General features: G+C 40.5%; 2 protein-coding genes across 8 annotated transcripts in view; both read right to left on the bottom strand.

Moving 5' to 3' along the window:
* STYK1 (serine/threonine/tyrosine kinase 1) overlaps positions 1-25,975 on the bottom strand; it is a 54,709-nt gene extending 28,734 nt beyond the window's left edge. For 3 of the 5 annotated variants that reach the window (XM_060305799.1, XM_060305798.1, XM_060305800.1), the window contains exon 1: positions 25,731-25,854. The gene's annotated coding sequence lies outside the window, so the exon portion shown is untranslated. Of the gene's footprint in view, positions 1-25,730; positions 25,855-25,952 lie in introns of those variants that run through there. The other 2 variants (XM_060305801.1, XM_030841274.2) reach the window with 2 other exon arrangements.
* An 18,266-nt stretch (positions 25,976-44,241) lies between these two features.
* Positions 44,242-68,373, bottom strand: YBX3 (Y-box binding protein 3). Of its 3 annotated transcripts, XM_030841398.3 has the most exons (10): positions 67,817-68,351; positions 64,053-64,116; positions 63,031-63,064; positions 60,546-60,635; positions 58,535-58,657; positions 55,310-55,519; positions 50,771-50,868; positions 48,483-48,654; positions 47,804-47,902; positions 44,244-45,847 (listed from the first exon to the last, which is right to left on the bottom strand). In XM_030841398.3, the coding sequence occupies exons 1-9, from the start codon at positions 68,067-68,069 to the stop codon at positions 47,837-47,839; spliced, it is 1,110 nt and encodes a 369-aa protein (XP_030697258.1). In that variant the 5' UTR covers positions 68,070-68,351; the 3' UTR covers positions 44,244-45,847; positions 47,804-47,836. The 3 variants fall into 3 exon arrangements, with proteins under 3 accessions (XP_030697259.1, XP_030697258.1, XP_069902568.1); XM_030841399.3 differs by lacking the exon at positions 55,310-55,519 and having other exon boundaries at positions 44,242-45,847; positions 67,817-68,352; XM_070046467.1 differs by lacking the exons at positions 44,244-45,847; positions 47,804-47,902; positions 48,483-48,654 and adding an exon at positions 48,676-50,026 and having other exon boundaries at positions 67,817-68,373.
* Positions 68,374-72,089: the final 3,716 nt, after the last annotated feature.

The raw sequence follows: 72,089 nt of genomic DNA, 5'->3' as shown, positions 1-72,089 counted from the left end.
CTGCAACCTAGTTAATCTCACATCTCTTGCTCAGACAATTGGTCGTAAAGCTGATGAAAATTATGAGAAAAAAGTCACCAATGGATAAAGGCAACATGGAGATCACTCTTGGCCATAGAAAGAGTAGTGTCAGGGCAGCAGCAGAGCCAGAGAGTGGTGTGGTTCAGGAAATAAATAGAAAGTGAGGATGTGGAGAAAATGTGTTTAGGTAGCTTTTCTAAGATGTTTAGCTAAGAACGAGAAGACTAAGATAAGGAGTTCAGGGAGAGCTTTTTTTTTTTTTTTTTTTTTTTTTTGCGGTACGCGGGCCTCTCACTGTTGTGGCCTCTCCCGTTGCGGAGCACAGGCTCCGGACCTGCAGGCTTAGCGGCCATGGCTCACGGGCCCAGCCGCTCCGCGGCACGTGGGATCTTCCCGGACCGGGGCACGAACCCGCGTCCCCTGAATCGGCAGGCGGACTCTCACCCACTGCGCCACCAGGGAAGCCCCCAGGGAAGCCCCCAGGGAGAGCTCTTATAGGTGGTTTGTTTGGAAACTTAGGGCTCCAGCAAGATGAGGGAGGGAACAAGCAACATCTCAGCATGAGGTAATCTTTTATTCTAAAAACAAAACAAATCAAACTTTGAGCCCGGGAGGCATGTTCTAAGCCTGAATATATGACAAAGCCTAACACACACATACACACACACACACCTACCCAGACACACTCACACACAATGACACTGAAAAATAGAGACAAAGATTACTAGAACACGTAAATATCCTATAAATAAAACATATATTTAGAAATTTAGTATAAAGAAGTCAGCATGAAAAAAACAAGCAGATTCTCAAACTTGGTCTGTACATTAGAATTTTTAGTGAGCTTCTAAGAAAATACTAGTACTGTAGTGCTGGCGCTCACCACCCCCCAACCCTGGAAGAGATTATGATGATTATGAATCCAATAGATGATGCTTTCACCTATCAGCACTGAAAAAAGGAAGAGTGTCTCCATGTTTCCCAGGAGATACTAAACTCTACCTGATATTGAGAAGTGCTGAGATCGATTACGCATTATACGAATTACACATAATATGCATATTACGGGTTACTCATTTGGCAAAAATACTTCAGATCCTCGCTTCATCCCTATGTAAAAATAAATTTTAGTTGGAAAAATGACTGTATGTTTTAAGAAACATAAAAAATAACAGTATGAGTTATATTGGATTGGCAAGGACTTGCTAAATTTTAAAGAAAAGATTCTTTCCAATAGAAAAAAAAGAGATCAACCAATGAACAAATAAAAGCATAGAAATTTTACAGCAATAAATAAGAAAATTATTAAGATGCCAATAAATAAATGGCCATGGAAAATGAAAAACTGAAGAAAACAAATTCATCAAACCAAAATGTTTAACAAATAGAGAACCACGGGGGAGTAAGATTAAAGATATTCAATTTAACTAGTAATTAAATAATACACATTAAAATAAAAACAAGACGCAATTTTTTTTTTTTTTTTTGCTTATCCGCTTAAGAAAAAAATGAAAGAAAGAACTTTGATGGACTGAAGAGCCTTATTAAAAAGCTCACTCTTTTTTAGTGTTTTAAGGAACCTCCATACTGTTCTCCATAGTGGCTGCACCAATTCACATTCCCACTAACAGTGCAAGAGGGTTTTAAAAAAAAAAAAAAAGTCTCTCTTTTTTTTTTGACAGGTTATCAAAATTTCAACATTTACGGAAACAAATTTGGCAATATGTAAATGAAGAGCCTTAATGACATTTATAATTTTGACCCAATAATTTCTCTCCTAGGAGTCAATTATAAGAAGATCTTTTTTATTTTTATTTTTTTAAAAATATTTATTTATTTATTTTTGGGTCTCCGTTGCTGCATGTGGACTTTCTCTAGTTGGGTGAGCAGGGGCTACTGTTCGTTGCCGTGTGCGGGCTTCTCATTGTGGTGGCTTCTCTTGTTGCAGAGCACGGGCTCTAGGCATGCGGGCTTCAGTAGTTGTGGCACGTGGGCTCTAGAGCATGGGCTCGGTAGTTGTGGCACACAGACTTAGTTGCTCCGCGGCATGTGGGATCTTTCTGGACCAGGGCTCGAACCCATGTCTCCTGCATTGGCAGGCGGATTCTTAACCACTGCACCACCAGGGAAGTCCCAGAAGATCTTTTTTAAATGGAAGATGTTTCTGAACACAGACAAACATTTTTATTGTACTGTCATCTATTTCTCTTGAAAGCAAAAATATACATTTACTTCAAAATAATCCCAGGACTTGAAGGAGAGTGGGTGGAGATGTAAAAAAACAAGATTGACCATGTGTTTAAAAGTGTTGAATTTGGGTGATTAATACATCGGTAGCCATCTTCCCATCCTACCTACTTTTTTCTGTTTTTGTATAGATTTGAAATTTTCTACAATAAAAAAAGATAAAAATATAAACAAATTGTCATCAAAAAGAGTGTAACGGTTAATTTTTGTGTCAACTTGGCTAGGCCATGCTACCAAGATATTTGGTCAAACATTATTCTAAATGTTTCTGTGAAGGAATTTTTTAAATGAGATTAACATTTAACTCAGTGAACTTTGAATAAAACAGATTACCGTCCATAATGTGGGTGGGCTTCATCAAATCAGCTGAAAGTCTTAATAGAAAATTACTGACCTGCCCAGGAGAAGAGGGAATTCTGCCAGCAGACTACCTTTGGATTCAAATGGCTACTCTTCCCTGGGTCTTCACCTACCCTGAAGATTTTGAACTTGCCAAGTATCCATGGATTTCGTATATCTTGATAGATTGGATAGGTAGATAGATTGATGACTGATAGATAGTGAGATAAATACACACACACACACACACACACCCCCCCCACACACACACACATACTTCTTGCTGATTCTATTTCTCTGGAGAACCCTAAGTAATACAAGGTGGGATGTTAAATTTTTATATAGCTATAGAGTGGAATACTGTAAATACATTAACTTTATGTTCATGAAAATTTTTAATAAATGGGGAATTTTAATTGGTAGCACATTAGATGATAAAAGCAGATTTTTAAAATATACATATATAAGCGAAGACCACACCAGTACTGGTTAGGGGGAAACACCCATGCAGGGGAACCCAAAAGAGAAATATATCAGAATGTTACAGCAACAATGGTGACAGTAAGATTGATTTTTTTCCTCCATTTTTTATTTTTCAGATAGTCTGAATTAAGCCTTCATTATTTTATAATAAAAAAATGAAAAGGAAGAAAGTCTGGAAGCCAGAAAAAGTTGAAAGCAGAGACATCAAAAGAAAACTGGCTGAGGGTGACAGAAAAGACAGAAGAGAAACTCTTCTTTAAAATCTTCTTCTTAACTAGTGATCAGAATTAAAGATAAGGTAGAATCAGTAAGTCAAGATTTATGGCTTCAAAGAGGGCTCTCTTGGCCGAAAGTCAAGGTGAAGCTCTGAAGTTTAGCAAGTCCTTTCTTATTGCTTGCTGGAGGCGTTATCTTTCCTATCTGGGAAACAGCCAAGTTGGAACTTTCGGGAACAAAGTTAATATATCATCTTCATCAAACTGTGGTATAGTTGAAAGAACACAGGCATCAGAGATGGAGATGCAGAATGGACTTATCTCAACCTTGTAAAGCCTTGGTTTTCTAATTTTTACAACTGAGATCATCATGACCACTTAGCTCAGAGGATTCTAGTGAGAATTAATAAGATTGTAAAAGTGTTCTTCAATGATAGTAGTTATAAGTTCCTCTTCTAACAAGAATTCATGTGTGTAGCATAATTACTTTTCAGACCAAGGGGTCCAACGTACCGTTCCTGAATAATATACTCTACTTGACGGTCTCTAACTCTGATTACTACTGGTCCACCATGATGATCTCAAGAGAGTGTGGCTTTCCTTCAAAGCACTGGCATAACTGTGGATAAAATCCCTTTCTTCTTAACACAGGCACAACACAATGAAAATGCCAAAAGACTTGCTAAATGTTAAAGGAGAATAGTTGGAAAATAAATTCAGTGAGCAAAAAAATGCAGAACCACTGCATGTGCGCACGCGAATATGGAGAATGTGGGTGTGGGTGAGTAGGGTGTGTAGGCATGTATTTTCTTAAATAGAAGTGAGAGATTCTTCTATAGCTGGCCTGTTGTCTTAATATAGCCCCAGTGCAGCCCAACAGCTGGCCCCATCTCAGCCATCTGTCTTTGTCCCTTTCTTTCCTGCTCTGAACTTACATGTATGAGGAAGATGCTTTGTTTTTAGATGCTTCTTTCCTTGAGGTCTTTTATATCTTCCACAACAAAGGCCAAAAAGGCATACTCCCAGGCTTCAGCTACCTTTCAGTTTTTATTACAGTTCTCAGAAGTATAGCCCAATGCATTTCTGAAACCCAATATACCCATTTCTGCTACTAATTAGCTGTGTACTCTTGAGCAAATTACTTAATTTCTCTTAAATCTCATTTTTTTCATCTGTTAAATTGGGTTTACAGTATTATCTAGCTCCAAGAGTCACTGTGAGAATTAAATGATCCTTAGAACAATATATAGCACACAGCAAACAGTAGCTATTATTAATTATTCCTATAATAATTATAGAAATAAAAACATTCCTATAATAATAACTATTATTATTCAAATTATGATATCTTCAAATGACCTATCCTTTTGTATGAGATTTCATACTAATATCATGACATAATAACACAATTAGAATACTCATATGTCTGTGTATCACAGGAATAAGAAAATTATTTCCTGAAATCTAAATTTAATGTATTCTTAGAGTAAATATTACCAGGCTTCTACTACAATTTTCTCACCTTCCTTCTGTGAAGTACCTGATTTTTTTAAATCTTAAATTTTCTACTTTCGTGTTCTTTTCTATAAATTGCTTCATAGTTTTTAAATTTAAAACATCATATACTTACAATAAAAGTAGATAAAACTGATTGTAGATTTCCTTACCCCGACTCTAACCCCCTCCCAGAGTTAAACCAGTGTGGCTGAAGTAGCTTTTTAAAAGTTTCAACGCCCAAGATGCATCAATTAAGTCAGAATCAGAGTCTCTGGGAATGGGAACAAAGTACTGGGATCTGCTAAAGCTCTGAAGGTTAATTCCAGTATGCAACCAAGTTTGGGAACTCTGCCTTAAACCAGCATTACCTTCCTTTCTTACTTAATACAGAGGAAAGTCACCAGGCTCTAATTTAATAGATAAGGTTCTGGGACTTCCCTGGTGGCACAGTGGTTAAGAATCCGCCTGCCAGTGCAGGGCACACAGGTTCGAGCCCTGGTCCTGGAAGATCCCACATGCGGAGGAGCAACTAAGCCTGTGCGCCACAACTCCTGAGCTTGCGCTCTAGAGCCCGCAAGCCACAACTACTGAAGCCCGCACGCCTAGAGCCCGTGCTCCACAACAAGAGAAGCCACCGCGATGAGTAGTCCGCGCATCGCAAGTAGAGAAAGCTAGTGCGCAGCAACGAAGACCCAATGCAGCCAAAAATGAAAAATATATATTTATTATTTTAAATACATAAGGTTCTTTTAATTTTTTCATCTTTATTGGAGTATAATTGCTTTACAATGTTGTATTAGCTTCTGCTGTACAACAAAGTGAATCAGCTATATGTATACATATATCCCAATATCCCTTCCCTCTTGAACCTCCCTCCCACCTTCCCTATCCAACCACTCTAGGTCATCACAGAGCACCGAGCTGATCACCCTGAATAGATAAGGCTCTAAACTGGCAACTATGTTTTAGTACTCTCTCTTTCTCTCTCTTTGGCCAAATATTATCATTCCCCTGTGTGTTTTGTTTTTTTTGTTTTGTTTTTTTGTGGTACTAGGACCTCTCACTGCTGTGGCCTCTCCCATTGCGGAGCACAGGCTCCGGACACGCAGGCTCAGCGGCCATGGCTCACGGGCCCAGCCACTCTGCGGCATGTGGGATCTTCCCAGACCGGGGCACGAACCCTCGTCCCCTGCATCGGGAGGCGGGCTCTCAACCACTGCGCCACCAGGGAAGCCCTCCCCTGTGTTTTAATTCCTAATCTATAACATAATATATTGTCATCCTTACCTAACCAGAGACATTCTGACAAATGACATAAAACATACGAGAGGACATTTACAGTTTTAGAATAAAAGGATTTCAGAATCATGTTCCACCCTCCTGCACCCAACACACACACACAAACACACACACACACACACACATACACCCCACAGGTAAAGCTTTCCTACAGTAATAACTTGGGGATCTGTTAAGCTTTGTTAAGGTATTCCAGAGAACTTCAAGCCAACTCTGCTCATTGCCCTATCATTTATTAGTCATACTTTTTCTCATATATCACTACTAATAATCTTTAGGGAGACAAAGGTTAATGCATCTTAAAAAAGGTGATATGAGATTCACCTAGGAGAAAAATCTGATATCGAATGAATTTTAAATAACGCTATATCGGTACCAGCGTGGATGCCAGTATAATGAGGCCCTGGCATTAATCTTCAGGCTTCGGCTGCCTTCTGCCCTGGAATTCACCATATTTTCCTCACCCAGATTATTTCTCAATAGGAAGTTCTAGGAGAAACGTACAGTAAAAGGGAAGAAACCTCTCCTAATACAGGCAAAGGAGTCACGAGATCTAAGTAATGATTCTGGGTCAGCAAGTTCTTGTGTGTGACCTTAAACAAGTCAATTAACATCTCTTTGTCAAAGGGTTGTATGTAAAGCACCAAGAAATAATATGTAAAGAGTAAAAATACAAGGCATTATAATTATTTATTGATATCCAATGGAGAATATTCAAGAAAGCAGAACTCTGATGAAACCAAGTATGTATAAAATATATTTACATAGTAGAAGAGAATTCAGAACTGTAAAACCAGAGAAAGGTAGACAACAGGGTTTTTCTCTATCCTTGTAAGTAGGGAATTTAATACCTTATATCATTCCCTCAAAATGGGTATGCAATCCAGTCCTTCTGCTAGAATCTCTATTTGGTGTCTGTCAACAGATTGAGATCCACAGAAAAATCAATAACTGTAAATGCACCCCTACAAAGATGCAGAAAGCAGTTTAAAGCAAAGGGATGCAAATATTGCCTGAAATGCCCACCACCCTCCTGGGTTCTTGATTTGTCCTGGGAATAAAAATGTGGCAGGGACATGAACTTTAAAGGTCTGCTTGATCTTACATTTTGAAATGAAAGAGGAAAAAAGATCCCAACAAAGATAGGACAAGAGAACAAAGATCATGAGGTTAGTGTCTAAATTCCAGAGGAAAACCCTCAGAATTGTTGCCTAACACATTCAACTGAACAACAAAAATATATGAAGTACTGTTCACCATCCCTTGCTCTGGTTTTTTCTCTATATATCTCTCCTAACATATTTTGGACCTTTTTCCAGGACCCAGGTAGCAAGGTTAAATTCAGGTATTGTATCCTTGGACCCACAGTATCTTTCTCTCCTTTTCCACTAAACCCAGGCTCTTTTCACGAGTGAGCAAGGAGCAGAGTTCAAACAATGAAGCAAGTGAAGTAACCTGCTGTGGACGCCACCACCCTTAACTGATATTTGTGCTCAGCACTGCTTCCTCGATACTGGTGTTTGCTTCCCGATACTGCCTAGTACATTTTATGGCATATAGTTAAAATGACAAACACTTATACAGTGCTCACCATGTGTTTGGTACTGTTCTAAGCACTTTACATATCAAGAAACTGTGTCACAGAGAGGTTAAGTAACATGCTCTAGATCACACAGCTAGTAAGCAGGGATTTGGAACCTCAACCCAGGTTGTGTGGTTTTAGAATCTGTGTTTTTACATTATACTATATACTGCTTCCATAGCAGATTCTCAAAAAACTTTTTTTTTTAAATTAAAATTACCTTTAGGGATTTCCCTGGTGGCACAGTGGTTAAGAATCCGCCTGCCAATGCAGGGGACACGGGTTCAAGCCCTGGTCTGGGAAGATCCCACATGCCGCGGAGCAACTAAGCCTGAGCCACAACTACTGAGCCTGCATGCTACAACTACTGAAGCTCACGCGCCTAGAGCCCATGCTTTGCAACAAGAGAAGCCACCGCAATGAGAAGCCCGCGCACCGCAACGAAGAGTAGCCCCGCTCGCTGCAAGTAGAGAAGCCTGCGTGCAGCAACGAAGACCCAATGCAGCCAAAAATAAATAAGTTTATATTTTTAAAAATTACCTTTAATATTGCTTTGGGGTTTTTAAAAAATTGAGATATAATTCACATACCATAAAATTCACCCTTTTAAAGTATACCATTCAGTGCTTTTTAGCATTTTCAGAAGGTTGTGCAACCACACTGCTAGACTATTTTAATCCCCCACCCCCCAAAAAAAACCAACACTGTACCGGTAGCAGTCACTCCCCAATGCCCACCTCCCCGCTCCAAGTCCCTAGGCAATCACTAATCTATTTTCCGTCTTTAAAGGTTCGCCTATTTGGGATATTTCATATAAATTGAATCATACAATTTGTGACCTTCTTTCACTTAGCAAGTTTTCAAGTTTCATCCATTGCATTAGTGAGGGTTCTCTGGGAAACAGAACCAACAGCATATATAAAGACATACATAAGAGGAGATTCATTATAGGAATTGGCTCACAAGGCTATGGAGGCCAAGGCGTCCCACAGTCTGCCATCTGCAAGCTGGGGAACCAGGAAATCTGGGGCTATAATTCAATCCGAAGCTGGAGGCCTGAAAACAGGGGTCCCAGAGTCTGAAGTCCATATTTCTCCTTATGCCGATAACGCATGTCTTAATTACTGCAGCTGTGTAGTACGTTTTAAAATTATTACGTCTGGGGAATTCCCTGGCGGTCCAGTGGTTAGGATTCAGCACTTTCACTTCTGAGGACCTGGGTTCAATTCAATCCCTGGTCGAGGAACTAAGATCCCACAAGCTGTGCAGCGTGGCCAAAAAAAAAAAAAAAAAAAAATTAAAATTATGAAGTCTGAGTCCTACTATTTTGTTCTCTTTTTGAAGATTGTTTGGGATACCCTAAGTCCCTTGTGTTCCCTCTTATATGAATGTTAGAATCAGCTTGACCATTTCTGAACAAAAAATCTGGAATTTCGGCAGAGACTGCATTGACTGTGTCCATCAACTTGGGAGGACTGCTGTCTTAACAATATTAAGTCTTCCTACTCCTAGAGGACGTCTTTCTGCTGATTCAGTTCTTTCATTTCTTTCAATGACATTTTGTAGTTTTCAGTATACAAGTCTCACTTATTGTCAGCATTTGCAGGTCCATGGCCTCTAAAGGTTAAATCAGAATTTGTGTGTGGCTTGGTGATACCACAGAATGTTCTGTGTCTGAGAAAATCCGTTCTAAAACAGGTTGCACAGTACATGTCTCCTAGAAGCTGACCAGACATGCCTTATATAAGATAATAGAAGCCCACTGCTTATCTTTCTCATATCTGGGTAAGTACACAGACTATAGGGCGCCACATTCTGTAGCTCTCAGTGTCAGAAACCAGTTTCTTTCCTTGGACCTCCTGAGTTGGTCTCAGTTTCTTAGGTTGCCATGAATTGGCGGGACTAGAGAATGTCACAGAAGAGTCACATCTCTAAATTGTTAGCAACATAAATGTTTCTATAAACCTAACCTATAAAAAAATCTGTTCCCGGGGCGCCCAAAATTTGTTTGATTAAGGTTGAAATAAAAGCCACAGAGGTGCAGCCTCCAATATAGCTGTTAAACTCAGGTATGAAGATATGGGGATTTCCATCTAGCACAGAGTTCTATCCCAAGGTTCAGTGAACTTTGTCTGAGTGATTGATCTCACACATTATCTAGCTCTCTATAAGCCCACAACCTGTGGTCTTGCTGATACTATCAAGTCTTTATTGCCCATCTGTTTGTAGATAACCTAAGATCATACTTTTATTTGTAAGTCAATTTGCCTCTAGTTCCCAGTGCATTAACTCAGTGAATTAAAAATAATCAATTTTAATATCAGCCCAAGAAAAGCAGACCTAGAAAGATAAAGGTGGTGGTGATGAAGGGGAGGTGCTTTACAGATAGTTACAAAACAGCGTTTGGTTAATCTACATTTCTTTTTTTCCCAATCCTAAAAACTTGGAGTATTCTTCAAAGTTATTTATTTATTTATTTTTGGCCATACAGCATGTAGGATCTTAGTTCCCTGACCAGGGATTGAACCCACGCCCCTTGCAGTGGAAGCATGGTATTTTAACCACTGGACTGCCAGGGAAGTCCCTTAAGTTATCTTCATTTTTATGATAGCAAGCCATTCAGAATAATCCATGGCTGTTTTAAGAACTTCATATTGCATGTGGAAACTAAGATCCAAGTGAAAAGGTGACTCGCCTAGGGTCAGAAAATAAATCAGAGATCTAATCAGATGTGGGACCTTCTGATCATGAATCCATTATTAGACCATCTTAAGAGTGGAACATGGGTGAGGACAAGAAAGACAGGGCATGAAATAGAGGTCACTTGGTGTTAAGGGAGCTATTTGGGCTTCAAGAAGGGACGCAAACACAGCAGGTTCAACTTTCAGTGTCAAAAAGCCATTCTACTCCCATACCATAAACCACCACTGTACCTCCTGTGCCACTACAGACACAGCTCCCTGCTAAAGAAACTATAAAAATAGCAACCCTGCCTTCCATTTCTTATCCTGCTTTACAGGTACACTGTGAGATGCAACATGAACTCCACAAATGCATTCTAAACATGTACAACAAGAAGAGCCCTTTGAAAGCAACCAAAAAAGCCCTAACCTCCATAAGTAGCTGATGAGGAAACTGAGGCACAGGATTTAGGTGTCTTCCAACAGCTAATTAGAACTTAAGCTAAGACTAGCTTTGTGTGCCTTGAATGTCCACCTGGTGTTCTTTTACTGTAATTTTCCACCCTTCCAAAGGCTGACTGGACATTTGATCTCTTCTTTAAGTTAAGTTTTGTACAGATGAAGATAAGGAGGAAGATCCTAGCTCTTAGAATTCATAACGTGCCTATAGTTTCATAGTTTCTTCTGCCTGCCAGGCCTTTGGGTTGTGTATGTATCTGGATTAACCTCTGAAAATCTACCCCATACGTTTCCAAGGTTTGAGAGACTCTACATCCCAGTTGTGTTCTCCTTGCTGGCACTGCAGGGCTTTAAGAATATTCTTGTGAATATTCTGCTTATTTATCCCTCCCCCAAAACTCATTTTGATTCATACTAAGATATCAGCCCCAAGGAACACTCAAGGGATGAGGCATTGGGACTTACTGGGAAAGACCACAGAGGTAGGAGGCAGGGCAGCTTTAGACCAGACTGGTTGGATTTGTGGAATCTGCTTATAAATCCCATAGAAAACAAGGCAGTCGAGACAGATTTTCAGCATTCCCTCAGCTCCCCTCCCCCTTCCTTGAACCACAAGCCAAGCTTGTCACTTCTACTCAGATAAACAAATCCTTTCCTGCTGCTGTAGCCTCTAACTAGCCAGAGGCAGCACTGACTTTGGGTCTCAGCTGGAGGGGCATCGTACAGCATGTAGGCAAGGGTCAGCAGGTGATTTCCTTGTCTGGGCTAAGTTAACCCCATCTGACTTGAAAGGGACTTCGGAGAGGTTGATCCTAATGACACAAACTAGGGGTGGCTGGGTCTACAATTGGTCTTGAAAACTTATTATTGTCAGAAAAAAAAATGTTTAAGATCATCTTCTCTAAGCTCCAAATTATCATCTTTGGCAAATATTTTTCATCATTCAGGTGATAGCATAATACGGATATAACATAAATGGTGTCTCCCAGAGTTGTTCAACCCAACACCCCACATTTATCCAACAAAACAGTACATTTGGTTAGATCATTCAAAATGATAATCAGATGAAAACTAATAATTTTGAAGTCTTCTCCAGGAAGCTAACTGGCTTAACATGAGTCTTATATATGTATTATTGAGATTTTTCTATGGCTACAATGTACACTTGGAAACACATTTTTTTCTTAAACTTTAGCATCTGCTACAATTTGTTCTTAGTAGAATTCTAACAAAGCCTAGAATTATATACATATAATAATTTTAATTTAGATCAATGTTCTAGAAACAGCACCATATTTCTACGTATTTTGTCACCTGACAATTTTAAGAACCACTGTTAACTATACAAAGATGGGGCAGTTTACTATGACTGAAGGTATAAGATGTTAACAGCTATACAAGAAAAAAACTGAAGCAGATTTTCCTTTCATTTATCATTCTTGACAGTAATTTAGTCCATGAAAGTATAAAAGTGTAGGTCCAAAACATTCAATCACTATCTTCAAGGTGCTATGATCATGTAATTGTCAAGAATTGGTTTTGTTGAGGTGGCGTGGTCAAGAGGATGGAGTAAAAGACCCTGAGCTCGCCTCTGCTCACCAGCACACCAAAATTACAACCATTTACAGAGCAACTATAGATGAAAATGACCTGATGACTAGAAGAGAGGATTTTTCACAATCAAAGATACAGAGAAGGAACCACAATGAGATGAGTAGGAGGTGAAGAGGATGAGGAGAATGGTCTAGTCAAGCCCCGCACCTGCAGCTGGGTGACCCACAGACTGGAGGTTAATAACAGCTGCAGAGGTTCTTACCAATGAGTGAGGTTCTGAGTCCCACATTGGGCTCCCAAGCCTGGGGTTCCTGCACCAGGAAGTTGAGCCCCTAGAATGCCTGGCTTTGCAGGTCAGTAGGGCTTGTCTAGGGCAAGTTGCATAGGGAGAGCTGTCTTGGAAAAAGAGACTCACTCTTAAAGGGCTCACACAAAATCTCACATGCTCCAAGACCCAGTGAAGAGGCAGGAATTTTAAAGGAGCTTGGGTTAAGCTCATGTGCTGATCTTGGAGAGCCTCCCAGAGAGGCAGGAAGCAACTGGGGTTCCCTCTGGGGACATAGATGCTGACAGAAGCCATTTTGGGAACTCATTCTACTACAAGAATACTGGTGCTGGTGAAACCTAGTGGGGCAGGCACGGAGGCCTCCTTTTGTCCACCACTTCTTATAAGCAAGACTCCAGCCTCCATGACCTTCCCTGAGTTCCAAAGGGCGGATTTGAACAGTTGCTAATCTAGGGAGGAGCAGCCAGGAAACCACCTGAGGAAAGGTTAAAGGGACCAGAGAAGCTCATCAAGATTAGGAGACCTGAGATGAGATTAAGGGAGAGCAGCCCTGCTCACACCCTAATCTTGTCAGAGACCCCACCTTTGAACCACTGCTGTAAAACCCTTCATCAAATCCTCTGGGGTTGAGACACACAGTTTTTCGAGGCAGAAGCCCAGTGTGTCTCCCTTTGCCTGGCAGAGTATTGAATAATAAAGCTATCCTTTTCTACTTCACCCAACACTCTGTCTCCAGGATTTGATTCGGCACCCGTGTACAGAGAGGCCGAGCTTTCGGTAACACTGGCAAGCACCGTTTTGGAATCGTTCCTCTAGCCTATTAGCACCAGGGGCTTACCTGCCCACCAGCCAGTAGGCACCAGTCCTAGGACCCCACAGGCCAAGAAACCAGCCACATGGGGGGAACCAGCCCTGGGAAATCCCCAACTCAAGCCCCACAAGCAGTCACTCAAGGACCCAGTTCCACCCTCCAGTGGGCCAGCATCCTTCACATGAGGCAGGGCCTGAGAGCCACTGGCTGGGGGCAAGCCCTGCCTACCAGCACACCTACAGTAGTCAGCTCACCACAACAGAAGGGTCCATGCAGTCCACATAGGGGGTACCCTTAGAGCATATGGCTCTGGTGGCCAGAGGAGAGTGTGATGATGGGCCCTATAGGATGTCTCCTACATAAGCCACTTCTCCAAGATCGGGATGTATAACCAACCATATATATATATATATATATAGAGAGAGAGAGAGAGAGAGAGAGAGAGAATTAGGCAAAATGAGGTGACAGAGGAATACACTCCAAATAAAGGAACAAGGTAAAACCCCAGAAGAAGAATTAAGCTAAGCAGAGATAAGCAATATACCCAATAAAGAGTTTAGGGTAATAATCATAAAGATGCTCAATGAACTAAGGAGAAGAATGGATGAACACAGTGAGAAGTTTAACAAACAGAAAATTAAAAGAAGATCCAAAAATAACTGAAAAATACAAGAACAAAAATTAAAAATATACACTAGAAAGAATAACAGGAGATTAGATTATACAGGGAACGGATCAGCAAACTAGAAGACAGAGTAGTGGAAATCACCCAAGCCGAACAGAAAAAGGAAAAAATAATTCTTCAAAATAAGGATAATTTAAGAGGTCTTCTGGACAACATCAAGTGTACTAACATTCACATTTTATAGGTCCCAGAAAGAGAAAAGAAGGTAAGGGGCAGAGAAGTTATTTGAAGAAAAAAAAGTTGAAAACTTCTGTAATATGGAAAAAAAAAAGGCATCCAGGTCCAGGAATCACAGAGCATCCTAAACAAAATGAACGCATAGAGTTTCACACCATGATACATTGTAATGAAAATAGTAATACTTAAAGATAAAGAGATAATCTTAAAAGCAGCAAAGGAAAAGCAACTACTATGTACAAGGGAACTCTGATGAGACTATCAGCTAACTTTTCAGCAGAAACTTTGCAGGCCAGGTGGGAGTGGCAACATATGTTTAAAGTGATGAAAGAAAATAACCTACAACCAAGAATACTCTTCCTGACAAGACTATCATTCAGATCTGAAAAGGAGATAAAGAGGTTTACAGACAAACAAAATCTAAAAGAGTTCAGCACCACTAAACCAGCTTTTCAAGAAATGTTAAAGGGACTTCTCTAAGCAGAAAAGAAAAAACCACAACTAGAAATATAAAAATTATGAAAGGAGAATTCTCATTGGTAAAGGCAAATATACAGTAAAGATAGTAGATCAACCACTTACAAACCTAGTAGAAAGCTTAAAAGATGAAATTAGTAAAAGCATCTATATGCACAAAAATAGTTAAGGAATATACAAAACAAAAAGATGTAAAATATGGTGTAAATAACATGCAGTGTGGGGGGGAGGGTGTTAAATGCAGGGTTGTTAGAATACATTTGAACTTGAGATCATCAACTTAAATAATCATGTAAATATTTAGGTTGCTGTATTTAAACTTCATGGTAACCACAAATCAAAAATCTAAAATAGATAGACACACACACACAAAAGAAAGAAATCCAAATACAGCACTAAAGATAGTCATCAAATCACAAGGGAAGAGAGCAAATGAAGAAGAAAGGAACAAAAAAGGACAAAAACAATTCAAAAACAATTAACAAAATGGCAAAAAGTACATACCTATCAATAATTACTTTAAATGTAAATGGACTAAATGCTCCAATCAAAAGACAACGAGTGGCTGAATGGATTAAAAAAAAACAAGACCAATATATATGCTGTCTACAGGAGACTCACTTCAGATCTAGAGACACATACAGACTGAAAGCAAGGGGATGGAAAAAGGAATTCCACGAAAATTAAACCAAAAGAAAGCTGGGGTAGCAATACTTAGACAAAATACACTTTAAAACAAAGACTGTAACAAGAGACAAAGAAGGAAATTACATAATGATCAAGAGATCAAACCAACAAGAATATATAACAGTTGTATATATAGATGCACCTAACATAGGAGCACCTAAATGCACAAAGCAAATGTTAACAATCATAAAGGGAGAAGTTGACAATAACACAATAATAGTAGGGGAAATTTAACACCCTGCTTCCATCAATGGATAGATCATCCAGACAGAAAATCAATAAGGAAACACTGGCTTAAATGATAGATTGCATCAGATAGACTTTATATATACAGAACATTCCATTCAAAAGCAGCAGAATATACATTCTTTTCAAGTGCATGTGGAACACTCTCCAGGATAGATCACATGGCAGGATAAAAAACAAGTCTCAATAAATTTTTGAAGATTGAATCATATCAAGCATCTTTTCCAACTACAACAGTATGAGACTAGAAGTCAACTACAAGAAAAAAAAAACTGCACAAACCACAACACATGGAGGCTACAAAACGTGCTATTAAACAACCAATGGGTCACTGAGGAAATCAAAGAGGAAATCAAAAAATACCTGAGAATAAATTAAAATGGAAACACAATGATCCAAAATCAATGGGAAACAGAAAAAATAGTTCTATGAGGGAAGTTTATAGCAATATAAGCCTACCTCAGGAAACAAGAAAAATCTCAAATAAACATCCTAACCTTGCAACTAATGGAACTAGAAAAGAAAGAACAAACAAAAATCCAAAGTTAGTAGAAGGAAAAAATTATAAAGATCAAAAAAGAGATAAAGTGGGACTTCCCTGTGGTCTGGTGGTTAAGACTCCACTCTTCCACTGCAGAGGGTGTGGGTTTGATCCCTGGTCAGAGAACTAAGATCCCACATGCTGCATGGCATGGCAAAAAAGAAAGAAAGAAAGAAAATAGAGACAAAAAGGGGAAAGAGCAATGAAACTAAGAGCTGGTTCTTTGAAAAAAATAGACAAAATTCATAAACCTTCACCCAGACTCATCAAGAAAAAAAGAGAGGGCCAAAATAAATAAAATAAAAAATGAAAGGGGAGAAGTTACAACCAAAAGCACAGAGATACAAAGGGTCACAAGACACTACTATGAACAATTATACACCAATGAAATGTAAAATCTAGAAGAAATGAATAAATTTCTAAAAACATATAGAGTCCCAAGAATGAATCAGGAAGAATTAGAAAATATGAGCAGACCAATTACCGGTAATGAAATTGAATCAGTAATCAAAAAAACTCCCAAAAAAAGAAAGTCTAGGATCAGACAGATTTACAGGTGAATTCTACCAAACATTTAATGAAGAATTAACGCTGTCCTTACCAAACTATTCCAAAAAATGAAGATAAAGGAATGTTTCCAAACCCATTCTACATAGCAGGCATTACCCTAATATCAAAACCGAGCAAAGACACTACAAAAAAAGAAAACCAGAGGCCAGTATCACTAATGAACATAGATGCAAAAATCCTCAACAAAATATTAGCAAACCAAATTTAACAATACGTTAAAAGGATCATATACCATGAACAAGTGGGATTAATCCCAAGGATACAAGGATGGTTCAATATCCTCAAATCAATCAATGTGATACACCACATTAACAAATTGAAGGATAAAAATTATATGATCATCTCAATAGATGCAGAAAAATCTTTCAACAAAACTCAACATCCACTTATGACAAAAACTCTCAACAAAGTATATATAGAGGGAACATACCTCAACATAATAAAGGCCATATATGTAAGTCCACAGCTCACATCTTACTCAAAAGTGAAAAGCTGAAAGCATTTCCTCTAAGATCAGGAACAGGACAAGAATGCCCATCCTCACCACTTTTATTCAACATAGTATTGGAATTCCTGGCCATGGCAATCAAGCAAGAAAAAGAAATCCAAATTTAAAAGGAAGAAGTAAAACTCTGTTTGCAGATGATGTAATATTATACAGAAAATCCTAAAGAAACCACCACAAAAACTATCAGAACTAACAAATAAAGTTTAGGATACGAAATTAAAATATAGAAATAAGTTCTGTTTCTATATACTAACAATGAACTATCAGAAAAATAAATTAAGAAAACAATCCTATTTACAATTGCATCAACAGAATACAACACCTCAGAATAAATCTAGCCAAGGAGGTAAAAGACCTATACTCAGAAAACTATAAGTCACTGATGAAAGAAACTGAAAAGGAAACAAACAGATGAAAATATATACAATGTTCATGGATTGGAAGAATTAACACTATTAAAACGAACATACTCTTCAAGGCAATCTACAGATTCAATGTAATCCCTATCAAAATACCAATAGTATTTTTCACAGAACAAGAACAAGTAATTCTAAATTTGTATGGAAGCACAAAAGACCTCAAATAGCCAAAACTATCTTGAGAAAGAACAAAGGTGGAAGTGTCACACTCCCTGATTTCCATCTATACTCTAAAGCTACAGTAATCAAAACATATGGTACTGACACAAACACAATAGGTTACTGGAACAGAATAGAGAGCCCAGAAATGAACCCATGCTTATACAGTCAATTAATCCATGATAAAGGAGGAAAAAATATACAATGGGGAAAAGACTGCCTTTTCAATAAATGTTGTTGAGAAAACTGGACAGCACTATGCAAAAGAATCAAACTGGACTCCTTTCTTACACCATATACACAAAAAATTCAAACTGGATTAAAGACTTAACTGTAAGAACTGAAATCATAAATTCCTAGAATAAAACATAGGTAATATATACATTTTGACACAGAAATATATATATATATATATATATTTTTTTTTTTGCGGTACGTGGGCCTCTCACTGCTGTGGCCTCTCCCACTGCAGAGCACAGGCTCCGGGCGCACGGGATCAGCGGCCATGGCTTGCTCCGTGGCATGTGAGATCTTCCCGGACCGGGGAACGAACCCGTGTCCCCTGCATCGGCAGGCGGACTCTCAACCACTGTGCCACCAGGGAAGCCCTAGAAATATTTTTTGAATATGTCTCCTCAGGCAAGAGAAACAAAAGCAAAAAAGAAAACAAAACAAATGGGGCTACATCAAACTAAAACATTTTTGCACAGTGAAGGAACTCTTAACAAAATGAAAAAGCCACCTACTAAATTGAAGAAGATATTTGCAAATGATATATCTGATAAGGGCTTAATATCCAAAATATATAAAAAACACACACTCATCAAAAAAAATTAATAAATGGGCAGAGAACCTGAATAGAATTTTTCCAAAGAAGACATACAGGTGGCCAACATACACATGAAAAGATGCTCTTCACTAATCATCATGGAAATGTAAATCAAAACCACAGTGAGATATCAACTCACACCTATCAGAATGGCTATTCTCAAAATAACAACAAATAAACAAGTGTTGGCACAGATGTGCAGAAAAGGGAACCCTAATATACTGTTGATGAGAATGTGAATTGGTACAGCCACTATGGAGAAAAGTATGGAGGTTCCTCAAAAAATTAAAACAGAACTAACATATGAGCCAGCAATTACTCTTCAGGGTATTTTTCTGAAGAAAAAAATACTAATTCAAAAAGATATATGCTCATTGCCCTATCATTCATTGGTCATATTTTTTCTCCTCTCATATATCACTAATAATAATCTTTAGGGAGACAAAGGGTAATGCATGTAAAAAGAGGTGATATGAATACTGAGTGAAATAAGTTAGACAGAGAAAGACAAATATCATATGATATCACTTATATGTGGAATCTAAAAAAATGGTACAAATGAACTTATTTACAAAACAGAAATAGAGTCACAGATGTAGAAAACAAACTTATGGTTACCAAGGGGGAAAGGGGGGGAGGAATAAATTGGGAGATTGGGACTGACATATACACAAAACCATATATAAAATAGATAACTAATAAAGACCTACTGAACTCTACTCAATACTCTGTAATGACCTATGTGGGAAAGGAATCTAAAAAAGTGTGGATATATGTATATGTATAACTGATTCACTTTGCTGTATAGCAGAAACTAACACAACATTGTAGATCAATTATAGTCCAATAAAAAATACTAAAAAAAGATATATGCATCCCCATATTCATTGCAGCATTATTCATAAGAGCAAATATATGGAAGTAACCTAACTGTCCATCAATAGATGAATGGATAAAGAATATGTGAGATGGATAGATAGATATACAATGGAATATTACACAGTCATAAAAAAGAATGATATCTTGCCATTTTTGACATTAATGGACCTAGAGGGCATTATGCTAAGTGAAATAAGTCAGACAGAGAAAGACAAATATTGTATGATCTCACATATATGCGGGATCTAAAAAAACAAAGCAAATGAACAAACACAGCAAAAGAGAAATAGACTTATAGATACAGACAACAAACAGGTGGCAGCCATAGGGGAGGAGGGAGGGACAACCAGTGAAGTAGGTGAGGGAGATTAAGAGGTACAAACTTCTAGTTACAAAATAAATGAGTCACTTGGATGAAATATACAACCTGGGGAAGGTAGTCAATAACATTGTAATAACTTTGTATGGTAACAGATGGTAACTAGACTTATTGGGTTGATCGTTTTGTAATGTAAAGAGATACTGAATTACTATTTTGTCCACCTGGAACTAACATAGTGTCGTAGGCCAATTACTCTTTAATTAAAAAGAAAAAGAATCGGCTGTACTGGCTATTGGCTACATCAAGGCCAAGAACGATTATCATTATAAGTAAGAAAGCAGATTAGGTGCAGGGGCAGACAATGCTTAAAAGCTGAGATAGAACCTAGACTGATGAGGGTTAAAGGAAGCATGAGCATCAGGAAATCCTTCTGTTCCCTGAAATCTCTCACTTAGGAAGGGGCCTTCACGGCGTTATGTAGCTGGAGTCTACACCGCCCAGTTCAGCTAGCGTTGTAGGCAGGGGAACGTTGTGGAGAAGGCCACCTGAGCTGAGGGGGGTAAGACTAACTTTAGGAAATGAGGTTGAAGCTAAGGCATGGATAGGAACCCTTTCACTTCATCCCCATTTTCCTTTCCTTATCCCGAGTTGACTGTCTCCACAGCTAAATTCTAACCTATCTCCTCATGATCATTCTGGTTAGGAAACTGAGAGAAATTATGAGAAATTCCACAATAAAAGACCCAGTTTTTTAATCTGGAAGAATTCCCAAGATTTGCCAGTCTACCTCAACCCTTTATTTTCTAAGACAGAAAAAAAAATAATAATAAAACAACTAAGCACACTGAGGTAAGTACCTTGTTCTTTGCTCACAAAAAGTACCAGAGCTTAAAACAGATTTCAGATCCTTGGACTCAGGACAGGACTCTTTCCACTTTACACTATGTATATAATATCTCCTTTTTCTTTGTGTACATTTATTCCCTTCTACTTGTACTTTCCCCAGTTAGAAACTGTATCCAAGAAATGATATGCTAATATAGAGCATTGAATACCCAACTTACTTATTCAGTACTTAATCAGTTTGCCTATGATTATCTGTTTCTTTCTAACCAGATAGTAATTTCCTTGAGGGCATACTCAGTTTCTTTACGTCCTTTCATTAGCACAGCCGAGAAGTAGACACAGAGCAGTAGCCTGGTGGGGAGTTAGAAGGGAAAGCATGAAAGCCTTCATGAGAACAAGAATTTGGGGACTTTGGCTATTTTCTTCCTGGCTGTACCCCTAGCACTTGGGAACAGGGCTTTTTCCGGGTACTTTTCAGTGTGGGTGTGTTACACATTCCAGTAGCTTAATGCCTTTATCACCATAACTACCGATGGCTGCAAGTAAGTAGTGGGAAGAAAGCTTGGTCTGAAATGTAGAACAACTCAGATGGGAAGAGGATTCGTATCAGGAGTCCACAGTCACAGAAATAACAGGGAAAGATAGGAGACAACATGGGAATGAGGTTGAGGGATTGACAGAAAGGAAAAACAAATGAAGAAAAAGAGAAGACAGAGATGGGATCAATCTAGATGGTGGCATAGGAGGAGGTGGAGCTCACTTCTCCCCCACGAACACATCAAAAATACATCTACATATGGAAGAATTCTCACTGAAAACTAACTAGAGACTGGCAGAAAGACTCCTGTACAAACAAGGCTATAAGAAAGATCCACACGTAACTGGATAAGAAGGGAAGAGAAATGATCAGGTTAGGACCTGTGCCCCTGGAAGGGGACTCAGGGGAAAAGGAGGATTACACAGGTGAAGACCCATGCTGGGGAGCGAGCAGTTCAAGCCACATATTGGGCATCCCAGTTCTGGGGTCCTACACAGGGGAGATGAGCTCCCTTGGCTTGTGGGAAGACCACTGGGGCTAACAGGAGAGCTGTGGGGAGCCTGGACTCACTCGTGAGGAGTGCACATGTGCTGGCTTGCCCCTGAGGCAAAGTGGAGAGGACGGAGTGAGGGCTACTCCAGTGGCTGCCAGGTTTCCCGAGAAAGCCTCGGCATGTGCCCCAGCCCAAGCAGAGTGAACTCTCCAGCCCCACTTGCTCTGGGTCTCAGTGTGACACTGGATCTGGGGTGGCCACAGCCAGGAAGAAAGCTCAGCTGTTCAATGCAGAGGTGACCTGGGTGGGGCAGTGATCAGCTGTGAGGGGCAAAAGGGACCTGGATCCAAGGCTACTTCTGAGCAGAGCAAGGGAAACAATTGCAGGCATCTGCACGTGCAGCACATCAGAGACAATTCAGACAAGGGTCCCAGAACAGAGGGAGGGGAAAACACACTTAAAGGAAACAGAGCCAGCTTGGCCCAACCCTCAGGGCTTCTGCTCCAGCAACTTGGGGTCATACCCCACCCCCAATAGGGCAGCGATGGCCACTGAGAAGAGGGGAAGTCCCGCCTCACACCAGCTCCAGCTCCAGCCCCTCCATGTCCAGCCCCACCTCCTACCAAAATGATAGCTGCTGGCACGCCCTGAGGAAAGACATGATTGCATACACAGTAAATCCAGCTCTCCCACCAAAGGCACTGGGCACACATAGTCTGTACAGGGATGCTCCTACACAAGAACACCCCTTCAAGACTGCAAGAGGTAACTGTTCATAGAGTCAATACAGTCAGAGAAAGTTAAACCAAAAAAAAAATGCTGAAAAAATAAATAACAAACAGAAATAAACAATTACCAGGTAAAGAATTCGAAGCATTAGTAATAAGGATGTTAACTAAATTAAGGAAAAGAATAGATGAACACCATGGGAATTTTAACAAAGAACTAGAATATATTTTTAAAAACTCAATCAAAAATGATGAACTCAATAACAAATAAAAAACACACTAGAAAGAATGAATAGCAGACTAAGTGATACAGAAGAACACGTATGCGATCTGGAAGATAGAATTATGGAAGTCACCCAATCATAACAGCAAAAAGAAAAGCAAATTTTGGGCTTCCCTAATGGCACAGTGGTTGAGAGTCCGCCTGCCGATGCAGGGGACACGGGTTCGTGCCCCGGTCCGGGAAGATCCCACATGCTGCGGAGCAGCTGGGCCTGTGAGCCATGCCGCTGAGCCTGCACGTCCGGAGCCTGTGCTCTGCAACGAGAGAGGCCGTAACAGTGAGAGGCCCGTGTACCGCAAAAAAAAAGAAAAGCAAATTTTAATAAATGAAATCAATCTAAGAGATCTCTGGGATAACATTAAGTGCACCAGTATTTTCATTAAAGGGGTTATCAAAGGAGAAGACAGAGGGAAGGGGATCAAAACTCATTTATAATCACTTCAAAAAGAATAAAATACCTAGGAATAAACCTACCTAAGGAGGCAGAAGAACTGTACTCTGAAAACTATAAGACACTGATGAAAGAAATTGAAGATGACACAAACAGATGGAAAGATATATCCTGTTCCTGGATTGGAAGAATTAATATTGTTAAAATGACCATGCTACCCAAGGCAACCTACAGATTCAATGCAATCTCTATTAAAATATCAATGGTATTTTTCACAGAACTAGAACAAATACTTAAGAAAGTTGTATGGAAACACAAAGGACTCCAAATAACCAAAACAATCTTGAGAAAGAAGAGCACAGCTAGAGGAATCACTCTCCCTGACTTCAGACTAGACTACAAAGCTACAGTAATCAAAATAGCACAGTACTGGCACAAAACCATACACATAGATAAATAGAACAGAATAGAAAGCAGAAATAAACCCACGCATTTATGGTCAATTAATCTACAACAGAGGAAGCAAGAATATGCAACAGAGAAAAGACAGTCTCTTCAACAAGTGGTGCTGGGAAAACTGGACAGCTACATAAAACAATGAGATTAGAACATTTCTTGACACCATATACAAGAATAAACTCAAAATGGTTAAAGGACCTAAATGTAAGACCTAAAACCATAAAATTCCTAAAAAAGAACATAGGCAGAACACTCTTTGACATAAATCATAGCAATATTTTATTGGATCAGTCTCCTAAGGCAAAAGAAATAAAAGCAAAAGTGACCAAATGAGACCTAATTAAACTTAAATGCTTTTGCACAGCAAAGGAAGCCTCCAACAAAACAAAAAGACAACCTATGGAATAGGAGAAAGTGTTTGCAAATGACACAACCAACAAGGGCTTAATATACAAAATACACAAACAGCTCATCCAATTCAATATTAAAAAAAACCAAACAACCCAATCAAAAAAATGGTCAGAAGACCTGAATAGACATTTTTCCAAAGAAGTCATACAGATGGCTAACAGGCAAATGAAAAGTTGCTCAACATCACTAATCAGCAAGGAAATGCAAATCAAAACCACAATGAGATATCATCTCACACCTGTGAGAATAGCTTTAGATAACAAATGTTGGAAGGGATGTAGAGATAAGGGAACTCTCGTACACTAATGGTGAGAATGTAAATTGGTGCAGTTGCTATGGAAAACAGGATGGATGTTCCTCAAAAAATTAAACATAGGATTACCATGACCCAGCAAATCCACCCCTGGGTATATATCCGGAAACATGAAAACACTTATTTGAAAAAACATGCACACCAATGTTCAAAACAGCATTATTTATAATAGCCAAAATATAGGAGCAACCCAAGTGGCCATCAACAGACAAATGGATTAAAAAAGACATATATACATTATATAAGTATATATAATGGAATATTACTCAGCCATAAAAAAGAATGAAATTCTGCCATTTGCAGCAACATGGATGGACCTAGAGAACAGCATGCATAGTAAAATAAGTCAGACAGAGAAAGACAAATACTGTATTCACACCTACTTGTGGAATATAAAAAATAAAACAAATGAATGTATATAGCAAAACAGAACAGACCCACAGATATAGAAAACAAAGTAGTAGTTACCAGTGGGGAGAGGGAAGGGGGAAGGAGCAAGATAGGGGTATGGGATTAAGAGATACAAACTACTTTGTATAAAATACATAAGCAACAAGGATATATTGCACAGCACAGGGGATAATAGCCATTATTTTGTAATAACTTTTAACAGAGTAAAATCTATAAAAATACTGAATCACTATGCTGTACACCTGAAACTAATAATATTGTAAATCAACTATACTTCAATAAAAAAGAAAAAGAAGACAAATTAAGAAGGAAACTGAAATTCGGTAAACGAAGAACAGCATTATCAGACTGCACGATTTTTAAGCGTGATTACAGATATTATCTCATCTCATTTAAATATCACAACAACCCCGTGAGGTAATTACGTTCTTCATTATGCATAAGAGATGAGGAACTGAAGCTGACAGCAGGGAGCCCAAGGCGGCACGTCTGAACGACTGTATTGTCCTGTGACAAGTACTGTAATTCCTGTACATGCTTGTTTCTATATATCTCCCTTCTCTTGATGGCCTCCTCTCCAGTAATACACAGAGACCCCTCATCACTTCGCTTTCTGGCTGCCTCTATCCTTGCCAAAATTGCTGAGGCAAGTTTAGCCTCTCCTTAAAAAAAGACAGAAGCCAAAACCCACGAGATGCTTGTTCCAAAGAAATACAGATTCATTCACCTGGTGATCGCTGTTCACATAAAATAGAAACAGCCACTCGCAACCACCCCACTTTCGGCCGCCTCCCTTTTTTTCTTCCCAAACATCAAAGTCCACCCAGAGCTGCATCACTGCCATCCCCCTCCCACCCTTAGTACCCCCAAACCCTTTTTACTACCGTGTCCTTCCTCCGGTCACTCTGTATTTCAGATGAAACGGGCCCAACCAGGAATAAAAAAAAAAAAAAGACTGTTTTGGGTAGGGCAAGCTGTGCCGTCCTCAAGGAAATGCTTTTCAGTCCCTCCTTCCCACTGTGGGGCGTGGCTGCCAGCAAAGGATGGAGTTTGGGCGGGGTTCCCACAAAGGAAAGTCTGCGGGCACTGAGGTTTCCGGGACTCACCACACATGAACCAGCAGGAAACCTCTGCCGAAACTGTAAAAGCTGGACTTGTCGCTGATCAACTTATTCAATTCCTTCACTAGCGATTGAAAGACCGGTATAAAGGAGACGCCTGTCCAGGTGAAATCAGAGTCATGATAAAGCGCAACAGCGCCACCTCCTGTGCGACCCAATAACAGCTGCCTTCATTGGTGCTCAGAATGGTCAGGATTTGACTTTAGCTCCAGGGACAATCGCAGCCCCAAGTCTTTACTGGGTGCACCAGATTATATTGACCACTGCTATGACATGAGGCAATAGATATGGGACAAGTGAAAATAAAGATCCCAGGAGTAGGTAATCAATCATTCACAAATGCTTTTTACATGATCTGTGTGCTCGGTTCTCCTCTGGGGATATAGAGATGAACAACTAGTTAGGTTACTGGCCCATGTGGAATTTATGTTAACTTTTTAAAAAACTTATTTATTTATCTATCTATCTATTTATTTATGGCTGCGTTGGGTCTTTGTTGCTGCGCCTGGGCTTTCTCTAGTTGCAGCGAGCGGGGGCTGTTCTTCGTTTCCGTGCGCGAGCTTCTCATTGTAGTGGCCTCTCTTGCTGCGGAGCACGGGCTCTAGGCACACGGGCTCCAGTACTATTTGTGGAATGCGGGCTCAGTAGTTGTGGCCCATGGGCTTAGTTGCTCTGCGGCATGAGGGATCTTTCCAGGTCTCGAACCCGTGTCCCCTGCATTGGCAGGTGGATTCTTAACCATTGCGCCACCAGGGAAGTCCCCCCACACGGATTTTACAATCATAGGAGACACTGAAGAAAATACACAGCTGGGAGAATTCCAAATTAGATACTAACACCTAATACACGTTCTATTCAAGAAATATAGGTCATAGATTGAATAGATGACCAGTTTGCTCAGCATTGTTAACAAACTAAGCAGAAATTGGGCATCATTAGAACAGAAAGAATTTGGGTGCAATGTGACGTGACATATTTAGAGACTGAGGTACTTCAGTTCTCTAGTCTTTGCTATTGACAGTTTCATTTCCTTCAGATCTCTTTTAAAATAGGATGAACTGTACTGAATGCCACTGATAAGAATGGTTGATGGTTAATTCTGTTATGGGAATTTTACCTCGATTTTAACAAAAGAATGCATGAAGTCTCATCACTCAAATTTTCTTCCCATCCTTTATGTCATAATTGATGAATAAAAGACACATGAACTCATCTGAGCTTTATATTATGTAATCTCCTACTCTACTTCCCCAAGAACCCTGATCTCCTTGAAGGCAGAGACCATGGCTTACTCATTTTTGTAATTCCTGCAGCATCCAACATACTGCTAGATACCCATTCTGATACACAGAATTGTGTTTAAAAATCTAGTTTTTGTAAAGGACCCACTACGGTCACAGAAGTAATAACCTCTAGGACCTAGAAATTTTAAAAAATATATACAGATAGAACAAAGGGGGATTCAAAAGTTTATTCTCCAATTTTAATAAACAATTCAAATAAATTATGAATTTTTAAAATTTCTGAGATAGGGAAAACTCTGGAAATAACTGCACAGACACAGAAACACCTACATGCCTGCTAGATAGAGAATCTTAAACAGAAGATGTAAACAGGAGGCATATATGTATCACTGGTCCCACACATATATGCGTGAATAAGGTGTCTAGATATCCCTTATTTCTCTTTTCTCTCCAAGTGTTCATTCCCTTATAATTTCAATTATTACCTCTGTCCCTCCTACTCATTTTCATCAATGCTTCAGTCCATCCTTCCCTGCCAGATGGCTATTTCTGCCTCGCCATTCGTTCAATCAGCATTTATTGAATGCCCATTTTCCGCTCTGCCAATGTTAAGTGCTGAACAGCAAGAGGTCACTCTGAAATATATACTGGGGACCTCTTCATTCTGCAGTTTAGTCCATACACACCTCTACCAGATCCTCTAAATTCCTACAACAACACTCATTCCTGTGTTATTTAGTGTATTCTGTTGGGTTCTACAAATGTGAGGAGGAACTCCAGCTTGAAGACTGGTGGGGTGGACCCTCCTGAAATCTGTTTACGTGAGGCATGGAGAAAGCCCTAGAAAATTGTTAATTATAAGGAAAGTGTCGGAGCGAGAAGGCGTTGCCCAATGACAAGAATAGAATGATGTTCAACGTTGTGTCTGTCTCTTAAAGTCCTTTGGCCTAGACCTTATAACATAACTGAGCCTCAGGAAAGGCGACCGTAAGTACAACTGGGAGAGTTATTTCACAAAACAGAAAAACAAAACAAAGCCAAAAAACTATGATAGGGCTTCCCTGGTGGCAAAGTGGTTGAGAGTCCGCCTGCCGATGCAGGGGACACGGGTCCGTGCCCCGGTCCGGGAAGATCCCACACGCCGCGGAGTGCCTGGGCCCGTGAGCCATGGCCGCTGAGCCTGCGCGTCCGGAGCCTGTGCTCCGCAACGGGAGAGGCCGCAGCAGTGAGAGGCCCGTGTACTGAAAAAAACAAAAATAAAACAAAACTGTGATAGATTGGGTAGCATTGCTTTGGAACTCTTTCAAAGGAAGTTAACACAAAAGCCAGGCAAATGGATTCTTCCAACTTTATCTGAAAACAACCCAACTTCACCATAGGAGGGCAGCAGGGGACCATACACAGCTTCACAGACCCCGAGGCTTACAAAGAAGCTTTGCATGGCACATGGAAACGGAACAATGATGCAAGCTGTAAACAGTCAGCAATAGACTCGCTGCAGCAATGCCCCCCACCTAAATGGGGCGTCTCAGGAATTGAAAGAACAGTAGATACTGCCAACTAAAATTTGTCACTCGCCGTCAGGTTCTACAAGGCTGAAGTCACTAGCCACAGCAATCCCTGACCTTCAACACACCTTAAAAGGGGTTCAGGGTGGAGATCAGGAATGAGGCACTCTGTGCTCTGGGAAAAACTGGCAGAACAGGCCTTCAGATAGTTAGATATTTTCAGGAGGAGAGTTTATGAGCCCAATTTCTTGCATCTTCTGACATGTGGAAGAGCACTCAAATCACTCACGGAGGCATCTGTTCCTTGTGACCAGCAGTAACCCTCTGCCAAAACGTGAGCTTGACTGCACGTGCCCCCTTCACTAATATCTTCTATATACCGACATTTCCCCCTACCTCTTCAGAGCAGTGAGGACCATAGCCCAGGAGACATCTTCTCATTTGCCCATCTACTGGCTGGATGACAGCAGGACAAGCTGAAACCATGTATTCGAGACAACAGACCCACAGCATGGAAAGAGATTTTATTCCTAAGAAGCCACTGGGAGGAAAAGTGCCCATGGGAACCACTCAACCAAAAGCGTCCATAAGAAAAAAGTGTATTATAGTAAGCCACTGAAATTTACGATGGTTTGTTACAGCAGCTAGAATTAATTACCCTGAGAAATTCAGGCATACCACTTTTTCAGAGCCACTGTTCTCCACATAAATAAAAGGGAAATAAAAAGTCTTGTAGTAAAGGTAAAAGATAATCTATATAGTGCTCGGTACATAGGATACATTAGTGAGATATATGTAAATTGTGAGGAAAATACGAAGATTTGCTTATGTTTTTATCTTGAAGTATATGAAAGTAAGCTTTCTCACTAAAATTCACTGTATTTTTATATAAAAGAGTGACAATGGAATACTCACTGAATCTGCATGTCAGAGGGTCACGTGTCACGTATGCAGGATGAGGTATCCTGAGAAAAGAATTGCAATTATATGAAAAAAGGGGGTGATAACTTACATTTGTTTATACATGTTTAACATAATGCAATCTATAATGATATCAATGTGGTTTATTTTGTAAAATCAAAACTATTAAGTAGTATAATCCTGGAAATACCTTGAAATGAGAAGTAATAATTTAAATTGTCCTATATAGATGCATCTGTATACTTAAGAGAATTGTCACATTTAAAATATCCACTTTTCTTTTATATGAAGGTAGGTCTCCTAAATTTGCTATTTTTCCTGTGTTCAGTGACTGACAGGAATATGCTAGCAGATAGTTGTAGAAAAGATGAACACCTTCAAGGTAAAAGTGATATTTTCACAATGTGTAAAAATTGAACATTTTTGAAAAGAACCCTTGCTATGGGGGTTTAAAATAGGTTTTTGGAGATATTATTCATTATCATGTATTTTTTTGTTGCTGAAATGATATATTTTTCACCTCTGAATTCTCTCATATTTACATATTTCTAAAACTTTTTAAAATTTCTAACCTCTAAAAATTGTATAAATGAATAGTTTCCACTTTGAAAGCAATTATTATATAACAATTTCTAACTAGTTTACATAACTGTTTTGATACCAGATAGATGAAAATTTTCTATGCAAATTCCAACAAAACATTTAAATAGCTGGTAGATGGAATTGAAATATATCATGATAGAAGCAAAATGCTTTTCTTCCATTTGGACCCATACATTTTTTTCAGCTATTACAGACACTGAAATCGACTATCAGATCAAAGTGAACATATAAAACATATTTTCAAATCACATATCACAAAATATTAAGCCAATACTTTTACAAATACTAAAACAATTTAAATCACTTTACTAGTTATTATTAAAATATCATAGTAAGAAGTTTATTACATTAATAAACATTTTCTGCATGCTATCTTGTCTTTCATTTTTAATTTCTTTTTTATGTTTTATAACAGGTACTATAAGTACATACAAATACATACAGAGTTTTTGTATTAAAAAATGCATGCATTCGGATGCACATTCACTTTATTTATCTATTTATTTATTTTTAATTGAAGTTCAGTTGATTTACAATGTGTTAATTTTAGATGTACTGTAAAGTGACTTGCATACTCATTTTTAAAAATTGACTTAAATCCATTTTTTAAATTAGACTGAATGACTAAAAGAATAGAGACAACTATTCTCAATGGTACCTATAGTATCTGAAATTTAAATAACTTCATTTGAAACCACTAGCATAGTATCATGAGAAAAACTGTACAACTGAGTCTTTTCTTATTTCTTTATTAACATCAGGAAATTTATCCCTGAGGGTTGTGGCAGGGAAAAAAACAAACAAACCTCTGACCACTCTAAGTTATAAGTACACAAACTGGGACATTGTGATGAATAAGACTGGAAAGAGAATCCAGATTGAAAGCATTGGAAAACTCTTCCCGTGGTTCATCTGCAACCTCCCAACTATGGTCATATTTGTAAAGGATGCGACACCAGCAGTAACTGAACCTTAAAATGAATGTCTTAAAAGAAGGAAGAGGAGCGGAAGGACTAAGCAAAGGAAAAGTGGAGGAAAAAAGAAAAGTTCAGAGTCCATCAAGAAAATGACTTCAGTAGTTCTTAACCATTACTAGTACATTTTAACTACAGCAACTTTAGAGTTATCTCAAACTATACTTGTCAAAAATGGTCTCATATCACAGTTTAAACACACTTCTTTTTTTCCTTTTTTTAAAAACGAATTTATTTATTTTATTTATTTATTTATTTTTGGCTGTGTTGGGTCTTCGTTGCTGAGCGTGGGCTCCCTCTAGTTGTGGCGAGCGGGGACTACCCTTCGTTGCGGTGCGCAGGCTTCTCACTGTGGTGTCTTGTCTTGTTGCAGAGAATGGGCTCTATGTGCGTGGGCACGCGGGCTCAGTGGCATGCGGGCTCAGTAGTTGTGGTGCACAGGCTTAGTTGCTCCGAGGCATGTGGGATCTTCCCAGACCAGTGCTCGAACCCGTGTCCCCTGCATTGGCAGGCAGATTTTTAACCACTGCGCCACCAGGGAAGTTCCTAAACACACTTCTAAACTGACAAAAGTGAGCAAATTGTCCAATCCTCATTCAGCTTCTCCGTTGCCTGTTCCTATTTGTTGCCACATGCTTGGAACACTCTACATTGGCTGTTACCTCTGCTATCATTTCCCCTACAGTTATGTGCAGAGACAGATTTTGGATATCAGCCAGTGAAATATAGTTCTTTGGTGCCATCCCTAGAAGTGATCTTGACAGAGGCACTTACAAAAGGATAATGGCATACTAAAGTTGAGAGAGAGCTGGGGAAAATTCTGCAATTACTTCACCCTGACCCCCAGTTGAAAACCACTGATCCACACAACGTTTTTCTTTTCAGCCAGACATGAAAACCCCGCTGTGGAGTGAGTGGCTTGAGATTAAAGATGATGAAAACTTTGGATCTGAACCCAGATCTTCTGATTCCCAGACTCTTCCTGTCTCCTCCATTTCCGTGGGTTTGAGCCTCCTACTGAATCTGTGTGACCTGGATCCACAACTTTCTCATTTCCTAAATGGCAACAAAAGCTACTAGCCAGGATTGGTGTGAAGGTTTAAAACAATGCTGAGAACATTGGCACTTAATGTATTTTTCATTTATGCAAGAAACCTTAAAGGTTAAAAAGTCCCTAAGTTAATAATACCGTATTTCTTTACTTTTTTTCCATACAATTTTTATCATCTTTAATTTGCCTGACCCAGTTTCTTAAATTTTTGAAGGAGTTAAGATAGGTTTAGCTTAGGTCTACATGAGTTCACAAGACAAGTTTCAAAGTGGGGAAGGTGCTAAGATCTTGCCCCTTCTTCACTCAGTCTGGCTGAAACCACATCTTTTTTTTTTGAATTTCTGAATTTTATTTTATTTTTTTATACAACAGGTTCTTATTAGTTATCTATTTTATACATATTAGTGTATATATGTCAATCCCAATCTCCCAATTTGAAACCATATCTTTGGATAAACTCAGTATATAGCTTTGAAGATTTCCTTCGTCTCCGCCAAAACTCAGCACTACATGTTGATGGAGGAGAAACCAGTGGGTCTAGATGGATAGATGGTCTGTTGGCGCAAGAATATAGGAAAAGTTGACAACAACATCAATCAACAGAATCTTGTTCACATTTATAGAACAGTCCACCCAACAAAAGCAGAAATATTTGTAAGAGTTCATAGAACATGCTATATGATAGACCATATCATGAGCCATAAAACCAAAATGACTCAACAATTTTTTTTAACATCTTTATTGGAGTATAATTGCTTTACAATGATGTGTTAGTTTCTGCTATACAACAAAATGAATCAGTTATATATCTACATATGTTCCCATATCTCTTCCCTCTTGCATCTCCCTCCCTCCCACCCTCCCTATCCCACCCCTCCAGGCGATGACAAAGCACCGAGCTGATCTCCCTGTGCTATGCGGCTGCTTCCCACTAGCTATCTACCTTACGTTTGGTAGTGTATATATGTCCATGCCTCTCTCTCGCTTTGTCACAGCTCACCCTTCCCACTCCCCATGTCCTCAAGTCCATTCTCTAGTAGGTGTGTGTCTTTATTCATGTCTTACCCCTAGGTTCTTCATGACATTTATTTTTTCTTAAATTCTATATATATCTGTTAGCATACAGTATTTGTCTCTCTCTTTCTGACTTACTTCACTCTGTATGACAGACTTTAGGTCTATCCACCTCATTACAAATAGCTCAATTTCGTTTCTTTTTATGGCTGAGGAATATTCCATTGTATATATGTGCCACATCTTCTTTATCCATTCATCCGATGATGGACACTTAGGTTGTTTCCATCTCCGGCCTATTGTAAATAGAGCTGCAATGAACATTTTGGTACATGACTCTTTTTGAATTTTGGTTTTCTCAGGGTATATGCCCAGTAGTGGGATTGCTGGGTCATATGGTAGTTCTATTTGTAATTTTTTAAGGAATCTCCATACTGTTCTCCACAGTGGCTGTATCAATTTACATTCCCACCAACAGTGCAAGAGGGTTCCCTTTTCTCCACACCCTCTCCAGCATTTATTGTGTCTAGATTTTTTGATGATGGCCATTCTGACTGGTGTGAGATGATATCTCATTGTAGTTTTGATTTGCATTTCTCTAATGATTAATGATGTTGAGCATTCTTTCATGTGTTTGTTGGCAGTCTGTATATCTTCTTTGGAGAAATGTCTATTTAGGTCTTCTGCCCATTTTTGGACTGGGTTGTTTGGTTTTTTGTTATTAAGCTGCATGAGCTGCTTATAAATTTTGGAGATTAATCCTTTGTCAGTTGCTTCATTTGCAAATATTTTCTCCCATTCTGAGGGTTGTCTTTTGGTCTTGTTTATGGTTCCCTTTGCTGTGCAAAAGCTTTGAAGTTTCATTAGGTCCCATTTGTTTATTTTTGTTTTTATTTCCATTTCTCTAGGAGGTGGGTCAAAAAGGATCTTGCTGTGATTTATGTCATAGAGTGTCCTGCCTATGTTTTCCTCTACCAGTTTGATAGTTTCTGGCCTTACATTTAGGTCTTTAATCTATTTTGAGCTTATTTTTGTGTATGGTGTTAGGGAGTGATCTAATCTCATATTTTGACATGTACCTGTCCAGTTTTCCCAGCACCACCTATTGAAGAGGCTGTCCTTTCTCCACTGTACATTCCTGCCTCCTTTATCAAAGATAAGGTGACCATATGTGTGTGGGTTTATCTCTGGGCTTTCTATCCTGTTCCATTGATCTATATTTCTGTTTTTGTGCCAGTACCATACTGTCTTGATTACTGTAGCTTTGTAGTATAGTCTGAAGTCAGGGAGCCTGATTCCTCCAGCTCCGTTTTTCTTTCTCAAGATTGCTTTAGCTATTCGGGGTCTTTTGTGTTTCCATACAAATTGTGAAGTTTTATGTTCTAGTTCTGTGAAAAATGCCAGTGGTAGTTTGATAGGGATTGCATTGAATCTGTAGATTGCTTTGGGTAGTATAGTCATTTTCACAATGTTGATTCTTCCAATCCAAGAACATGGTATATCTCTCCATCTATTTGTATCGTCTTTAATTTCTTTCATCAGTGTCTTATAATTTTCTGCATACAGGTCTTTTGTCTCCTTAGGTAGGTTTATTCCTAGATATTTTATTATTTTTGTTGCAATGGTAAATGGGAGTGTTTTCTTCATTTCACTTTCAGATTTTTCATCATTAGTGTATAGGAATGCCAGAGATTTCTGTGCATTAATTTTGTATCCTGCTACTTTACCAAATTCATTGATTAGCTCTAGTAGTTTTCTGGTAGCATCTTTAGGATTCTCTATGTATAGTATCATGTCATCTGCAAACAGTGACAGCTTTACTTCTTTTCCGATTTGGATTCCTTTTATTTCCTTTTCTTCTCTGATTGCTGTGGCTAAAACTTCCAAAACTATGTTGAATAAGAGTGGTGAGAGTGGGCAACCTTGTTTTGTTCCTGTTCTTAGTGGAAATGCTTTCAGTTTTTCACCATTGAGAATGATGTTGGCTGTGGGTTTGTCATATATGGCCTTTATTATGTTGAGGAAAGTCCCCTCTATGCCTACTTTCTAGAGGGTTTTTATCATAAATGGGTGTTGAATTTTGTCGAAAGCTTTCTCTGCATCTACTGAGATGATCATATGGTTTTTCTCCTTCAGTCTGTTAATATGGAGTATCACGTTGATTGATTTGCGTATATTGAAGAAACCTTGCATTCCTGGAATAAACCCCACTTGATCATGGTGTATGATCCGTTTAATGTGCTGTTGGATTCTGTTTGCTAGTATTTTGTTGAGGATTTTTGCATCTATGTTCATCAGTGATATTGGCCTATAGTTTTCTTTCCTTGTGACATCCTTGTCTGGTTTTGGTATCAGGGTGATGGTGGCCTCATAGAAGGAGTTTGGGAGTGTTCCTCCCTTTGCTATATTTTGGAAGAGTTTGAGAAGGATAGGTGTTAGCTCTTCTCTAAATGTTTGATAGAATTCGCCTGTGAAGCCATCTGGTCCTGGGCTTTTGTTTGTTGGAAGATTTTTAATTACAGTTTCAATTTCAGTGCTTGTGATTGGTCTGTTCATATTTTCTATTTCTTCCTGATTCAGACTTGGCAGATTGTGCATTTCTAAGAATTTGTCCATTTCTTCCAGGTTGTCCATTTTATCGGCATAGAGTTGCTTGTAGTAATCTCTCATGATCTTTTGTATTTCTGCAGTGTCACTTGTTACTTCTCCTTTTTCATTTGTAATTCTATTGATTTGAGTTTTCTCCCTTTTTATCTTGATGAGTCTGGCTAATGGTTTATCAATTTTGTTTATCTTCTCAAAGAACCACCTTTTAGTTTTATTGATCTTTGCTGTCGTTTCCTTCATTTCTTTTTCATTTATTTCTGATCTGATTTTTATGATTTCTTTCCTTCTGCTAACTTTGGGGTTTTTTTGTTCTTCTTCCTCTAATTGCTTTAGGTGCAAGGTTAGGTTGTTTGTTCGAGATGTTTCCTGTTTCTTAAGGTAGGATTGTATTGCTATAAACTTCCCTCTTAGAACTGCTTTTGCTGCATCCCATAGGTTTTGGGTCGTCGTGTCTCCATTGTCATTTGTTTCTAGGTATTTTTTAATTTCCTCTTTGATTTCTTCAGTGATCACTTCGTTATTAAGTAGTGTATTGTTTAGCCTCCATGTGTTGGTATTTTTTACAGATCTTTTCCTGTAATTGATATCTAGTCTCATGGCGTTGTGGTCAGAAAGGATACTTGATACAACTTCGATTTTCTTAAATTTACCAAGGCTTGATTTGTGACCCAAGATATGATCTATGCTGGAGAATGTTCCATGAGCACTTGAGAAAAATGTGCATTCTGTTGTTTTTGGATGGAATTTCCTATAAACATCAATTAAGTCCATCTTTTTTAATGTATCATTTAAAACTTGTGTTTCCTTATTTATTTTCATTTTGGATGATCTGTCCATTGGTGAAAGTGGGGTGTTAAAGTCCCCTACTATGAATGTGTTACTGTCGATTTCCCCTTTTATGGCTGTTAGTATTTGCCTTATGTGTTGAGGTGCTCCTATGTTGGGTGCATAAATATTTACAATTGTTATATCTTCTTCTTGGATTGATCCCTTGATCATTATGTAGTGTCCTTCTTTGTCTCTTCTAATAGTCTTTATTTTAAAGTCTATTTTGTCTGATATGAGAATTGCTACTCCAGCTTTCTTTTGGTTTCCATTTGCATGAAATATCTTTTTCCATCCCCTTACTTTCAGTCTGTATGTGTCTCTAGGTCTGAAGTGGGTCTGTGGTAGACAGCAACTATATGGGTCTTGTTTTTGTATCCATTCAGCCAATCTGTGTCTTTTGGTGGGAGCATTTAGTCCATTTACATTTAAAGTAATTATTGATATGTATGTTCCTATTCCCATTTTCTTAATTGTTTTGGGTTCGTTATTGTAGGTCTTTTCCTTCTCTTGTGTTTCTTGCCTAGAGAAGTTCCTTTAGCAGTTGTTGTAGAGCTGGTTTGGTGGTGCTGAACTCTCTCAGCTTCTGCTTGTCTGTAAAGATTTTAATTTCTCCATCAAATCTGAATGAGATCCTTGCTGGGTAGAGTAATCTTGGTTGCAGGTTTTTCTCCTTCATCACTTTAAATATGTCCTGCCACTCCCTTCTGACTTGCAGAGTTTCTGCTGAAAGATCAGCTGTTAACCTTATGGGGATTTCCTTGTGTGTTATTTGTTGTTTTTCCCTTGCTGCTTTTAATATGTTTTCTTTGTATTTAATTTTTGACAGTGTGATTAGTATGTGTGTTGGCATATTTCTCCTTGGATTTATCCTGTATGGGACTCTCTGTGCTTCCTGGACTTGATTAACTATTTCCTTTCCCATATTAGGGAAGTTTTCAACTATAATCTCTTCAAATATTTTCTCAGTCCCTTTCTTTTTCTCTTCTTCTCCTGGAACCCCTATAATTGGAATGTTGGTGTGTTTAATGTTGTCCCAGAGGTCTCTGAGACTGTCGTCAGTTCTTTTCATTCTTTTTTCTTTATTCTGCTCTGCAGTAGTTATTTCCACTATTTTATCTTCCAGGTCACTTATCCGTTCTTCTGCCTCAGTTATTCTGCTATTGATCCCATCTAGAGTATTATTCATTTCATTTATTGTGCTGTTCATCGTTGTTTGGTTCATCTTTAGTTCTTCTAGGTCCTTGTTAAATGTTTTTTGCATTTCGTCTATTCTATTTCCAAGATTTTGGATCATCTTTACTATCATTATCCTGAATTCTTTTTCAGGTAGACTGCCTATTTCCTCTTCATTTGTTAGGTCTGGTGGGTTTTTATCTTGCTCCTTCATCTGCTGTTTTTCTGTCTTCTCATTTTGCTTCTCTTACTGTGTTTGGGGTCTCCTTTTTGCAGGCTGCAGGTTCGTAGTTCCCGTTGTTTTTGGTGTCTGTCCCCAGTGGTTAAGGTTGGTTCAGTGGGTTGTGTAGGCTTCCTGGTGGAGGGGACTAGTGCCTGTGTTCTCGTGGATGAGGGTGGATCTTGTCTTTCTGGTGGGCAGGTCCACGTCTGGTGGTGTGTTTTGGGGTGTCTGTGGCCTTATTATGATTTTAGGCAGCCTCTCTGCTAATGGGTGGTGTTGTGTTCCTGTCTTGCTAGTTGTTTGGCGTAGGATGTTCAGCACTGTAGCTTGCTGGTCGTTGAGTGAAGCTGTGTGAAAGTGTTGAGATGGAGATCTCTGGGAGATTTTCGCCGCTTGATATTATGTGGAGCTGGGAGGTCTTTTGTGGACCAATGTCCTGAAGTTGGCTCTCCCACCTCAGAGGCACAGCACTGATGCCTGGTTGCAGTACCAAGAGCCTTTCATCCACACGGCTCAGAATAAAAGGGAGAAAAAGTAGAAAGAAAGAATTAGTAGAAGTAGAAAGAAAGAAAGAAAGAAAGAAAGGAGGGAGGGAAGGAGGGAGGGAGAGAGGGAGGAAGGAAGGAAGGAAGGAGGGAAGGAAGGAAAAAAGAAAGAAAGAAGATAAAGTAAAATAAAATAAAGTAAGATAAAATATAATAAAGTTATTAAAATAAGAAAATAATTATTAAGGGAAAATAAAAATGGACGGATAGAGCCTTAGGACAAATGGTGGAAGCAAAGCTATACAGACAAAATCTCACATAGAAGCATACACATACACACTCACAGAAAGAGGAAAAGGGGAAAAAATCATAAGTCTTGCTCTCAAAGTCCACCTCCTCAATTTGTGATGATTCGTTGTCTAAAGGAGGGAAGGAAGGAATGAAAGAACAAAGATAAAGTAAAATAAAATAAAGTTATTAAAATAAAAAGTAATTATTAAGAAAAAAACAATGGACGGATAGAACCCTCGGACAAATGGTGGAAGCAAAGCTATACAGACAGAATCTCACACAGAAGCATACACATACACACTGAGAAAAAAAGGAAAAGGGGGGAAAATCATAAATCTTGCTCTCAAAGTCCACCTCCTTAATTTCGGATGATTCGTTATCTATTCAGGTATTCCACAGATGCAGGTACATCAAGTTGATTGTGGAGCTTTAATCTGCTGCCTCTGAGGCTGCTGGGAGAGATTTCCCTTTCTCTTCTTTGTTCTCACAGCTCCCAGAGGCTCTGCTTTGGATTTGGCCCCGCCTCTGTGTGTAGGTCGCTGGGGGGCGTCTGTTCTTCACTCAGAGAGGATGGGGTTAAAGGAGCCGCTGATTCGGGGGCTCTGGCTCACTCAGGCCGGGGGGAGGGAGGGGCACGGAGTGCGCGGCGAGCCTGTGGCAGCCGAGGCCTGCGTGACGTTGCACCAGCCTGAGGCGCACCGTGCATTCTCCCGGGGAAGTTGTCCCTGGATCCCGGGACCCTGGCAGTGGCGGGCTGCACAGGCTCCCCGGAAGGGGGCTGTGGATAGTGACCTGTGCTCGTACACAGGCTTTTTGGTGGCGGCAGCAGCAGCCTTAGCATCTCATGCCCATCTCTGGGGTCCACGCTTTTAGCCGCGGCCCACGCCCGTCTCTGGAGCTCCTTTAAGCAGCGCTCTTAATCGCCTCTCCTCGCGCACCAGGAAACAAAGAGGGAAGAAAAAGTCTCTTGCCTCTTCGGCAGGTCCAGACTTTTCCCCGGACTCCCTCCCAGCCAGACGTAGCGCACTAACCCCGCAGGCTGTGTTCACACTGCCAACCGCAGTCCTCTCCCGGCGCTCCGACCAAAGCCTGAGCCTCAGCTCCCAGCCCCACCCGCCCCGGCGGGTGAGCAGACAAGCCTCTCGGGCTGGTGAGTGCCGGTCGGCACTGATCCTCTGTGCGGGAATCTCTCCGCTTTGCCCCCCGCACCCCAGCTACTGTGCTCTCCCCCGCTACTGTGCTCTCCTCCGCAGCACCGAAGCTTTCTCCCTCCGCCACCCGCAGTCTCCGCCCGTGTAGGGGCCTCCTAGTGTGTGGAAACCTTTCCTCCTTCACTGCTCCCTCCCACTGGTGCAAGTCCAGTCCCTATCCTTTTGTCTGTTTATTCTTTTTTCTTTTGCCCTACCCAGGTACGTGGGGGTTTCTTGCCTTTTGGGAGGTCTGAGGTCTTCTGCCAGCCTTCAGTAGGTGTTCTGTAGGAGTTGTTCCACGTGTAGATGTATTTCCGGTGTATCTGTGGGGAGGAAGGTGATGTCTGCGTCTTACTCTCCCGCCATCTTCCCGGAAGCTCTCAACAAATTTTAAGGAAGTAAAATTATTCAGCACGTTCTCTGACAACAAGGGAATAAAATTAGAAATTAACATCAGAAAGAGAACAGAAAAATCAGTAAACACTTGGAAATTAAGCACCACACTTCTAAATGGGTGAATGAGAAAGTCTCAAGAGAAATTTAAAAATACATTAAACTGTATGAAAATGTAAATACAACATTTTAAATTTGTGGGACACAAGTAAAGTAGTGCTGAGAGGGACATTTATAGCATTAAAATGCTTATCTTAAAATAGGAGAAAAGTCTCAAGTCAATAATCTAAGCTCCCATCTTAAAAAAAGCAGAAACTGAAGAGCAAAATAAACCCAAAGGAAATAACAACGTGCAGAAATCAATGAAATAAAAACAGAAGTCCTAGCCAACCAGCAGAATGAGGCAAGGAGAGGAAATCAAAGGCACACAGACTGGAAAAAAAGGATAAAACTGTCCCTATATTCAGATAATATGATAAAAATCCTGTTTTGTAACTACGGAAAATCCCAATTTACCAAAAAAAAAAAAAAAAAATTGCTAGAACTGATAAATGAATTCAGTGTATTTATAGACTACATGGTCAACATATAAAAATCTATTGTATTTCTATATTTTAAGATTTACAGTAATCAAGACAATGTGTTGTTGGCAGAGGGACAGACAAGCTAGACCAATGGAACAGAATAGAGACCCCATAAATAAACCCACATGAGCAGGGCCAACTGGATTTTGGCAAAGGCATAAGCAGTGCAGCCAAGGAACAATAGTCTTTTCAAGAAATGGTGCTGGGATAATTGGATATTTGTCGGCAAAAAAATGAACCTCAACCTATACCTCACATCTTATACAAAAGTTATCTCAGAGGAAATCATAGAAGAAAATCTTCAAGACCTAGGCTAGGTGAAAAGTTCTTAGACATGACACCAAAAGCACAATTCATAGAGGAAAAATAATAAATTGGACTTTATCGAAATCAAAACCTTTTGCTCTAACAAAAGACACCATTAAGAGTGTGAAAAGACAAGCCACTAACTGGAAGAAAAATATTTACAAACCACATATTTGACAAAGGACTCATATCTAAATTATAAAACATAAGGAACTGTTTTCTTTTTTTAATAAATTTTCCCACCAAGGGAAAAAAATAGACTTTATTTACAAGTAATAACGTTTAGAAAAGATCCACCCCTGGCCCTTAAAAATCTTCCCAGCACTTCAAATTCAGAGTGTTCCCACAAGATCAATGCCCAGTCCCAGACTTCAAGAGCAAGGGCCCTGTTCGGCCCAGCCACCAGGACAAAGAAGCAGGGACCAGGGTCTCCAACGGTCCCTTCTAGATCCTGAGGCTGAAAAGATTGGCTGAGCCAAAGGACTCAGCCACTACATAGCCAGCTTAAAAAAAAAAAAAAAATTGTAAAAGACATGAAAAGACGTTTCACCAGAGAATATACACACAACAGATGAGCACATGAAAATATATTCAACATTATTAGCCACTAGGGAAATGCAAATTAAAATCACAATAAATATCACCACACACATTATTTACAGAAGAGCTAAATTTTAAAAAGTGACAATACCAAATGCAGATAAAAACTCTCATACATGGCTGCTATGAATGTAAAATGATACAGCCACTGTATCAGATTGCTAGGGCTGCCACAAAAACACACCACAGACTGGATGGTTTAAACAATTTATTTTCTCAGAGTACTGGAGCTGGAAGTCCAAGATCAAGGTGCTGGCTGGTTTGGTTTCTCCTGAGGCATCTCGGCTTGCAGATAGCTGCCCTATTGCCTGCCCCTTCACATGGTCATCCTTCAGCACATGCGAGCCCCTCGTGTCTCTTCCTGGTCTTATAAGGGCACCAATCCTATGGAATTGAGCCCCACCCTAATGGCCTCATTAACCTATCTCCAGATATGGTTATATTCTGAGGCACTGGGAGTTAGGGCTTCAACGTAAGAATATGGAACACAATTCAGCCCCTAACAACCATTCTAGCAAATAGTTTAGGAACTCCTTAAATAAAATACACACACACGCATGCAATTCCCCATGTTTTTATTGCTCGGCAAATTCTGTTCCCAGTGGTACCATGTCAATGTAGCAGGTATAGGAGTCACTCAGAACTCCACAGGTGAAATACTCCATGAATTAAACAGTGAGAAGATCAGTGCATGAAAGGATGATACTATGGCAGTAACAAAGTAGCAATTTCTCATTTCTCACATGCTTCCACTCTATACCCTTCTTAACGGAATACTGCCCAAACTACAGGGGCTGGGGGAAATATTACATTATCAGCGTGGTTTCCATTCCATTACAGCTTCCCATCCCCATTCTGAGTATCTGGGTGGCTCTGGAACTAGTTTATCAGTTAAAATGAAATGTTTTCACCCTGAGAAAGTCACAAAGCTGATGAAGTCTTTACCACTGCCACTGACAAGATCACCTAATTTTCAGAGATTTCTATCAGCACCTGCTTCCCTTCTAGAGTTTTCCTATTAAACCAAACATTCATGCCATAATATATACAATTATTCCTCTAAAGTCAAGAGACTTTTTTCCTCTTTTCAGCTGAAACCAAGTACGAGCTCTTGGATTTAATGTGTCGGTTCTAAGATTCAAAGAACTTTATTACTTCAAAATCTCGAAGTATTAGTCTTTGTAACACATTTCTTCAATCCACTAAGGGCAAAAGTACTTTCGAAGATTGCCTCTGTGCAATAAACGCAGGAATCCCGATAATGCTGATTGCAACTGATATATTTGTGACGTGAAAACACCCAGCATCACTTGGCACATAGCAGGCCCTATCATTTTGAGTTGCATAGGGCTACTTTCCCAATAGGTGCTGTTGCAAATATGCAAAACTCCAGAGCTTCAAATGAATACCGATCACAGCTAACGTGTAATCACGGTATGACAGGCTCTAGTTAATCTCTATAGCTGTGCTCCCACCCAGGGACTGTGTGTCTCTTGGTAAAGTAATTCAAGTCCCTGATTTTGTGCGTAAAAGAACCTACTTCAGGCCCATCCTCATATCACATCCAATTTGTATTTTCTCCTGTAGCTCCAACCAGTGTGTTTTAGGGTTGTAATTATATACACTACCAAAGTTAAGACTTTTTTTCCCTCTTTGCACTCATTGCTACATTTTTTTCTCTAGAAATAGAATAGCTGTAACCCTGATGGATGGCGGTATTTAGAGGTAAGGGTGTTGGAATGACAAAGTGTTTATAATTGCAATGTTGAAAAACCTTCAATACCCAATAATAGAAGACTGACAAAGGTATGGAGAACTATGCAATGCAAAGTTATGGAGCCAGTACAAAGGATAAGAGGACTCTACATACACTGGTGATGGAACAAGAGGAAAGATATTAGGTGGAAAAAAATCTCAGGGCCCAAATATATATGGTACATTTTTTAAAAAACATTTTAAAAAGTATGTTGGAAATACTCCATAATAATAAAATTGCTTTAAAATGAGCAGAGAAAAGGGGAAAGTTAGAAAAGAGAGCAAACAGCCGGGCAGTAAAGTTACCTACAGAATTATAACAACAGATGTATAAGTCTCATTAGAGACAATTAAGACCCCGTCTCCCCGAATTCACATTAGTTGGTCAGACACACACATGCACACAGACTCACGCACAAAACATATCTGAAACAGATATATGTTTTTAAAACATGCTATTCGGTTGCCTTGAGGGAACCAGGACTGAGATGGGAAACTTATTTCATAAAATACTTTTTAATATCTTTGAACATTTTTGCCTTGTGCATATTACCAATTTTGATTTTGTTTTAAACTTGCAAAGCAATACAAGGTTCTTGAACAATCCACTTTCTCCAGCTTGTGATTTCTCAAACAAGCCACGTATGCTCCCTGCTTAGAGTCTTTGCATCTGCTCCCTCTGCCTGGAATCTTCTTCTCTCCAGATAGTCAAATGGTTATCCATCTCTCACCACAGGACTCCATCTATATATCCTCTTATCTTATAGGAAAGACACCCCCCTTTAAAATAAACATACCTCCCACAATTATGCCAATCTCTGCCCCTTACCATGTTTTATTTTTCTTTATAACATATATTGCCATCTGATATTAAATTTCACATTTGTTTACATATTTGTTGATTCTCTATATTCACTCATTAAAACACAAACTCTGCGGGACTCGGGTCTTTTGTTGGTTTGTGCCACTCGAACAGTGCTTTGCGCAAGCCTAGGCTCAAGTATGTACTTGATTTAGGGAATAAATAATTTGAAAGGTGCAGTGGATCTGAGAAGTTAACTCAACAGAACTGACATACACTGTAGTGTCTCTCAACCTAGGGGCACCATCTACTACCTGGGGAAAGAAATTTGTAGTGCGGTTGCAAAGAGGCCCCCTTCCTCTTTTCTGCAAGACACATATATATAAGCACGACATAGCAGTTGGTGCTGAAAACCTCTGTGGTTAGAAGTTCAAGGATATTAGAACTACTAACCCCTTCATTAATCTAAAGGAAGCTGCTGACCAAAATGTCATCAACCATCTCAACGAGGATTAGTCAAGAGCTAAGAGCACCAAACCAAACATGCCTATTGCTGAACTCAGATGTGAACCTGTTCATTCCAAAAATAACCCCATTTCCTATGCTCTCAGCTCATATGCCTGCATTTATTAAAGAGCACTATTCCACCTATACATTTGGCTTTGAGCTTACTATTCAGCGAACGAAGTGACGAAAAAAGACCAAAAAAGACAAAACAACTCCAGCTGAGATACGAAAACATACTTCAGCTATACATCTTTTCCTTTCAAGGGTAAAAATTTTATTTTTGAGGAATTTCATACTGCACATTTTCAAAGAGAGTCACATAGGAAAGCAAAATGTTATCCTCCCCTCATCCTCAAAATAAATAAGGGCATAAAATTTCTTTTTAACTCATGACACTTGGAAGTTTAGCACCAGCATCCAAAATGAACAAAAAAGGAAAAAAAAAAAGCATTTACTACATATTTTAGATTTCTTTGGTTGGGGGGGGGGTCTCCCCACGTGGTATTAATATTTCTTCTTTCAATTCATATTACCAAAACAGTAAAAACCAGGAAAAAAATATAAACCTAGTGGCTGCTGAAACCGGGGAGGTTGCTCTCTTGTTCTGTGCAGGCATTCCCAGGATCTCAGCTGCTGGAAAAACTGGCTGACACTCTCGTCGTGTAGCTGTTTGCTTCGTAAAGAATAGTAGTGAACATTCTAATGTCCACGTTTTGGTTATTAGTCTTCCACTTTATTGCTTGGACGTTTCTTTGGTGTTGGTAAGGTTGCGGTCTGCTTTTTGCTTTATTTTTTGAATGGTCATTAATTCTTTAGGTCACCTGGAAAAAATTCAAATCAAACTTATGAAGAGTGACAAGATGATCAAGAGTTAAAGAATAAAAAGGCAAAAATTATGTTTTTTATGTAGTTCAAAAAATCAATTTTCAAAAGCTCTAAACAAAATCTTACACCGTGTTTCTTTTATAGATTTGTAAATTGAAACACTAATTTAATGGAAAATTTTTAATAAAACATTTTTACAAACCAGAACAGTCAGTACATAACAGTAAAAATTCTAGAAAAGAAAATTATCATCATGAAGCCTTTTCAAATAAATGGTACTATAGCATTGATAATTCTTCATACTCATTTTAGTGGCCATACAGTATCTCCTAATATGGATATACCACAGTATTTAACCACTTCTCCAACATTAGATTGTAAATAGTAGAAATTTTTTCCCCCTATAGTTTGGATTATTTCCTTAGGAACAATACCTAAAAATAATGTCACCAAGTAAAAGTTTATGGCCAAATGATTAATATATAATTCCGTCAGTTAATGCAAGCAAGTGTGAATACAGAATTTATTTCTATAATAAACTATCCATACTACCCAGAGATAAAACAGAATATTCTCAGCATAGCAATTGTCTACCTAGTGAAAGGATAATTGAAATCCCAAACCTCTGCATATAAAAGCAGATGGCATTTAAAAAGTAGAAACGTAAAATGATCTCAAAATTTTATGAAATCTGAACAATTTTTGGAAAAATAACACTGCTGCTATGAGCTTTACAACCTTTCAACTAAAAGTGAAGTCCTTATTTATGTAATGAAAAGGGCAACAACCAAGAAATACTAAAAACTTAAACTTTCAGGACTTACTAGATGAAAAACCCAGAATGAAACCAACTATGGCTTATAAATTCTTGTAAGACTCGCTGAGCCAGTCTTTCTAGTATATTTCCACCTGTATAAATACAATGTCCAGGATCTTTAACAAGAAGACAGAAAAAAAGCAGGAAGCAACAATGAAGAAAAACAAGCTTTTTTTTTTCTTTTGGCTGCGCTGGGTCTTTGTTGCTGCACGCGGACTTTCTCTAGTTGCGGCGAGGGGGGGCTACTCTTCGTTGCGGTGCGCGGGCTCTAGGCACACGGGCTCAGTAGTTGTGGCTCGCGGGCTCTAGAGCGCAGGCTCAGTAGTGGTGGCGCACGGGCTTAGTTGCTCCGCGGTATGTGGGATCTTCCAGGACCAGGGCTCGAACCCGTGTCCCCTGCATTGGCAGGCGGGTTCTTAACCACGGCGCCACCAGGGAAGCCCAAAACAAGCTCACTTTTATGGAGAGGTTACTCTTTGCCGCGTCCTGCTTAGGCACTCATACGTGTTATCTCACTAAGTCTTTGCAGCAACCCTAGTGGGGAATCTAGTCAGTATCATTTTACCAGCAGCCGACAGTACCGCTGCAGAGGATAAATAAACTGCTCAAGATCATTAGGCTAATGACTACTAGCTCCTGCACTGGATATATAAACCCACTGGCTCTCACGTACTACACATACGGCCTCAAAATAAATAATGTTGGTTATCAAAGGGAAAAGGGAAGAAAAAAACCACATTCTTGTTTATTCTACCGATCACAGTCCTCTGTTATTAAAATGAGGCCTTGTCAGGCACTTTAAAATTATCAAATTGGCCACGAGGTGTCACAAAAGTAAAACTTTCTAAAGTTTTCTGAGGTGGTGATAATAGTTAACAACTGTCTATCTAGAAAAATGAATTTGACTCTCATTAACTCTGTCTGCATATTTGCGTCCCCAATGCCTAGCAAAATAAGATCAGCCTCAGAGATATTTTTACCACCAAAGCTGCTCTTTCTCCAGAATCCTGATGGAGATCAGAAACTTGGCCCAGATGAATTACACAACTAGTTGAGACTGATCTGTGCTACTGTTGAGAAATCAGTGCTACTTAAAGAGAATATCAGCTCCTGTGCCGGCCACCCGAGCTCCTACCTGCTGATGGTGAAGGTGCCTGGGGAGCCGATGTTACTCGACACTGCTCTGCTCGGGGGCTGGAGCAGGGTTCTCAGATGGTGCTTCACCTGCCTTGGTCTGAAAACACAACAAAACCACAAACGAGAAATTAACTGATTCATACGGCAGTGGAAAGTTCAAGACTGAAAGGTCTCACAAGTTGGGATCTGTGAAGGTAAATCACTGTGCAAAATCTTAACTACTCTTAAAGTATGAGGAAAAAATTAGAACCGCAGAAGAATGGCCTCCAAATGGCAACTAAACGCCACCACTCTCCGTAGTAAAAAGCCATTAAAAATATACAGTTGCTTCCAACATGTGCTGAGAAGCAGGTTCCTCTCTCTAAACGCTGTCTTTTGTTTGGAAAGCTCTACACGTTTTAGCCAGAATGTTAACTGGTTGAATTCAAATATTTGGTTTGTGATATGTGCAGGGCTCTCTCTCTCTCTCTCTCTCTCTCTCTCTATATATATATATATATATTTATACACACACACACATATAAATGAACAATGTTATACACAAAAATATATGATACATATTATACGTATCTTAAGTCTCAGTTTTCAGGTTATAAAACCACTCTTAGAAGGGAACACTAAAGCTTGACATGATTAAGGAGGATCTGGCAGCATCCCCTCTGGCTGGCTGGACTCACCTCTTTGCCATCTTGTGCAGGAGCATTAGGAGGACGGGGGCGACGCCGATAGTTATAGGGGCGCCGGTATCCACGGCGAGCAGGTGGCTGGTTTGGACCATTGGCCGCTTCTTGATTCTCTTTATCTTCAGCCTCTCCAACCGCTGGGGCAGGTCGTGGGCGAGGAGGGCCCCTAGAGCAGAGAACACAGGAGAAAAGAGAACAGATGCCCTCAAGAACATCAGGTTTTATTTATTTATTTATTTTGGCTGCACTGCGCAGCTTGTGGGATCTTAGTTCCCCAACCAGGGACTGAACCTGGGCCCTCAGCAGTGAGAGGGCAGAGTCCTAACCACTGGACCGCCGGGGAATTCCCAGGTTTTATTTTTAAAGATTAAAAAGTCAAGGGATCAAGACTTACTGCTAGAATTATGCACAGGCAAGTGGAACAAAGGTGTGGTAAAAAACCCTATCTTTCTGTCATCTTCCCCCTTCACCTGAACACTGTGAACAAACATATACCGAACATACACTATGATCCTACCAGGCACTTTGACAGGCACTGAGGATGGAAAAATTAAAAAACAAAAGCGCTCCCGTATCTGCCCTCCACGGACAGCATGCAGTGGAGTCTAAGGGGATTCGACGTGGGAAACAAACGAACATCGCTCACTGTGTGCCAAAGCCTGTGCTGGTGTGTTTTCATGTTAATTATCTAATTTAATTTCAGGGCTAATATTGTGAGTTTAAGATTTACAGTAAGAAAACCAAGACATTTAAAGAGGGTAAGTATTTGGTTGAAACATAAAGGATTGCTGCTTTTATAGGTCAAAAAAGGTCAAATGCAACTTTGATCACACAGCTAGAGATTGACAGAGCTGGGGTTCACATACACTACTGTCTTTTTTCTGTTTTCCTGAAGACATTTCTATGAAGCCTCTTTTATTTCCAAAGTCCTTTGTAATGAATCATTAGAATGACTACGTCTAACACTGAAATGAATCTTGGGAGAAAAGACGACGTAGAGTGGTACAAATCCTTCCCCAAGTAATATACTTACTCGCCTCTCAATAAACCCATATTGCCACACTTCAGGGTGGTATGAACGTCATTCGGGAATGAAGCTCCTCAAGGACAGGGTAAAGGAACAGGAAGGCTTAAAAAGCTTAAAGAGAATCTTAGGGAGTCTAGCCCAATCCAGTCTTCACAAGGGATAAAGCAGAAATAAAATAACACTCCTGCACTAATCTTTTTTTTTAATAAATTTATTTATTTTATGTATTTATTTTTGGCTGTGTTGGGTCTTCATTGCTGTACGTGGGTTTTCTCTGGTTGCTGAGAGCGGGGGCTACTCTTCGTTGTGGTGTGCAGGCTTCTCATTGCGGTGGCTTCTCCTGCTGCAGAGCACAGGCTCTAGGCACACAGGCTTCAGTAGCTGTGGCTCGTGGGCTCCTGTAGCTGGGGCTCGCAGGCTCTAGGGAGCGGGCTCAGTAGTTGTGGCACACAGGTTTAGTTGCTCCGCGGCATGTGGTATCTTCCAGGACCAGGGCTCGAACCCGTGTCCCCTGCATTGGCAGGCGGATTCTTAACCACTGTGCCACCGGGGAAGTCCCTCCTTCACTAACCTTAACAATGTTGGTAGTAGTACTAATCGATTAATTTATTGAGGGCTTACTATACCAGGCATCATACTGATTACCTGAAACGCCTTAGTACATCTAACCCTATTGACAGCGGTAGAATATCCCTTACTGTCCACTGCGTAAGCTGGCAACTAAGTCTAAGAGGAGTCCTGAAACTTGCCGGAGGACATACAGCTACACAGGGGCTGCTAATCGTAGGGTGGGGATTTAAACACAGACGATATGATCTGCAGGCTGATTTAACCCCCGCATTAGACCGCCCCGGTTATCAGAATATTCAGTGTCCCAAACACTCGCTGGCAGCCAACTCTCCCTCCATTCATAGCACCACCACCGAATGAATGACCCATCAATTCATTTCCGCGTATCTCGTTAAATATAATAAAAATCCAGTATGACTTTACATCATGGGAAAGTTCTCAGAAGCAAATGCCGCTCCGGTACAGGGATACCTAAAAATCCTAATCATTGAGCGGGGGGAATGCCACACGGCCGTGTGAAAACATGATGGCAGAGCCCCTCCCACAACTTGGACATACGGTCCAAACAGCCACATCTTCTCATTACATAATAAATACACAAAACAGACCTGCAACGTCCTCTTCCATCCTACTGTGGCTCACAAGTCCTGCAATCGGTCATTAGCTCTTAGAAAACGTTACCTACCTACGGTACCTTGCGCGGTAAGTCGGATTTCGATGAACTGGTCCCTGAAGTTGTGCTCCCTCTGGGACTCCATCCTTCATGTCTCCAATCTCACCCGCCTAGGAGGTGGCATGGAGAGGCAAACATGAGTGTCAGGCTACAGGATATGAGACACGGCACACAGTTGCCTTCAGAAATTTTTTTAAAAGGAGAAAATAAAAGGCTTCATTACGGAGCTGGGAACTCTCAATTCTAACAGTGAACTATTAGATCTGTGTGAATGACAGGAAAGAAAGAAAGACTCCTTCCCACTTGACAGTCTTTTGCCTTATCCCAGTACACCTAAATTTATTTTACAATATTAAAAATTCTGAAGTGGTCCATTCACCTCTTGAAAGAAAACCTCTATTACAAAAGGAAATGGAATGATGCACCACACTGGGGCAAAGAGAATCTTTTCAAACTCAGACCCACTCATTCTACAAACTGGGTATCCCTTCAATACGGTAACGGTTTCTACATTCAAAGGTTCCACCACACCTTCACCTCTGATTGCTTCCTTTCACAATTTTTTCCTTTCATCTGTTTGCATTATTTATTGAAGTATAGCATTAAAAAAATAAAATATCCTTCCTTGAGAAATTTATTTTAAGCTGGGGAAATAATATATTGCAGAACTTCCAGGGGAAGAAAGAGCTAAAAACAAACAAAAAAACCCACCAACAATCTCTGAAATTCTTTATAATACAGCCACATCTCAATCTTTTTTTCTTTTTCCCCTCAAAAGTAATATCCCTTCCTTCTCCATATTTCACTAAGAAAAGAGAAGCAATTAGAGAAGAATCTCCACATTCTTTCACCATCAAATCTACCAACCTACTGCATTTGCTTTTTCTTCTCTCATTAGACTGATTAAGTGGTCCATGCTCACAGCCAAAGCCAGCCCCTCTTTCTGGCCTGCTAGGGCTCTTGAACTCTCAATCCCCCAGCCCCTTCTCTCCTCCATCATTTCCTTCCAGGCATATAAACATGCTGAAATAGTACCCATTTTCTCCAACTTTTTTCCTTAAATAATCACAAACTTACAGGACAGCTGGAAGTATAGACTCTAACCCTCAGACTCCATTTTCTTGAGTTTCACCAGTAATGTTCTTTACAGCAAAGGGACTCATTTGGAACCATGCCTTGAATCTAGTTGTCTCTTTATCTGAATAGTTCTTCAATCTTCACTTGGTTTTCACAACCTTGACACTTTTAAAGGTTACAGGAGCAGTCATTTTGTAAAATATCCCTCAGTTGGGGCTGTCTGGTGTCTTCTCATGATGTAGCTTAGGCACCTTTGGAAGGGAAGCCACAGAAGTGGCACTGGATTCTTCTCACTGCATCCTGCCAGACGGCATATGGTTTCAACCCGTACCGTTACTGACAGTGTTCACTTTGAGAAGCAGTACGGCTCCTCCATGGTAAGTTTACTCTATCCCCCTTTGTAATTTATGAGGATTCTGTGAAGAAGTACTTTCAAAGTCTGTAAATATTACACTCCTTCTCAAGTTCAATATATTTATTTGTCTATATCTGTAAAGACTCATGGTCTTCTATGCTATTCAGTGAGTTATAACCTGTTACTATCATTAGTGGCCAAAGGGACCCCTTCCCAGCTGGCTCATGGCCTACTGGACGCGTCTCCAGCATTCTCTGAGCGCTTCCTTGCTTTCTGGCACAGCAAGATGTTCCAGGCTCATATTGTACTCTCTGTGGCCTGGCTCCGAAATCAGCCGTTTCTCCAGAGGGGCTTCTTTTTATTGGAGAATGGTATTTATAAACGAAAAACTGGGGGCCAGGCGTGCTCAGTGCTATTAACATGTCATTAACCTCAGGCCATTTTAGTAGGCAGAAATAAGGAACACACACACACACTGTAAGTTACACATGCGTAAATGTGTGTGTGTGTGTGTGTGTGTGTGTGTGTGTGGGCATATTTGATCTGCCCAAGAGAAGACCTCCAAATGACCTGTGTTTCCGCGCAAACCTGGCCTTTCTTCACAAAGCTACCCTTTACTCCTCACAGCACACGTTCACCCCATCACATGCTGCCCCTGCCATGCTGAAAACACTTCCTAAATCTGACCACTCCTCACACCTCCACTGCTAGCACTCTAATCCATGCCCCCCTGATCCCCTCTCCATGGAGGAAGTATGTTAGCTGGTCTCCCTACTTCTGCTGCTGCTAACCGTGGTCTAGCCTCCTTAAACTGTCCAGTGATTCCTCAAATACGTTTCTTCCCTATTTAGATCCCTTAACTGGCTTTTCATCACATTTGGGGTAGGTCAATAGTTCTTATCTTGGTCTACCCAGCATGCTTGACCTGCCCTAAGATAGCACCTTAATCTCACCTCACCCCTCTCTTCACTCACACCATCCCAAACACATGAGCCTCCCTTACTTCTCTGAACAAGCAAAGCTGCTGCTTCCTCAGGAACTCTGATACACACACACACACGCACACACACACACATGCACACACACACACAGAAACAGCAACGAACACGTATAAAGGATAAGCCTTTACTGGAGTGATAGAATGGGAAGAGACTGGACAGACAGACTGAGTTTAAACCAAGCTCTACCACTTCTTGCCCGTGTAACCTTAGGTAAAAGTTGCTATAATTCTTTCAACTACTCAAATCCCTCCATTTGTAACAACAACAACAAAAATCTGGATACCACTGCCAACTCCATAAAGCTGTAGGGAAAACTAAGAACTGATTTCAAACATCTGTCCCTTGGTGGATGCCAAACAACGTTGCTCCTTTTCCTCTGTCATATAATTCTTTTCTCACAGACTACAAACAGCTGATTTAGCTCAGTAACCAATTCGACTTATTTTTCAAATACCTAGAATTATTATCTTAAAAAAAATGGAAGTCCTCTGGACACTGATATATCATGCTATATCACGTCCTCGGTACAGAAGGGAAGTACTATGGGCCTGCATATTTTCATTTTTTTCCTGTTGTGTCCAATAAACTTCACAGTTTTGTATATACAATAGTAGAAATTGTTGGCAAAGACTTTTCCACTTGACCTCAACAATATTTACCATCTCAGAGATCTCTCTCTAGTTTTAAGCCATTACATGGACAACCTGGAAGTAGCCTAAGCTATACAGAAGAGAGTTTTACGAATTTTCGTTTGGTGCTGTTGGTTGGCTTAAGCCGACTTCTGTCACTGAACATTAAACATGGTATGTATTAGAAGGGTTCTAAGGAAAGACTGTTGAAGACTTCATGTTAGCTATTAAATGGGTAAGAATTTCAACCCAAGTTAAGAGAACTAAATGTGGTTACCAGAACATGCACATTTTCAAAATTAGTTTTCAACTTGCTCCTCTGCATCGCACCAAAGAATCCCTTTGCTCTGAACCTCCCATTCCTAAGGTGAAATATACTTTATTTCAAACGATCTAGAAAATGATCATCATGGTCTCAAGAAAGTATGATACACACGTATATGCTAATACTAAGAAGGATTATTTCAGGAAGGTACTACTAATGCCCTAAAAATAAATGTGTATTACAATCTCCCTGACTCTTCCTGTCCTCATTTCCTAGAGGCCCAGGGTGCTGCCCTCTGAAGAAACCTACTACGCCGCATGTACCCAATCTCTCCATATATGTAAGGCTACTTGTTATTTTTAGCACATTTGTCAGGGACAGCTGTTAAAGAGTAGAAGGGGAAAAATAACAAGAAGCCATGTAGAAAGAACACAGTCATGCATGATAGGAAGGGAAAAGGGCAGCAAAGAACAGACTGAACATAATGTTCAGTCAAAACACTTAGTAAAAAAACAAAAACCAAGGATACTAAGGGAAGAAGTTGTAGCTGGTAGTAACAAAAATGATGTCCTATCCCGAGATTACCAAGTTTCCTGGGAACTGCAAAGCTGTTAAAAGGCTTATTAATTACAGGTCAAGTTCATGATAGTTGTATCAACGTTTTGCAGTAAAAAGGAGAACCAATCGAGAATCAACAATCTCCACTCTGCGTTAGGTTTTCTTAATAACCAACACTATTTCATCTAAATTAAGGACTATATAGACATTCCCCGTCCTGAGGCACCACACTAAGGTCTTTACCTTTGATTTAATCATCACAACCCCGCAGTGAGGCAATTATCTCCATTCAATGAATGGCCACGTTAACCTCAAAAGCTCACAGACAGAGGCAAGATTCAAATCCAGGCCCGCCTGGCTTCAGGGTTCAGCGCTTACACGTACCAGCTGTCTCTACTCTACGTCTCTCATTCTTCCATACACTAGAACTGTACCCTGTCCACCCAGGGTCCCCGGTTACAGGCACGGCCCAGGTGGTCGTGCTTGTAGAAGTGTGACTGGAATGACTGCTCTGAGAAGGCCGCCTAGTCCGCTTTGGAAGCGTCGGGAAGCCAAAAGCTAGGTTTGATTTCCGGCCACTGGTGCTGGAGGAGGAGGCGGAGGCGGAGGCGGAGGCCGGACAGAGGGGTGAGGACCGCTGAAGAGGAGCCCCCGGTGCAAGTTTACCTGCGTTCCGTTGGGTTGGGGAAAGACCCGGGAGCGGCGGTCAGAGGTCTGTCCCACGTGGTAAGGCGGGAAGCGCCGCGGGTACTGGGGACGGTACTGGGGGCGGTACTGGGGGCGGCGCCGCTGACTCAGGGCCCCAGCGAGCTGCCCGTCAGCGGCTGAGGCGCCAAATCCTTCGCTGCCGCTCCCTTCCTCCTCCTCCCCAGCGCACTAGCGAGGCAAGGAAACAGAGATTCAGAAGATGCTCCAGTAAGGTGAGAACCCAGGAGTACCATGTAGGGTGGATGTCCATGGAAGAGAACCATCTCTCCCCCAGAGGAACAATCCCCTCTATTAGACGGACAAAAATGCATTTAACCCAGATTATCAGGTGATTACCTGGGATAAACCACATTTAGATTTCAGGAGATCTGTGCACATGAAATACCAAGAAGCAGAAAGGCAAGTGCAATCAATCTCTAACGCATTTAGCTCGCATCTAGTTAGAACTGGTGTATATCAGTTGACCAGCCACCCAAAAAACACATACAAGTTTAGAATATTTAGCTCCACCAAATGTATCTCCCCCAACATTGGCTATCCACTGGGGCAAAGGCGAGAAAAATATGTTTTGTGGTATTATCAACAGGTTGGTCCTAAGTGGTTTGCTTCCTGGAGCAGTTCTCAAAGTAGGGATGGGAGGGGGGTGGTCTCTGAAACCCTTCCCAGGGGGTTATTGAGATCAAACTATTCTCATAATGCCGGTGAGATGCTGTCTGTCTTTTTCCCCTCTCATTCTCTCATGAGTTTGGGGGGGAGGGGAGGGGAATCACCCAGAAACTACAGTGACACATGGCCTCTTGGCAGCCCCAATGCAGGAGCTGTGAGAATCCAGCTGTCTTCTATTAAACCGGAGATCAGTGATTTACAAAAAAAATCACATAAAGCAACACCACTCTTCTCAGTTAAAAAATATAGTTTTCATGAAAAAAAAATGTTTTTTATGTTTACAAGTAATGAGCTTATTTTAAATAAACTCTTTTAAATTTCTGCTTTACTTTCTAATACAATAAATATTAATAGGTATAAACACACGTAAACAAAAACTCTGGGATCCCATATTTAAGCATATAAATGGGTCCAAAAACCAAAAGAGAACCACTGACTTATGGCATGATTCTCTTTATATGTTTAGGAATAAAGTTTTAATTGCACTTTAATAGACAGTAGTAAGTAATAAATACAGACAGTTTCTGAATATAATAAACCTTATTAACAAGGGAAGTACTGACTCATTTTATATTTTTTCCTGTATTTAAACTACCGTATCACATACTAATATTTTCTCTCAAAAAGAAAAATAATAAACAAACAGCTAAACATCCCTCAAAGAATTTTTTATTTCAAATCCTACTTTACAGGGGGATTGCTATGCCAAAGGTAGTCTTAAGGGAAGCAACTACGATTTTTGAAAATGAAAAAATTTAAAATGAACAAAATAAAATGACTGACATTGGGGTTGAGGAGAGTTAAGATCTAGAGTCCTCCAGAACAAAGCTCACGTGGGCAACTCAAATCCCAAAGAGGAAAAGCTTCAACTACGGCCTCAACTAGTCTAATTTCAGAAAAGCCAAGCCATTCTACACTTTTTGAAGCCTGTATCAGGTACAATCCCCAATTATGTAAAGACATAGTAGCACAGAAAATGTTCACCAAAATAGTGAGGGTTTCTCTTTAGGTTCTCTGTATCTTTTGAGTCCTCTACAGCCAGGTCTTTCGTCAAGAGTTCTACAAAATAAGAACAATGGCACCACCACTGCCAAACATACTCAATAAGCTGTTAGGACTTAAAGACAGCACAACAGAAAACCATCATTTATGTTTACTTTCAGAATTTTGATAATTTTATTTCTAAGTATCTTTCACATGCGTGACTTCAGAATTTCCAGCTGAGGAGAAAAGCCTTCAAAGGAAAAGTTTTCACTAAAGGTTTTCGCCCACTCTTACTTCTGAATTAACCTAGAAATCAAAGTAATTACAACTAGAACTCCGTGAACCTGGTGAACTTGAAAGAGTAAATGCTATGGTAGCTCATTTCTGCCACCCCCTACACAGCTTATTTTTAAAAATCACATAGGATAAGCAAAACATGGGTAAGAGAAATATAGAAATAGAAAAACAAGATGTCATAAGGAATCTGATAAAAATCAGTTTGGGCTGCGTGTGAAGATGACAGAATGAAGAGAGGAAGCATTTAGGTAAGCAGAAAGATATTAATCTATCAAAGTGTAGAGACAAATCATTCTCAATCTGCAAATCCTTTCTTCTGGTGCGATTTTTCAAAAGTTTTCCTTGGATGTTATACATAGCCACAATCCTGTGCTCACAAAGCATCTTGTGATGCTAAACCTTCTTCTTATCCTTGAAACAGACTTAGTGTTCGGATTTTATTCCATAGTACCAATCCCAGGTACTAACTCTAGAAACATCAAAAAATGACTCACATCTAATAGGATCCTCATGACCACAAACTGGACGGGAGTCTTTCTGGGTGCCTTGAGAATACTTTAAACTGAGCCTCCTAAGAAAACTCCAGCCGGACTTGGTTGTAAGCCCTTCCACCTGGATTGGTACCAATCTAAAGAACTAAAAATCCAGAGAATTATTTACTGCTTCTTTACTTTGAAATGATGGGAAATGCTATGCTGAATAAGACAGCTATGTAACTGAGGCAAATGACTTGATATATCTGTGGCCAGCACTGTTCATCACTTATTCCTGAGCCGTTCCCCGTTCCTCCTCGCCAACCAAAGGCTGACTTTCTTAGATGTTAACAAGGGAGGAACAACAGATTCAAGCCGGTCACGGGAATCCCGGTCCCCTTTCCCAGTGAACGCCGCATGCCGCGGCTCTGGCTGGTAAAAGGGCCAAAGCAAGAGAAAACCTTTTTGACAACCTTGGCACAGCGACCTTCATTAAGCCTTCTTGGTACAAGATAATTAAATGACTCTTCCTGGCAGCCAAATACATACAAACTGATACAACTGCTGAACGGCAAGTTTCCCATAAGACCAGTGGCTATAGATAAATTCTGGACATGAAAAATTTCCCGTCTCCCCCCCGCCGCCAAAAAAAACCCAGTGTGTCTCCAGGAGAAGATACAGCATTTATGTGCTCCAAGTATACACACTTGAGTTTAGATGTGTGCATTTCTTCAATCACTGATTAGAGAGAGAGACAACGTACATTACGGGGCGGTCCACGGCGTCTGCCGTAGTAGCCGCGTCTGTAGCGGCGCCGATCTGCAGCATATCGGCTCCCTTCCACAGGAACGCCGTCTGGGCCAGTCACGTTGGCTGCTTCTGCACCCTGAGAAAGGGAAGAAGCAAAGACGGCCTCGGAGTTAAAAAGAAGCCAAAAGCACGGCCTTAGATAGCCAGAGGGTTGAACACTGGCAGAACATACTAGAGATTCCTTCGGTGACCTAAAAAACACACCCATTTTTTAATAAGGTGAGCAAGGTGCTTGACGTCCTGATTTAAATGTATACAGCTTGACACCTGAAAGTAACACAACAATGCTGATCAACTATACTCTAATATAAAATAAAAAGTTAAAGAAATAATAATAATAAATGTATACAGCTTGTCTGCTTCCACAACCTTCGCCTTCTTGTTTGATTCAAGAGAAGTATATATCTGTTTAAGGAACAGAGTGGTAAATACGATGCAACTGTAACAAAGGAATGCTAGACCAGGAGGAATATTCCTCACTGGAAAATAACTGAGATAATGTTCTCTTCCTAGAAAATGTTGAAACCTACGTTACTCTGCGAGGTACTAAGAGAATGCACTTGTGGGCTCACATGGCTCTGTCCAGCACTGAGCTACTGAGAGGGAAACTTCTCCCAGCTTGACGGCAGCAGGAATGAAGGGTCCTTGACTTAGCGTCCGCTTACATACACAGTGTCCACAAATGTAGTCCCTCTCTAAACCTTCTTCTTATCCTTGAAACAGACTTAGCGTTCGGATTCTCATATGGACAGATGGATAAAGTAATGCTTCAAAAGTATAAAATGTTCGGACAAAGGAGATTCAAAAGAGCACATTTCCCACTCTACATCAATTTGTATAACCTCAAATTCTGAAAATATACAGAGGTAAAATTAACCTGGCAAAACAAAATTTTAAGAGTTGGGTGAGACATTAGAGATCATTACAGGCCAGCATTTGCAGGTAGATAATTTGAAACTCCAAGAGGTTTGCAAGATACCCTGGGGATCACGTTGGTAAAGAAATCATTTAAATTTCTACATTAGGTGGAATAAAGTTGTTTTTCTTTCAAAACAGAAAACAGTTTGAGAGCTGCGAAGAATATGAGCTATGGAATGAATGGTGTGTATGTGAAGAGAGCACTCATTTGGGAGTGAAGCAGTCATTCACTCAGCTTGTAATTCAGCTGCCACGATCAGCCTCCATGGCAGCAGTACCATATATGGCTTTAAAATGTATTTATTCTTATCCTATATTGTTTGACTGATACCTAGAATATGCTGTTGATTAAAAACAAAGCATAAAGGACATTACTAATATTGGAATTAAGTATATAACAGCCTAAAAAAAATCTGTAGATGCGCATCGAGATGACCCATTAGCTTCTTGGGCTGTTCTCCATCTGAAGATGGCTGTTATACAGTCTCTCAGGATGCCTCTGGCTTTCCAAAACCCAAGCCAAAGAGAAAACATAATGATCATATTTGATTTGAATCTTCTTTTATTGAGATTAAAACATTCTTTACTGTGTATTATTTGTGCAGAAGTGCTTACAAATCACAGCCTAAAAACTTTACTCTTAGAAAAAGATATCCTTGTTTTTTGCTTCTTGTGTTTTTTGGTTTCCTATTATGCACACGTTAACTTTTAAGAAATAAATGTTATTTTAAAAACCTTAAAAAGAGATAGCTTTTGCCCCAAAGCAGCTTTTATCTAATTTTAATACTATAAAACAGTTTAATTTAAACTACACTTGAATATACATTTGGTACCAAAATAAAATATGTCATTTTATACCTTGAGAAGTTAGCTTTTCCTTCCATGATTAAATAGGGTTAATCGTTTATTAAAATAGAAATTAAAATGTTCTTTTGTACTACATCAAACAAGGTACATAATGACAAATTCATAAAGGGCTGAGAGACCATTTACTATGCAAGCGAGTTGTGCCAGCACCCTGGATACCCAGCCACAATTCCTCTCACCTTCTCTCCTTCAACCACATCAAACTCCACAGTTTCTCCATCTCCTACACTGCGCAGGTATTTCCGTGGGTTATTCTTCTTGATGGCAGTCTGTCAAGAGAACAGAAAATTTTAAATGAAGTATGTGCCAAAACTGGCCACAGATTTCATTGCTCTCAAGTTTACTGGCTATACTGAAGAAATTGTTGATCTAACATTACTTTTTAAAATTACTCTCCCAACTAACCTGGATCTCCAAAACAACAACACAACCAAAACAAAAAACTATGTTCCACACTACTGTCTTGATTCATGTTAGCCTTCAAAATTCATCGTGGTAGGTGGGTTAAACATAATGCGCAGCTGCAGCCTGATGACCTAGTCGTGATACTGGATAGATGAGTTCCCTCACTCTGCTAAGTGTCTTAGATTCAGACTACATCTCCATCAGTGCAGGGGGCTGGTGGGGGGATGCCTTCATGAAATCTTATATATACACATAAACACAAAAATACGGAGACACAGATTAAAATATGGAGACACAAGAGAAACTGCTAACCTCGAAGAAATTTTAAAAATGCCAAGGGGATAAATATTTTTGACAGAATATATGAAATTACCTCAAGAACAAAACATTGCTGATCACCTTCTCCCCTCCCATTTTACGGATGAGGAAACCAACTGGAGGCTGATAAGGGATTTATCTGAAGTTATAAAAATACAGCCCGGGGGAAGAAGGTGGGGGAAGAGGAGGGGAGATGGGGGACATTTATACCCCTTGTATTGTAACTCTATGATATTTATTCAAATTTTTCTCATCACACCATTAGTATGTCAACTTATCCCTACACACTCCCTGATAATACATTAAAAGTTAATGAAGATGTTATCCTGCATTGAACATCTGCACCTAAATATCTGCTTATGACTAGGCCTCTCTCCTTCAGTCAGTGGCGGGAAGAGAATAATTCCTGCAACGAATTCCCCATTTCTTTAGCTGGTATCTCTAAATAGTTAAAGGGGCTCTGAGTTTCTATGGAACTAGGTCAACCTTATTTTATAAAGCGATTAGGCATGTGTAATCCAGCCCTTCCCTTACTCTGAGTAGGAGGGAGGAAAAAAAAAAAAAAAAAATGAGCCAATAGGGCAGAGACCTCACCCAGAGAGGAAAAAGGCAGTTCAGGACAGGATATACTCGCAGGCCTTGAACCCTCAGCCAGTCCAAAAAGAGCCCCTCCCTGCCGGCTCGTTCCCCTTTTCCTGTTAAACTGGGCAAGCCTCAACACACTGAGGTGACTCACCGCCCAACTTCACAGGGGGCTGGAATCAGGTCAGTGAAGCTGGCCGCAGGCACAGAAACTTGTGAGGTCCTTTTACTCCAGCAGTCACCAAAGGCAGCGTTCTTACCCCAAAAGGTCTATTAACCTCTAGGTGTTATAAGCAACACTCCCCTTCGGTCTGTTATGACTTTAAAAGTCATTGTGTCTGAACCAAATAATCTACTCCAGTTACCCAGGAGCTACTGAAATATAACTGATAGAAACCACAACCAGAGAGCTTTTTCTTAGCTATCACTCTCGCCAGTCTCCAAACCCCACCCCATTACGCACACAATCCTGAACAGAAGGAAACAAAAACACAGAAAACCAGATGCTTGACAGAGCCCTGGAGGTGAATGTGCTGGTATTGGTACCTGCCTCTGTACTTCTCTGTTGTTATACACTGAGAACTGCACACATACGCGAGACAATTCACTGAACACTAAATATACAGAAAGAACAGTAAGCGCACATAATGCTTCTTTTAACCTATTTTGCCAAGCAAGTCCAGGATACAGACCAACAGAATAACATCCTAGGCTAAGAATGTAAAGAAGACTGAACTTTCTGTACAGAGAGGCCCATGTTTTCCATAGTTTACCCATTTTCTACATTTCCTTTGAATCTAGGGGGCTGCGGGCCTTTCTGACCTGGGCCTGAGCCAAGCGTGTCTCGTTCTCGCAGGAGAGAGGACTATGCTGGGAGTTGGGAGTTTCCTAATGTCTTAGATACACACACCCTAACCATCTGCTTCCCTGTGCTATTTACTCCAAGTTCAAGCTGCTCTGATGGCGGAGCTTGAACCAATACACAGCCAGGCGAAAGGAAGATGGAGTCCAGCCCAACACAAGGAGGGAACCACAGTCAGGGAGCATAGGATGCTAACATGGAAACAGAAGGGCTTTCGCTAAAGACTCAAAGGCATTAAAAATTAGAAAGTGGTCTGATTATTACTTCATTAGACTGCAAAAATAAAAACTGTCTGAAAACAGTTACTATGATGGGATGGAAGAGCTTATGTGCGAATCTTAAAACGTAGAACTGGGCTCTCTTGCCAAAATAAAGTCCCAGAAAGAGTTTCGAGTAGCACAGTAATGTGTAAAACTCCACTTTGGGAAAGGGATAATAGCACATTACAGACGCCCCTCTCCGCACAAAGCAAATGTCACATTTATCATCACTCTTACCTGATGTACGAATACATCTTCTTTGGTATCATTTCTGTTGGAAGACAAAAAGCTCACAATTAAAGGGACTAGGTATGCAGAAAAACTTAAAAGAACGGTTTAGATCCTAAGACCTCAAAACACAGCATAAATGTTTGTTTCTCCTCTAAACTCAATTCAGATGCCTCAAATCAATCCTCCTTAAAAACTTCTAAACCCAAAAGCTATCCACCTCACTCCTCCATACGACAACAGTGCTTGGACCCAAGCATACAGATTCAACCTACAGAAACATCCCTTTCCTCTCATCTCTCTCTAAATCACATGGTGTGTAACCAGAGCCCTAGATTTCCCTCCCAGCAAAAGCAGAGCAAGACAGCTAAAAGGACAGGGCACAGCTGTGAACTAGGCTCTCCTTACACTGAAACCTAAAACACCCCCCCGCCCCAAACTGCCACCACCCACCAAAACATACAAGGAAGAAACTGGAGGAATTTTTTTTAAAAGGGAGGCCTGGGAGGGGGGAATAGAGAAAATGATGGTATCGTATAAAAACATCAGAATACCCCCATAGCTTACAGCTGTGTTCTCATTCCTATATGGTTAGAAGCTACTATGGTTTAAAGAAAACACTACGGTTTCTACCGGACTTGGACCAGACCTGGGTTGCAGATCCAGCTCAATTACTCACTAGTTGTGCGACCTTAGGAAAGTTGCATAACCAGTCTAAGACTCCACTTCTCCATCTGTGAAATTGTGGATACCAACTCAATTATCCTGAGGCTCTTCCCATTTCTCAATTTATCCTCCCCACCGCCACCTTTTTTTTCTTTTAATGACTAGATTGTATAAGTACTTATCAATGTTTTAGAAAGGTATTTTAATTAATGTTTAATGATCAGTAGCTTAGAAATGAGAATATTTACGGTGCTCAGAAATCTGAAAACTTACACAAGCCATTCATAAAGTATGGGGAAAGACACCAACAGCAGGTGGCACAGCACAAGGAGGTATTTAAAACATGTAGAGGTGCACACACATACCGATTTATAAATCCATATCCATTTCTGACGTTGAACCATTTGACAGTGCCAAGGACTTTGGTGGCTAAAATAGGATCAAACAGATAAATTAGTATCTGACCTACAAAAAGATAAAGCTCATACCACTAAGGTCTTGATAGCATTATTTAAAGCCTAAACATACCCGAGGAAACCATTAAAAGCTTAACTCCAAAGTATACTGGGAGAAGAAAATGGAGCAAGTGAAGCTATCACAGGGAAATACTTTTCAGAAAGACTAAACCTTTCTTCCTCATGAAACTTTTCAATAAAGTCCTAAGATAAGGAGTGGTCGTAAGTCTATACAATTCTGCCATAATTAAAACTGAGAAACACTGCTTAAAGAGAAACGAAACAAAACATGCTCTTTAGAGCTTTACAACTGAAAAATTTTGTAAGTGCAAAAGAAGGGTCACAACGAAAACAACTGTAGACACGTGAACAAGGTAAGTACCGACCACCTAACACATCACTTTCATCACACTTTGAAACAGTCGGCAAACTACATAGTGAAATAGTAGCTCCTTGTTAATAGCTCATCTACAGGGACCTGAAGAAACTTGTCTGGGTGCCAGACGGGGGCCTAGCAAAGAAGCCAAGAGTAATAATAGAACTGAGGCCGGCTCAGCCCAGTTCTGTACTTACCACCCTGAGACATGATGTAACAGGCCTCTTCAAACCAGTGATGAATTTGGGATTCTGTTTCATTGTTTACCCTACTCTCTCCATTTGGTAGGAATCAAACCCTCAGCACTTTCTTATCACCTCCTCCCCTTTAACTTGATTATTGTCTCTACTTTCCCTCATGAGTAGGACCATTTCTGTAGAATGCCAGATCTTAATAGAACTCAAGAGAAGGAATCTAAACAAATAGTATGGTCATAGAATTTATACTTTGTAGATTCATATTTGTTTCAGCCATTTATTATTTTAGATGACTCCCCTGAATCAACCGTGAATACGAAATCCAGTACCTCTAGAAATGCCTATGCCTAAATTCAGGAAAGGCATAAAGCAATTATCAAGACTCAGTGAAACAGATAATGGGACAATAGAGTACCTTTAAAAAAGAAAAAAGCTTAGTAGAAAATAAAAGTAACAATTAACATTAATCCATGCTACCTTTCTATGCGATATAGAGTGTTTAATTTCCAAGGATAAACAATAAAGATTTGGCTTTCAAATTCAAGACTAAAACAGTAATTAGGACTTACTTTGCTGTGGGCAGGGTTAGTTCTGAGTTTTGCTAGATTGATATGCTTGGGGAAGTATTTTAGCTCTCTTTGTAAAAAAAAAAAAGAAAAACAAAAAACTCTTTATGTCTTCAAAGTCATTCAGCCCACCATTTGCTGAGGAATCTCCGGCTCTTAGGCTAAGTAAGGAAGATCTCTCTAATGAAGAGATTAAACTATTAAAATCTTCAGTTTTAGGCCATTTAAATTAGAGCAGCAGGGCAAAGAGGAAAAAAACATTCTATGCTTTGGATCCAAATGTACACAGATGACTGGTTTTAATAAATCATATGCTTTTAAATCGCACATTATTTCAAATGATACGCTTTTTGTGTCTCCCTTCATTTGCCCCAAAATTAATGACCTAGAAAAATATAAGGAAAATATAAAGTTAGGAACTCTTTTTGATTCATTTTCATACAGGTACTGTCAAAGGCATTATCTTGATTAGAAAAGCAACACTAAGAGCGAGAAAGATGAAAGTGATTTTCAAGTATAACTTCAATCCAGGCTGCAGGTTATTTTTACTCCCACTGTAGTTTTTAAAAATTTCCTAATTCCACAAATATTTCTAATGACTTCATAAGGCCAAACATATCCATGCACTCTTCTTGCTTTAAAACCATAAACTCACTTTATATACACAGAACGGGAGGTGGGAACGGAGGAAGACGATCAGGCTTCATTTAGGGGGGAAAGTTTTCCCTCAGTCCTGTCAACTACTTTCCCTGGCCTGTGGCTATGCACTGCAGTTTAGAACCATTTGTAAAAACTAGAATGTGAGAGTCCCAAACCAGAATTCCATTTCAGTCAGCACTGCGCCTGGCACATTTTAGGCACCATGTGCTTGCCTGGCTGAGGAAAGGAGATGGCAGAACACACTGGACAGAGACAGTATTGAAATGTCATGCAGAAGGCTGTCCTTGCTTTTGAGAGTTGGAATGACAGTGGAAAGATCCAAGACCTCCAGACTCATCATCACCAGGGATGTGCCTTAAGAGCAGTTGGTGGCTGAGGAAATTGACTGATCTGTTTCCTTCATCTTTAAAGATATCTGCTTCAGTTTAAAATTCAGGAGTTTAGTTAGATCCAGAAAGGTACAAGGATCAAGCGAAAAACTGAAAAATTTCCTTTATGTGAAAATCAGTCAAATTGAGAATATATACTAACACTGCTTTGCATAAGCCAAGGTTGTCTCTCTGACATTTTGCATGGAAGTGTTCCAAGACACACTTGTTGCAAACAATATCACAATATGACACGGACTGGACTGAAGCAACTTTTAGCCCAGGGAAATGAGGGCTATTTTGTTTCTCAACCTGCACATGTTGCATTTAGCACGTTGTTTGACAGTAACTGAGTAAAATTCTGCCCTGTGGGGAGGAGGAAAAACAAAAAAACATGAAAACAGGCCTCTCAAGGCTGGAAACATGGAATCTTATTAAACTTTCTTCACGTTATTCCCCCAATTTTCTTCCTAGAAAACTGGGCAGGCAAGGCTCAGAGAGATCAAATACGCCCCATCCAAAATACTGAAAATTTCTCGTAAGCATCCTCCACCATCTCTCACCTTCCCCGTTTAAAAAAAAAAGAGGGAGTGATAGAGCACACACCCTCTGTAAGCCTGTTTTAAGGCCTCACACAGGGTGTTACTTAAGGAGAGAAGGCTGAAATACGCGACAAAACCAACAACGCCCACCGCCATCCTTTGCGATGCTCTGAGTCCCCACCCGACCTGAACACCTCATCATCCGAGCTCCCTCCCTACGTTACGAGTCCCAAGATAACATTGTGAACTAACGTCATACCCGCACTTCCGACGAAGTTTTTTCAGCTGCTGCACCAAAGGCTTTCCCACAATCCAGGAAGAGAGAGTGATTGGTAAACACTTCAGTGGTTCACGGCAGCAGCGGGCACAGAGAAGGCGGAGGACGCAGGACTAAGACCCAAGTTTCCCGGACAGGATTGCAACACCTCTCCGCCGGCAAGTGGCCGACAGAAGCATGGCCTCGTTCCCGCGCCCCCGTGGGAAGGGCGTCAGGGACAGACACCTGAACCTTCCCAGCAAGAAGCCTTTCCACTTTTCCCTCCCCCGTCTCCTCTGAGCGCCTTCCTCTCCCCGAAGGAAATGCTCTCCTCACCCAGATCCTACGCGAGGACTCCAAAGTCCCCGTCCCACGTGGGTGCCTGTCCCATCCCTACATCCACATCCATCCCAACCCCGTGTCCTCTCTCCCGACTGCCGCTCCTTTCCCCTTCGCACCGACGGATGCTTCGCCACGGGATGCGACAGGGCCCGCCTAGGGGACCCGAGTTAAGAACCCGATCTCCGGGCCCAGGACCAGGAAGAACGCGCTCGGGCGGCCGGGAGCGCAGGGCGCAGCGCGCTCGCTCGGCAGCGCCTGCGGGACCCGCGGCCACCGGCGCCGGGGACCCGACGTCCCCAGGGACCTCGTGCTGTCAGCGATCCCGCCTCCGTCCCGGGCAGCCCCCACCCTCCCGGGCCTGACTCACCGAGAACTTTCTTCTCCGCGTCTTCACTGCCCGCGGCGGCCGAAGAGGCGGGGGCCGCGGTGCCCGGGTCCGCGGGGGCCGCGTCCACGCCGGGGTTGCCTGCGACCAGGGCGGCGGGCGCCGGGGCCGGGGCCTGGGGCGCGCCGCCCGCCGGGCTCTTCGGCGCGGGGTCCTGGAGGGCCGCGGCGGCCGCCTCCGCCGGAGCCTGCGGGAGGGTGGTAGTGGTGGTGGTGGCCTCGCCCGCCTCGCTCATGCCGCCTCCTCCGCTCTCCCTCGGGCGCCTCGTTGGCGGTTGGTCGGCGGTTAGCGCGGCTGGAGGTCGCGGCGGCCGGGGCTCGCTCTCCGGGAGGCCGGTGCGGATCTCGAGGCGCTGGCGGCGGAGGCGGCTCGAGCTCTCGGGCTGCGCGCTAGCTCTTGGGCTCCTCGTTGGATCTTACTGCCCCAAAAATGGCCCCGCACAAGTTTTTCTAGGCGGCGCACGGGCCGGGGAGGGAAGAGGGTGGGGAGAGTTGGCTCCGGAGTTGGGCATCGACTTCATTAGCATTTAAAGGCGCCCGCTGCCCTTTCCGCCCGCCTAGCGGCGCGGGAGGAAGCGCCGGGGCCGAGGGGCCGGGGAAAGGAAGGCAAGGGTGGATCTGAGCTTTGGCAGGCTGCTCTGGAGTCTTCTGCGGAGCACGCGCTGCCGTCCCTTTGTTGGAGCGGGGCAGCGGGGCTCTCCCTCCTCGCCACATCTTCCAGGAGGGGCAAACTAGGGCACCCAAATGACGGGGCGCTTCTCTCTCCCAAACGCTCTTTCTTAAATCCTTTCTAGTTACCCATTCAACATTTATGAAGCACCAGAAACCGTTTCTGATACAGCAATGAGGAGCTGGAATACTACAATCTTAAGGCTATTTGGCTACTTCCTCCTGAAAGATAAGTTACGGATGATTTCCTCTATGAGCCACAGGTGAGGAAACTGAAGTCCAAACCTCTGAGAATTAATGTCAGTATCAGTTTACGGCAATGTAACCGGCAGCAAGTAACGAGCTGTAAATATGCATATAAGAATACTAGGGGAAAAAAATGAATAAATCCACATCCCACCTTCTGCTCTAATTACCTCTGCCAGCTGGTGAAAACTTAAGCAATTGAGCTCTCCGAGCCTCAGGAAGGAGACCTACCGAGAAACAGATCACCCAATAAACGGTATCCTGAGTTTGAAGCGCCCACTGGCCTTTAGAGAATGGACTGGATTATGCTAAACACCGGCCAGAGGGACTGTGCCCTGTACTCAATAACTATTGGGATACAGGGCTGTTAAGTGTTCTTCACCGCCAGGGTCCAGACAGACCTAGGTATACACTCTAGCGCCGCTCTTAGTTAACGGAGTCAAATTGGACTAGGTGTGCAACGTCCCAGCGTCAGTTTCCTCCTTTATGAGAGTTTCTCCAAGGTACCACAGAAAGCAGAAGGGATTATCATATGTAACTCCAATGTCTGATCCAACAAAAGCTCCTTGTTTTCATTCCCTATTCGCCTAAACCATTTACCCGTTTTTTTTTTTTTCCTGTAATTATGTGTTCTGTGGCTACATCAGGAGGGTATCTACCAAGTGTATTTCCTCACTGTATCTACACTGGTTACCACTGTATCCATCACAGAGCTACAACACAGTAAATGCTTCCAACACTTTCCAAACTCACTTACTTGTCAACAATTCATTATCAATAATTATAATACTATCCTGCCTTATTACTTTCTTACTCCATCCATGAAAAATAAAACCTAAAAAAAATTCTTAGGAAAAAAATAGCAAAATATGGAATATCTGACTTTTCCATGTAACTCATCTATATTTTTAAAATTACGAGGTAAATGTTAGATTCATATTTTAGTTTGACTTCAATATGGACCATACAGTGAAAATTATGTAGGTATGTAAAAAAAATATTTTTAATTTAAAAATGCTGGTCCAGTTCTAAGTGTGATTAAATCATGTCTTAATTTTGAAGTGTAGTCTTAATTACGATTAAATAATATGCATGATTTATTCTGGTGAGGACTGGCCATTGACTTTCTTATCTAACAAAATGGTTACCATTGCTATGCAGAACTGGATTGCAGAAGAAAAAAAGAGAGGGCTTGAACTCTTCAAACTCCAATCTAATAGCCAAGCCCTTAAAAAATATATGTATAAATCCCACTACTGGGCATATACCCTGAGAGAACCATAATTCAAAGAGAGTCATGTACCACAATGTTCATTGCAGCTCTATTTACAATAGCCAGGACATGGAAGCAACCTAACTGTCCATCGACAGATGACTGCTGGATAAAGAAGATGTGGCACATATATACAATGGAATATTCCTCAGCCATAACAAGAAACAAAATTGAGTTATTTGTAGTGAGGTGGATGGACCTAGAGTCTGTCATACAGAGTGAAGTAAGTCAGAAAGAGAAAAACAAATACCGTATGCTAACACATATATATGGAATCTAAAAAAAAAAATGAAAATGGTTCTGAAGAACCTAGGGGTAGGACAGGAATAAAGATGCAGACGTAGAGAATGGACTTGAGGGCACGGAGAGGGGGAAGGGTAAGCTGGGACGAAGTAAGAGAGTGACATGGACATATATACACTACCAAACATAGAATAGATAGCTAGTGGGAAGCAGCCACATAGCACAGGGAGATCAGCTCAGTGCTTTGTGACCACCTAGAGGGGGGGATAGGGAGGGTGGGAGGCAGACGCAAGAGGGAGGAGATGTGGGGATATACGTATATGTACAGCTGATTCACTTTGTTATAAAGCAGAAACTAACACACCATTGTAAAGCAATTATACTCCAATAAAGATGTTTTATATATATATATATCTCCACCCTTGGAAAATAATTCATAAGTAACAGGTGTGGTCTCCAACCTCTGGAAGGCCCTAAAATAATTACAGATGCATCCTGGGTTTTCCTAGAATTTTGTGCTGGAATGGCTCCCAAAACTAGTCATAATTTTCATCCAAAAAAAAAAAAAAGCAGTGAGCAGCTGGGAATTCTTGGTACTGTGCTAAATAAACCTAGAGAGAATTAACTAGACCAAACATGATCTATGTTGTTTTAATAACCATAATCAAAAAACAACTTTGATACAGATGCACACGAAGTCTTCCAGCCCTCCACTCACTAACTCATGCGCTCACTCATTAGCACATATTTACTAAACTACACACTATGTGTGTCAGCGTGCTACATTATGAGTATCCGATGTTGATCAAAATGAAGCTTCTGCTAAGGTTTTTTCCCTGTGAAATCATTTTTTGTCACATCATTTACACCGAAGGAAAGCATCATGTCTTAAATGTGAGATTAGGTGGAACAACAATGAAAAAGAATCATAATCTAATTGTTGACAGCTATCATTTTTAAGCTATGACTGGTTTGGTCATGAAAACAAAAGGCACTCTGTTCCTAGTATGAAAGAAGTTAGAGCTTCCACAACTGTTGGAAGGGCTGTGGGAGAGCCAGTCAGAGAGCAACACTGAGGATCTGAGTCCAGCCCCACCAGTGCGGTACTTCTCAAGAGCTTTCCTGAAACCACCAGAGTCACGGGGTCCCTGGGAGTCTCCCAACTATTCAGGGCTAGAGCCAGGTTTCGTGAGACTTAAAGTTTACATGATTTAGAGAGCTGACTTTGAGAATAAAAAGTGTGAAAACAAAATTGCTAGCCACTTCCAGACTCTTAGAAAGAGCCCATGCAAGAAAGGAGCCCCAAAGTTTAAACTTCATTAGCTTCACCTTGAGTCCACCCGCACCAGCTATCCAAGTCGGCCATGAAGATGCTGGAGTTCCTCAAGAAGTTTATCTGGAAGCAGCTTTGAACCTCCATCTGCCCATGCATCTTCCTGTAACTGACTGGAAAAAAAATGCTGTCCTCTTCTGCCTTCTAAATCTCGAACTGTTGACTCCCATTGATAGTTTCCAACCTGGAACCATACAGGAAAGGAGATTCTGGGAAATGTAGTGCCTGCCTTTGAGGGGGCTTAAGGATGATGCTGAGTTGACAAGAAACTACCCAGCGTATCACCCTAAGGAAGACAGTGCAATTAATTGACTAAAGAGATTAAGGAGAGTTTAAACCATTCAAGAGACTAAAGCTTAAGTATGGAAGCATTACTATATGAGCATATCTAAAACTGGAAAACAGCGAAATATTAATCTACATCTGGTTGATTCTAAAACAACACAGAATTTGGAATTTAAAAAGTAGAGGAATAAGAGATCAAAGGTTTGT

This window comes from Globicephala melas, chromosome 10 (genome assembly GCF_963455315.2).
Source record: "Globicephala melas chromosome 10, mGloMel1.2, whole genome shotgun sequence".
Lineage (NCBI taxonomy): Eukaryota > Metazoa > Chordata > Mammalia > Artiodactyla > Delphinidae > Globicephala > Globicephala melas.
Note: the sequence above shows the minus strand (reverse complement) of the source record. Positions and strands in the feature narration are given on the sequence as shown.

Bases quoted from the DNA above. Each gene is read 5' to 3' on its own strand.
- YBX3 (XM_030841398.3), bottom strand. From the start codon at position 68,069: ATGAGCGAGGCGGGCGAGGCCACCACCACCACTACCACCCTCCCGCAG. The intron at 64,117-67,816 runs GTGAGTCAGGCC...ATCCTATTTTAG, and splicing joins CGCGGAGAAGAAAGTTCTCG to CCACCAAAGTCCTTGGCACT. The intron at 47,903-48,482 runs GTGAGTCCAGCC...TTGTGTTTTCAG, and splicing joins CTGCACAAGATGGCAAAGAG to ACCAAGGCAGGTGAAGCACC.